Consider the following 72,089-nt stretch of genomic DNA (forward strand, 5'->3'; position numbering starts at 1 on the left):
CGGCATGCCGAGCAAGTCATCTGGAAACACATCGGGGTACTCGCAAACAACAGGAAGGTCTTCTATCCGGGCTTTTGTTACAGGGTACGCACAAGGATTTGCGTACTCAAGGTGGGTCAAGTGTAGGGTAGAGTTGCCATGCAAGGGTGAGCTGATGTGGAGAGCTCGGGTAGCTACGTCTAGAACCACCTGGTGTCGGGTCATCCTATCCATCCCCAAGATGATATCTATTCCTTCTAGGTCAAGGATGATGAGATTCTCCCTAAAAAGAGTCTGGCCTAGCTGGATAGGCACAAGGTTAACTATCTTGTCTGAAGCTATTTTCCCTCCCGGGGTGGAGATCACATATGACCCTTTGGTGCGACCAATGCTCAGCTTACATCTCTCACCAGTCTTTTTCTCGATGAAGCTATGGGATGCTCCTGAGTCAAACAAAACAACAACAGTTTGATTATGGACAAGGAAGGTACCCGTCATTACTGGCGCACCTTCGGGGAGCTCGGTTAGGCTGGTGTAGTTGAGCCGACCCTGGTGAACCTCCACCTTGGGCCTTCTTCCCCTGTTGGTTGTGGGGTTTTGGCTGGGCTGCTGATTCATATTTCTGGGGCAGTCCTTAGCAAAGTGCCCTTCATTGTTGCAGGTGAAACAGCGGTTACCATTCACAGGGTGCGATGATGACGATAAGGTCGGCCGGGGCGCCTGTGGTTGGAAACCAGGGAAACGAGGTGCCGCTGGTGGTGGAGGGCAAGCAATCCATTGTCCCGATTACTGTGGCCTGTGAGGCACCTGAGGGGGAACCATTCTGAATCTTCGAGCGGGCGGGCTCGGCAATGCCACTGAGGCCTTCCGCTTCTGGTCGGCTTTGAGGGCCTGCATGCAGTCTTCTTGGGAGATGGACAGATTCACCAACTCATTGTAGGTATCCACCTTGATAGGGTTCAACCTCTCCTTGAGCTCCAGGCTTAAACCTCTACGGAACCTATCCCTCTTCTTCTCGTCGGTATCCGCGTGATAGCCTGCGTAGCGGCACAGGTCGTTGAAAGCTTGTGCGTAGTGTAGAACGTCGCGGCTTCCCTGGGTAAGGACCAGGAACTCATTGAGTTTACGCTCTAGGAGACCTTCTGGAATGTGGTGCCCTCTGAAAGCGGTCTTGAACTCCTTCCAGCTAACAGCATGGTCGGCCGGCAGCATGGCGTGGTAGTGGTCCCACCAAAGCCGGGCGGAACCACGCAGTTGTTGAGCTGCGAATCGGGCCTTGTTCTGGTCAGGGCACGGGGCGGTGAGGAGTTCGAATTTTGATTCGATCGTGCGAACCCATGCGTCGGCGTCGAGAGGGTCCTCTGTCTTGTGGAAGGTCGGGGGCTGCGTGCTTAAAAAGTCTTCATAGCGAGCAACTTGAGGTTGCTGATGAGCCCTCCCTCCATGGGGCTGCTGCTGTTGCCCTTGGACAATGTGCCTCAGCAGCTCAGTTTGAGCCGCCAAGATTGCTTCCAGCAAGGGCGGGGGCGGAGGAGGAGGAAGGTCCTGCCTCTGCTCACTGCCACTAGGCATAGAGCCGGATCGGGTGCGGTGCGCCATCTCCAAGAGTCAACGTTCCATTAATTTCATAATCTCAGAAGTATTCCAATCATGCGGGAACGTATATGTTAAATCCTTAAATGCGACTCTTGCCGATAGTGCGGCACAACAACATTTCTCATTAAGAAGATGTACACCTCTTCTTGCCATCCTAGTTAGCAAGTAGCTCGGTCCTGCACACAAACTCGGGCGAACCAAAACCGTATCCCATGGGTTCCACTATATCCGACCTTAAGTGCTTGGGTCAGGCGAAACGAAACCGTGCAACAAGGGATCGGGCGAGGCGGAGACCTGCCGCGAGGGGTCAGGCGCATCCGACCTTGCGACCCGGGGTCGGCCATACTTTGGACAGACCCAAAGGAACGGAATCCTGTGTGTGGTCACAGCGCAAAAACTCACACAACTTTGGCATCCCAAGCGAGTCCCAAAAGGAACCGATTCTACCAAGATCATTATATGGCTGGTTCTTTAACACAGGAGGAACACTGTAACACCCTAATTTTCAGCATTTTCAATTTAATAAAAATTAATTAGAATCTCTTTAGAAGTTGTTTGAGTTCGTTTAAGGCCTTAAGATTTCTCTGTGAATTTATTAGGCATTAAAATCTTTTTCTTAAATTAACTCAATGCACCATAGGTTTAAGTGTGTTGCATTGCATGCTGGTTGCATTTCTTATTCTTTGAGTGTGAAAAGGTTTAAAAATGCGTTTAGGCGATGTTTAGTTTCCTATGAGAATTTTTCAGATTTTTTCTGGGATTTATTCTCATTTTCTTTCAGCTTAATCCAATTTTTGGAGGTTCCTATAAATCCTTTCCAGAGCTCCAAATCTTTTAGTTGGGTTCCGTGTGTCCCAAATCATCTCCAAGAATTATCCTGAATTTTTCTAAGCTTTCGGAATATTTTTCGCGATTTAATTATGATTTCAGGATTTTCTGAAATTATTTTTAAATTCGAAATTAATTCGAAAAAAGGAAATAAATCCCGACCTCCACCTGACCTATATCTATACATCACCGCGTTCCTCTCGACGCGAGGATTTCAGATCTAAAACCCTTTTCGCGAGTTGACTCTTCGAGCTCCGTAGATCTGAAGTCAAAGTTCGGCCGCCCGCAAAACTCCAACGAGCAGATCTGGCAAATCCGTTCGTCCTCGGCTGAAGGTGAGCGCACCGTTGCGTTCGTATCGTCGATCTCGTTCCGTTTTGCTATTCATGCGCGAGATCGGACTTTATTTTCAGCTTCTCCTTTTTTTTCTCTATTTCTTCCCATTATTCTGTACCGTACCATGGCCGCCTGTTCCGCTCCAGCGCCATGCGCACCGCCCGCCCGTGCCGCATCTCGCCTGCGCGCTGCGCCGTCGCTGTCCTGCCCCGCGGGTGCTGCCACCGGCCACCACTCGACGCCGGCCGGTCGTGCCCACCGAGTTGCCTGGTCACCGGTAACGCACGGACAGAACCAGATGCAACCAGGAAGAAGAAGGAGGTTTTGTGTTTTAGCCCCCAAAGAAAAAGGAAATTCCGATGGAAAGTTTGTGTCTTGTGGTTTTGCAAAAAGGTCCTTGGAAAAGTTAGATTTTCAAGTCTCAGTCCAGCCCCTGAGTTTTTGCAAATCTAACCCTGTAAATTCTGTTATTTGCAAGCACTATTGCCTGAGTCTTGCAAATCTTCCTTTCTACCCCCTGACGTCTATGATTAATTGCATCTAGGTCCCTACCACCTTGTTTATCTCATAACTTCTTCGTTCTAGCTCCGTTTTGAGTGATTCTTTCGCTCACGTGTTCGTCTTAACGAGTAGATTACTTTGGTACTGCTTTTAAGTACTATTTTTGATGATTGGTGTACTGTTTTTAATTAAATGCATTTGTTTGCTTGTATGTGCTCGTGTGACGCGTATAGAAGAAGCGTAGTTTGAGGAATCCAAAGAAGAGGAAGACTGAAGACTCTGAGCAGCAGCAGGGCTTTGAGGAAGGCAAGTGTCCTTGGTCATTCCCGTTTATACCTAATTGACATGCATTGATTCACAACATTTATTTACCGCGTGCATTAACATGATGGGTTCCTATTAAGGACAATGCCTAGTTTCTCTTGATCATACCTTGCAGCCGGGTTGTTTAATTAATCTTGAGGGTAGATTATGCTTAGCTTGCTCAACTAGGTTGGTAAATAAACAACATGGTTAATTTATTTATTTACTCTATGTTCCTTTATGTTGATTTAATTACAAGACCATATATTTTAATCGGAACATGGAGTGACCACCCAGGAAAACAGTACAGCCACAAGGACTAAATGGCTCTGGTCTTGGCTAACTAATTAGAGGACTCTAGTGTTGGACTGGTGTTAAGGGGGGGCATGACTCGCGGAACCTCGTGCACTGGAACACACTAGGGAAGTCTTTATAAAGGCCTCGTAGCGTCCCTATGCAATCACACCTCGGAAGTGTGGTATTGTGCCTACTTTTGCACAGCATGGTTGGGTCTAAAGTTCACCTGAACTTTTACGCGACTTGTGGGTAAAGATGTACAACCTCTGCAGAGTGTAAAACTGTTATAACAGTCGTGCTCATGGTCAAGAGCGGCCTGGACCCTCACATGATTAATTTACTTGAAGATGATACTACTGTGTTATATGTTATGTTCATGCTTATGGTATATCATTGTTCTATATTAATTGTGGGATGGTATAAACTTACATTTTCTAGTAATTAGATGATGAATAAAATTTGACCAACTAAAAGTGCTAATCGCAATTAACCTTGTCAGCCTTCCACCATATAAAGCCTTGCATGTCATATATATTTCTCTCTTGCTGAGTACGACATGTGCTCACGCTTGTGTTTTATATATTGCATCTACAACATCCAGATTGCTGCTCAGACCCGGAGAATTTTGAAGATTACTAAGGTTTTTGGAAGAGTTCTAGGCGAGTCCACCAGTCAGCTACCTGTGGAGTTTTTGGAGATCCGCTGCTTATATTAGAGATTTCTGTCTTAATTCTGGTTACATAATTTATGTCATTCTCTCTTTACGCTATAACACTGTATTTGATATTTACTGAAGTCATCGTATGTGTGAAACTTGATCCTGGCACACATATGATAGTCATCTGGTTTTGCCTTTAAAACCGGGTGTGACAGAAGTGGTATCAGAGTCGTGTTGACTGTAGGACGTTTGCCTAGTTAGAAAATGGTCGAATTTAAGGATTATTATACTTTAGTAGCCATATTTTCTTTATTCTTGCTATCTTCTTACTACTCGCCACCCATTGTTGATTTATCTCATCCTTGTTGCTTAGAACTCTACTACTTCTACCTTACCTTGCTCTAAAATCTTTGGTTTGTTCAAAGACTTGTTTCATACTACCATTAGATGGCTATAGAAAGGAGGATATCTCATAAGAATGGACCAATCTCGCATGCTCACCAACCTTAGGAGCATGAAGCAGTGGGACAAACTAAAGAGCAAGTGCATCTAGATGAAACCAGGAGGAAGAATGAGATCCTGGAAACAAATCCAAAGGAGATAAGAACCTACCAAAGGGGTTGGGAGAAGATTTGGATGAAGAAGTGTCTAGCCGACCCTATGCCTCGCAAGATTGTTCGCTATGGCTCTCCTAGCTCTAGGATCAGGGCATCCTCTAATCCTTAAGAAAACTTAGGAGGTCTTCTTATCAGTGGTGAAACGTTAGAATCGAGTCGTTTGATCAGTCTTGTTTAGTGTGCTTGTTATGCTTGTCATTGTGTTAACTTGTTTGAGTTGGTTCTTTGTAATGATTGTGATGTGTTGTGGAGTGATGACCACAATGACATCAGTTTAGTAGTAGACTTGTAGATGGGGTTTTATCTCATCTCAATCGAACTAAATCAAGCACAATCTTTTATCTATCTATCCATCTATCTACCATCCAAACCTAGAGCTGCTAAAAAAAAGTGTTCTCATCACCGTCCGATAGAGCCACACTGTTTGACGTATATCGAATCCAGTTGGGTTAGCACCAGAATTTCATAAGCTAACTTCTGCAAAGGCTTCGTGGTTTTTGGATCTACAGATGGAGAGAAACCTGGTGTTAGTGGAATAATCAGAGTCTGCCGTAATCTGGAATTTATATCACCCTACCAACTTGATTCATCTATATCTACAAATATCTGAGTCTCATTTTTTTTTATTTTTCATCAGATGGTGAATACCAGGTCTGGATCTGGAGTTGATCAACCAGCACAACCTCATCAGCGAAGGAGCAATTCTAACCTTAATCCTCAGCAGAACAAAGCACCATCGGGAGGGATGGAGCAGATCCTTGCCGCCCACACTCAGCTGTTGCAGAACCTGGCCAACTCGGTGGCTAGTTTGCAAGCTCAAGTGAACCAGACACTACCAGCGCCACTTGTGTATCCTAGGGACAAGCACAGAGAGTTCATGAGCCATCGACCTCCTACCTACTCTCACTCAACGGATCCTTTACAAGCTGATGATTGGCTCAGGGATGTAGAGAAGAAGCTCGAGATCACACAGTGTAATAACAGGGAGAAGGTTCTGTATGCTTCAGGAAGATTGGAAGGACCCGCTGCAGATTGGTGGGATTCCTACATAGGTGCCCATGAAGACTCATCTACCATCACTTGGCAGGAGTTCAAGACCAACTTCAGCGCACACCACATTCCAGCTAGTGTGATTAAGCTTAAGAAGCAGGAGTTTTCTCAGTCTCAAACAGGAAGGGATGTCTGTGAATGAGTATCGAGATTAGTTCATCCAGCTATCCCGCTATGCACCAGAAAAGGTCGCTACTGATGAGAAGAAGCAAGATCATTTTCTGGAAGGTTTAGATGGACATATTCAGTATCAGCTAGTGGCTCACACTTTCCCTAACTTTCAGCAACTGGTGGATAAGGCACTTCTGGTGGAGGATAAGCGTCACGAGCTCCAAGAGAAGAAGAGGAAGATCAACTCCCAAATACAATCCAGCAGCAATAGCCGTCCTCATCTTATTCAACAACCTTGGCCACAAGATTGTCCGGTCGATCAATATAGAAATTCTGGGCAGTATCCTCTTGAACCACCCGAGTTTCAGGAGCCCCATCCTAATTTCCAAACCCCAGGGCCAGCAACCCCAGTGACTTCCCAAATGATATCAGGTGACCCAAGAACTCCAACTAAGAAGGCTTGTTTCTGTTGTAAGAAAGAAGGTCATTTGATTGGACAATGCCCAAAGAAGCTCTTACAACTACTTGGTAAGAATAACCAGAAGAAAGCCCAAGTGCAAACTCTCTTAAGAAATGACAATCAGGTCCCTGTTTCAGGAAATTGGCTACAATCAAACTACGAGAAAGGCAAGGTGAACCATATAACTATTGATAGTGCTCGAAGTGCTACAGATGTGGTGCTTGGAACATTCCTAGTTAACTCTACTCCAGCAGTAGCTCTCATTGATTCCGGTGCATCACATGCTTTTGTTAGTAAACAGTATGTTGCAAATAAAGGGTTAGTCACAGTCCCTTTGAGACAACCCATGCTAGTTGATTCCCCTGGGAAATTGATGAAAGCAAAGCACATATGCCCAAGAGCCAACATAAATATAAATGGGGTAGATTTTCTAGCTGACCTTGTAGTGTTGGAAACAACCAACATCGATGTCACCCTTGGAATTGGGTGGTTGAGCACTTTTGATGGTGATGTTCAATGTGCTCAAGGATCGGTGCTACTTACAAGTCCACAAGGGGAAAGAATCGAGTATGTGTCTACACCACCCTCAGCAACGCATTGTGTGATTAATCAAGTGAAGGTTACTCCCTTTGAAGAAATTAGAGTGGTATGTGAGTTCCCAGATGTGTTCCCAGATGAGTTACCTGGCATGCCACCAGACCGAGAAGTGGAGTTTGTTATTGATCTTATCCCTGGTACTGCACCTATTTCCCAACGTCAATACAGAATGTCTGTTGAGCAATTAAGAGAATTAAAGCAACAGATAGAGGAATTATTGGCAAAACAATTTATTCGTCCTAGTTCGTCACCATGGGGAGCCCCGGTTATCTTTGTGCCCAAGAAGGATGGCACGAAGAGGATGTGTGTGGACTACAGGTCACTTAACGAGGTAACCATCAAAAACAAGTACCCATTGCCCCGCATTGAAGATCTGTTTGATCAGATGAGAGGAGCTAAGGTATTCTCCAAGGTTGACTTGCGATCGGGTTATCATCAACTGAAGATCAGACCATCGGACATACCCAAGACTGCCTTCACTACCAGATACGGACTATATGAGTATACAGTTATGTCATTTGGGCTAACAAATGCTCCAGCCTATTTCATGTATCTGATGAACAAGGTGTTTATGGAGTACCTAGATAAGTTTGTGGTGGTATTTATTGATGATATCTTGATCTACTCCAAGAATGAGGAAGAACATGAGGAACATCTGAGGTTAGTGCTTCAGAAGTTGAGGGAACATCAACTATACGCCAAGTTCAGTAAGTGTGATCTTTGGTTAAAGGAGGTTTCTTTCCTTGGTCATATCATCACCAATGGTGGAATTGCAGTGGATCCCAGCAAGGTCAGGGACGTTCTGAAGTGGAATCCACCGCAAACAGTCGTAGAGGTCAGGAGTTTCCTCGGACTTGCGGGATACTACCGCAGGTTCATTGAGGGGTTCTCTAAAATAGCAAAACCTCTTACTTCATTATTAGAGAAAGGAAGGGAATTCAAATGGACTAAAGCCTGTCGAGTCAGCTTTGAAGAGTTGAAGAAGATATTGACTACAGCCCCAGTGCTGGTAATGCCTGACCTACATAAGAACTTTGATATCTATTGTGATGCCTCTCGACAAGGCCTAGGCTGTGTTCTCATGCAGGAGGGACATGTTATAGCCTATGCATCCCGACAGTTGAGGAAACATGAGCAGAATTATCCTACTCATGATTTGGAGTTAGCAGCAGTTGTGCATGCCTTGAAGATTTGGAGGCATTATGTCCTTGGAACTAAATGCCGAGTCTACACCGATCACAAGAGTCTAAAATACATTTTCACCCAGAAGGACCTTAATCTGAGACAACATCGTTGGTTGGAGTTGATCAAGGACTACGATATGGAAATTCACTACCATCCGGGGAAAGCAAATTTGGTTGCAGATGCCTTGAGTCGGAAGGGTCATGCTAATCTAGCCTTAGCATTTCAGTTTCCTGAAGAGTTGATGAGGGAATTTGAGAAGCTTAACTTGAGTATAGTTGCTCATACTGAAGGAGTAACTATGGAAGTGGAGTCGACTCTAGAACAAGAGATACGAAAAGGACAGCTCGAGGATGCAAAAATCAAGGATATTAAGAAGTTGGTGAAGGAAGGAAAAGCCTCGGATTTCACTGAGGATGCTCAGGGAACTTTATGGATTCGGGGGAGGATTTGTGTACCAGATGTGGAAAATCTTCGGGAGACAATCCTGAAAGAAGTTCATGATTCAACTTATTCCATTCACCCTGGGAGTACCAAGATGTATCAGGATCTGAAGCAGAGATACTGGTGGCCTGGAATGAAGAGAGACGTAGCTTCCCATGTAGCACTTTGTGACACATGTCAAAGGGTCAAAGCTGAACACCAGAGGCCAGCTGGAATGCTTCAGCCGTTAAAGGTGCCCAAATGGAAATGGGAGGAAATTGGTATGGATTTTATAGTCGGATTGCCCCGTACTCAAGCTGGTTATGATTCGATTTGGGTGATCGTGGATAGGTTGACGAAGGTAGCACACTTCATACCTGTGAAAACTACTCATTCAGGGGCAAGATTGGCCGAATTGTATATGTCAAGAATTGTGTGTTTACACGGTGTGCCCAAGAAGATAGTATCCGACAGAGGTACTCAGTTCACATCTCGCTTCTGGCAGAAGTTACATGAATCTCTAGGTACAAAGTTAAATTTTAGCTCAGCTTATCATCCTCAGACAGATGGACAGACTGAGAGGACAAATCAGATACTGGAGGATATGTTGAGAGCGTGTGCATTAAAGCATGGAGGTAGTTGGGATAAGAGTTTGCCTTATGCCGAATTCTCTTATAACAACAGTTACCAGGCAAGTCTCAAGATGTCCTCGTTTGAAGCTTTATATGGGAGGAAGTGCAGAACCCCTCTCTATTGGAGTGAGACAGGAGAGAGTCAATTGTTTGGGCCAGAAATCATCCAGGAAGCAGAAAGACAGGTTCAAATAATCAGAGAGAACCTAAGGACAGCCCAATCCAGGCAAAAGAGCTATGCTGATACTAGAAGAAGAGAGTTGACTTTTGAGGAAGGTGACTATGTGTATCTGAAAGTATCGCCCATCAGGGGCATGCGTAGATTCATGATTAAAGGGAAGTTATCACCTCGCTTCATCGGACCTTTCAAGATTCTTAAGAAAGTGGGACGTGTAGCTTATCGATTGGAGTTACCTAATCAGCTCTCAGATGTGCATGATGTGTTTCATGTCTCACAACTAAAGAAGTGTCTTAGAGTTCCGGAAGAACAGTTGCCTATGGAGGAATTGGATGTTCAGGATGACCTCACCTACACGGAGTATCCCATCAAGATCTTGGACACCTTAACACGGGTTACTAGGAACAGGTTGATTAAGATGTGCAAGGTACAATGGAGTCACCATGCAGAGGATGAGGCAACTTGGGAAAGAGAGGATGAATTGAAGAAGGAATTTCCCCAGCTTTTTGCAGATCCACCCGAATCTCGAGGTCGAGATTCATTTTAAGGGGGGTAGGCTTGTAACACCCTAATTTTCAGCATTTTCAATTTAATAAAAATTAATTAGAATCTCTTTAGAAGTTGTTTGAGTTCGTTTAAGGCCTTAAGATTTCTCTGTGAATTTATTAGGCATTAAAATCTTTTTCTTAAATTAACTCAATGCACCATAGGTTTAAGTGTGTTGCATTGCATGCTGGTTGCATTTCTTATTCTTTGAGTGTGAAAAGGTTTAAAAATGCGTTTAGGCGATGTTTAGTTTCCTATGAGAATTTTTCAGATTTTTTCTGGGATTTATTCTCATTTTCTTTCAGCTTAATCCAATTTTTGGAGGTTCCTATAAATCCTTTCCAGAGCTCCAAATCTTTTAGTTGGGTTCCGTGTGTCCCAAATCATCTCCAAGAATTATCCTGAATTTTTCTAAGCTTTCGGAATATTTTTCGCGATTTAATTATGATTTCAGGATTTTCTGAAATTATTTTTAAATTCGAAATTAATTCGAAAAAAGGAAATAAATCCCGACCTCCACCTGACCTATATATATACATCACCGCGTTCCTCTCGACGCGAGGATTTCAGATCTAAAACCCTTTTCGCGAGTTGACTCTCCGAGCTCCGTAGATCTGAAGTCAAAGTTCGGCCGCCCGCAAAACTCCAACGAGCAGATCTGGCAAATCCGTTCGTCCTCGGCTGAAGGTGAGCGCACCGTTGCGTTCGTATCGTCGATCTCGTTCCGTTTTGCTATTCATGCGCGAGATCGGACTTTATTTTCAGCTTCTCCTTTTTTTCTCTATTTCTTCCCATTACTGTTCTGTACCGTACCATGGCCGCCTGTTCCGCTCCAGCGCCATGCGCACCGCCCGCCCGTGCCGCATCTCGCCTGCGCGCTGCGCCGTCGCCGTCCTGCCCCGCGGGTGCTGCCACCGGCCACCGCTCGCCGCCGGCCGGTCGTGCCCACCGAGTTGCCTAGTCACCGGTAACGCACGGACAGAACCAGATGCAACCAGGAAGAAGAAGGAGGTTTTGTGTTTTAGCCCCCGAAGAAAAAGGAAATTCCGATGGAAAGTTTGTGTCTTGTGGTTTTGCAAAAAGGTCCTGGAAAAGTTAGATTTTCAAGTCTCAGTCCAGCCCCTGAGTTTTTGCAAATCTAACCCTGTAAATTCTGTTATTTGCAAGCACTATTGCCTGAGTCTTGCAAATCTTCCTTTCTACCCCCTGCCGTCTATGATTAATTGCATCTAGGTCCCTACCACCTTGTTTATCTCATAACTTCTTCGTTCTAGCTCCGTTTTGAGTGATTCTTTCGCTCACGCGTTCGTCTTAACGAGTAGATTACTTTGGTACTGCTTTTAAGTACTATTTTTGATGATTGGTGTACTGTTTTTAATTAAATGCATTTGTTTGCTTGTATGTGCTCGTGTGACGCGTATAGAAGAAGCGTAGTTTGAGGAATCCAAAGAAGAGGAAGACTGAAGACTCTGAGCAGCAGCAGGGCTTTGAGGAAGGCAAGTGTCCTTGGTCATTCCCGTTTATACCTAATTGACATGCATTGATTCACAATATTTATTTACCGCGTGCATTAACATGATGGGTTCCTATTAAGGACAATGCCTAGTTTCTCTTGATCATACCTTGCAGCCGGGTTGTTTAATTAATCTTGAGGGTAGATTATGCTTAGCTTGCTCAACTGGGTTGGTAAATAAACAACATGGTTAATTTATTTATTTACTCTGTTCCTTTATGTTGATTTAATTACAAGACCATATATTTTAATCGGAACATGGAGCGACCACCCAGGAAAACAATACAGCCACAAGGACTAAATGGCTCTGGTCTTGGCTAACTAATTAGAGGACTCTAGTGTTGGACTGGTGTTAAGGGGGGGCATGACTCGCGGAACCTCGTGCACTGGAACACACTAGGGAAGTCTTTATAAAGGCCTCGTAGCGTCCCTATGCAATCACACCTCGGAAGTGTGGTATTGTGCCTACTTTTGCACAGCATGGTTGGGTCTAAAGTTCACCTGAACTTTTACGCGACTTGTGGGTAAAGATGTACAACCTCTGCAGAGTGTAAAACTGTTATAACAGCCGTGCTCACGGTCAAGAGCGGCCTGGACCCTCACATGATTAATTTACTTGAAGATGATACTACTGTGTTATATGTTATGTTCATGCTTATGGTATATCATTGTTCTATATTAATTGTGGGATGGTATAAACTTACATTTTCTAGTAATTAGATGATGAATAAAATTGGACCAACTAAAAGTGCTAATCGCAATTAACCTTGTCAGCCTTCCACCATATAAAGCCTTGCATGTCATATATATTTCTCTCTTGCTGAGTACGACATGTGCTCACGCTTGTGTTTTATATATTGCATCTACAACGTCCGGATTGCTGCTCAGACCCGGAGAATTTTGAAGATTACTAAGGTTTTTGGAAGAGTTCTAGGCGAGTCCACCAGTCAGCTGCCTGTGGAGTTTTTGGAGATCCGCTGCCTATATTAGAGATTTCTGTCTCAATTCTGGTTACATAATTTATGTCATTCTCTCTTTACGCTATAACACTGTATTTGATATTTACTGAAGTCATCGTATGTGTGAAACTTGATCCTGGCACACATATGATAGTCATCTAGTTTTGCCTTTAAAACCGGGTGTGACAAACACTCAACTCAAGGCTAACCTATTACATCACTATCCAAAATTTAGGTTGTCGAGGAGTACAACAAAAGATTAGCTCCCTACAGTCTTCAACCTAATAGTTATCTAGGTTGCACACTGAGGGAACGGTATGCGTCGGAGAAGGGGCGTCGCCATCTTCAATATCCATACTGAACACTCCCACTACCTCCGCAGGGTCTTCATGCTCTTCCAGCTGCATCTCCAAGGCATGGATAGCATCGAGCTCGGCGTGGTGCTCGTCCAAGTGGGCATTAGCAACTGCGAGCTCCATCTCAGCCTCCTTTTCTTCGACAACCTGAATCATGTCATGCTCCATGTCCGTCACTACTTCCTCAAGCTCCGAAATCCTGGCCTGCATGTTATGGACCTGTATGCTCCTCTGGATGAGCTGATATGACCGCTCCACCAAATCTCTCTTGGCGGTGTTGAAATGCTCCTGGGTGTCTACGGCTATCCGAGCCAAGACAGCCATAGCCCGGCCTTGAATCTCAATCAGCCGGTACAAGGCTGACATGCACCTGGTTGTGGTAGAGAGGGTGACCAACGAGTGGGAGGTTGCCAACACCTCCATGTTGTTGACGCGGTCAAGCCAAACCGGGTTCAGCCGATCCCTGGCGGGAAACAAACCGATCGGGTCCAAAAGGACCTCAAGCGGGTGTAGCCGGCAAAACTAGGTGAGAGCCTGCAGGGCAGCCGACACCCAGGTGTCCTCAAGGGTGTGACCGTAGGCCGAGACCTCGAGCTGGGGCCACTCGGGCTGTACAGGGGGTGGAGGTACAACCATTTGCACATTGCACCGCTGCACTCCATGCTCCTGGTACTCCCGTCCCGCGTAAAGAGGCGGTGACTGGTACCCAAACCACCTCAAGGTATCCCACAAAATAGCAGAAAAACCCTTGAAGTGTAGGCACGTGGAGTGGTAAGTGCCATCAGCGCCGCAAAACACATGTCCGGGAGCAGCCATCTGGAACCAAGAACCGAAACAAGCGTGAGATAGAAACCCCAAGGAGAACAGATCGGGCAGGAAAAGCACTCGGAGTTTTGACCAGAGCGCAAGCTGAGAAGGTAACTAGAAATCCTTAAAGCGAACAAGAGCTTTTCCATGGCAAGGTTGTTGTAGAGAGGTGGTTTCACAGATTTTAGTTCATGACGCATGCATGACCTACCTCTTCCTCTCAACCAAAACAACTGCCAAAAACTTTGGTCTTACGCGGTTAATGCCGGTGGCAAGACAACAAGTACGTCGCTTCCTATAGTAGCTAGTCGGTTTCTAGCAGCGTTTCCCTAAGCGACCGCGGTTAGTGTACGTGCAAAAAACATGACCACATGAACCTTTCGTGCCAGCACTCACGAAAACGTCCCCAAGCATTACCGTTCACTATAGAAACGGCACCCATGCGTTTAACGCTGCATGGACAGCACAACCACCATGGAAATAGGTCCCCTTTGAATGGAACCATATAACCCTTCGCATACTCGAGATGCGGAATCAGCGCACGTATAATAGACGTGAGCGAACAACCGTGATGATAGGCCCGTTGGAATCGAACCATACCACCTCTCACATGAGTTAACATACGGAACCTGCGCACGTATGATAAACGTGGGAGAAACAACCGTGATGATAGGGTCCTTTGAATAGAACTCCCTATCAACCCTCGCATGCTCGTGATGCGGAACTCGGCACACGTATGATACACATGGCGAAGTGCTGGGGGTTAGCAGAATAACCAATAAGTAATAGCCACCTAAAATAACCCCAAAATCCCTTAGGGCCTCTCGTACTAAGGTCATCCTTAATGATCGTACGAGATTTTTCAACATATTTCTTGCAAATTTTATTCAAAAAGAACGTGTTTTAGGACCCATTGTGTTCTCTGTCCTGCTAAACCAGCTCTGGTACTAGCTATGGCGGAACACCTCGGATTAACTTAACTAAATCACGGTTAAGTCGCTTAACACGCGGATCTCATGCCTTAATCAAGTTAACTCGACGATCCGTTAGATTTTATCCAATTTAACCACTTAACAGGACCGAGTTAGCATAGCTCACATGAAGGTGAGTGGTTCTAGAGAATACAACAGATCAAATAATTAGTCCAACAATTTATTACACACTGGTTCGAAACCAGAGTTTCACAAGGCTCAAACAATGGAAGACAAAATATAGCGGAAGCTAGCGCCGGGGTCGGATGTCCGCGCACCACCGAGGGTCGCTTCCTGTGTCGGCCATCCCCATCAATTCCCTAACCCATGTCGGGCCCACTTCCCTTGGTGCAAGGTTCCACAGACCCAGCCTCTGTGTTCCGTGACCACACTTGCCACCACATGCGGCCGCAGGGGAACTTCGTTCTAGAGACAGTGGATCGACCGCTCACGTCCAAGTTCAATCAGGTACTAGGCTTCCCCATCCCATAATGGGTATGAGATTAGTACTTTCAAATACTTGATCACGAACGCCACCACTGTCGGGCCTTAATCAGATTCAGTAAACAGACAGGGCGATCAGCCGACCACCAAAAGAGTTCACCAAACCCTGCCCCGTCCATCGTCCTTATAGTTGTAACCAGAAGGAGAACAAACAACTCCTATAACTCGCGAGTGACAGGAAATCACTCGACTTTTACCAAGTCCTATTAAGCATTGCAACTACTCGGACCCAACAGACTAGTATTCAGATCAAAGGAACTAAGTCATGCATCTATGGTTTCAAACAACTCCTATACGTAAATGCACATTCATAAGAAGGAAGGCATGTGCAAGTTTAGAAAGTTGGGTTCATGCTCCGGGGCTTGCCTTCAAGCGGGGTGGAGGCAAAATGGTCCTCAGCGGGTTTGGCTTCGGCTTCTGCGATCGGCGACTCCACTACTGCTCTGTCTTCTGGCGTCGGATGCAGTTCGTAGGTGCCGTCGACGAGATATAGCTCTACACGAATGCAATGCAGGAGTTAGCACTTAGACGGTTATTTCAACAACATTTGCAAGCTTTAGCCCAGGACTTGTAGCAAAGCTACAGGAAAGGTGGGGGAGTTCAACTTCAGTTGGGGGAGAACAGGATAAAAGGATCGGATGGGGAGAAACTTATGATCTGACCCTTAAACTTAAGGAATAAATGTACCGGGGTCCTCAGACTTAACACAGAGAAGGCCCCGAAAATTTTACACAGGTACCCTCGGGTCAAAGAAAAAGATACAGCCGAGCCCTCGGGCGAGGTGGATAAGGGTCGGCGAACAGATAGGGTCGGGCGAGACGGAAAAAAGAGGTCGGGCGAACCAGACAGGGTCGGCAGTTTACCTTTAGGCCTACTAGTGAAGTCTTGGGGTCGGGAAGGAACAGACTTGGGCGGAAGGTCTAAGGCGCTGAGGCTTGGGCGGCGGCAACGTTCAACGGTGCTCCGGCGGCGGCGGTGCTTCTTGTGGACAACAAGCAAGCTCTGGCACTGGGCGGAGGATCAGGCGACTGGTGGATTGGGGAGAAGCGGGTTTGAGCGGAGAGGGGAACTTCTGAAGAGCTCAAGCGGCAGGGCTCAAGTGCGAGCAGAGTAGGGTGTGGCGAAGTAGCGATGGCGAAGGAAACTCCGGTGGGGGCTCTGGTACTCCTTTTTATAGCTGCGCGGAAGAGAGAGAGAGAGTTGAGCAGCACGAAGATCAGGAAGAAAAGGATGGAGTGCGCTGCCTTGGCGGACATTGAGCGGCGATGGGCGGCGGAACAGAGCTTCGGAGACAGGGTCTTTGACCATTGGGCACTCGAGACAAGGCCGGCGCAGGCGCGGCTTTGCCGGGATTTAGATTTTGCGGAGGCGAGCATGGTCTGGTCGCGTCAAGCGGTGGATTATGGGCGGCGACTTGACTGGCATGACAGGAAGGAAGGCACTGCAAGCAAGGTCGCAGCAGGCGAGGTGACAGGGCGAGCGGCGGCGCGAGCGAGCGCAAAACAGCGGCTTGCTGGGGCATATCACTAGCGAGGCAGAAAAAGGAGCTGTCTTTGCCGGAGCCATGGTTGGCGGGGGCGGTATCGTCGTGGAGCGAGCTCGTGGGCGGCGCAATTGTGGAGAGGCGGAAAAGCCGGAAAGCATCGGGACGCGCGGCCGGGGATCTGGGCGAGGTGATGGGTGCGGGATGCGAGGCGGTCTGGCGCAGCAGCGGCAAAAACTCTACCACGGCGGCGACGGGGCACCTTGGCGTGGCCGGCGAGGGTGCGAGCGAGACGAGGCAAGGCAGAAAGGGTTGCAGGGGCTTCCGCTGCGATTGGGAGGAAGGCGCGCTGATCCATCCTGTCGCGGCCGGCGACTGGGCGAGGCGGCGCGTGTCGGAAAGATCGAGCCACACGGTGGGGAAGCTCTGAAGCGAGGCGCACGCTGGCTCTGGCGCGTTTGTCTCGAGAGAATCGGGAAAAACTTATTGTGGGTCCACCATTCAGTCTCTGGTTCTCCACAGCTCCAAGATTTTGAAGGAACACTGTCTTTGGGACTTAGAGGAAAACCGGCAGTTTGGTTGGGTTTCAGGGGTCGGGGCTGAGAACTGGACCTTAGGCGCTCAAGCTCAGGAAAGGCTGAGTCAGCTGGATTAGGGACTCGTCTTAAGATTAACTCGGCTGATTAACCAAGGTCGTTACATCTTGGAGCATATCCGAAAAACTACTCCCCCGGTCGATCTGCATGATGATGCCCCGTTAGGAGGAGAGTACATTGAGCAACCAAGGACTATCATTTGTAGAGTTTGAGCTTTCATCTTGACTATATCTAAACTTTTGTTTAAGATACCTCTCCTGAACTGCAGGAATCTTGGGGAAAGAGCGCTAAATGCGAATCCTACCCCTGGATTCCCTTACAGTGATTTCTACTGAATTTTCCTCGAGACCATGTCTCAAGGGAGGTTGAGGAAGGAGTTGTTGAAAGAGGAGGATCATTCTCAATGACTCGTCTGTTTCAACCACAACTTCCCGAAAGAGGTACCGTAAGATAGCCCGCCATGTTCCCGTGTCAAAGTAACATCCAAGGTGTTTCGTATACACCAAGAAATATACTCTGACATTCACCACCGTATCATAGTCCTTAGGACTCATCCTTTTTGGTCAAGGGATCACAGGGGCCATACCGATCAAATCGAGTGAACCATAATCACACTCTTATCCTCTATACCAATCAATGCCAATCAAATCAAGTGACTTAAAACTCATATCTAATTCCTTGATTTTGATTGATGACCAATAGAAGTTATGTTCACCCATCTTATCAAAAGAACTTCTATTGGAGGCTTAGGCTAGATTGCTTTGCTACCACACTCATGTTTGATAAAATGTGAGGCTTTCTACCTAAGGAGGGGATGAGTTGAAAGAAACTCATTTCCCTCGTGACCCAAACTCGGATTGTTCCTTTGGCCCACAGAGTTACACATTCTATTTCACTATGGGGCCATGAACGTTCTTAAGTCGTTCTATCCGGAGATCAAGCCATTCACTCCATGAGCATGAAGTTGCATCTTGATTCATCACAAGGATCATACTCATCCTAGATATCTCCAAGATCTATCATCCATTGTGCCAAGGCACTACAAGTCGTACGATCATCTTAGGGTTTCCCATCGTTGACACCCTTAAGATGGTTGTGTTTAGGTTTTGATTTATCACAATATCTATGCAGGGCTCATAGTTGCATTTGTGCACTAACCTTGCAGCCAAGACTTTACTGACCCATCCAAATGGCAATGCAAGGTGGACGTACATGTGGTTGAGCAAGGGATTATCAGGCGATGCCCAAGATCATAAGATTCCTTTGATATTTAAATGATTCCATTTTATAAGGAAGTTCTATCCTTCGGATATTCTCGGGACACTAACCTTACAGGTTACGAGAGGCTACATCAAGGATGGAGAGAAGCAAGGGAGGAAATGCATCGAGAGGACGACATCAGCATCACAAGAACAATGCATATCATCAACGCACCATCTTCACATGGGGCAATCATACCCTGCGATGGCCATGGTATGTTGTTAAAGTAAGTCCACCACTACTATCTCTATAGAAATATGCGTCAGCTTAGATAAAAGTGAAGTTAAGCAAAGGTTAATGTCATTGACCCTAGATCTATCCTAGCTGTTACCAAAGTCCCAGCACATATAGTGGTTGGGTCCACTCTCTCTGCTTCCCTCTCTGCTGCACGCACGCACTCAAGCAATGGGATGCCCAACGGAGCCTAGAAGGCCTGGTTCAACCGAACCAATCTGAGCACCGCCACCTCCCAGCCTTCGCGCAGACGCTTCTCCAACATCCCTTGACTCGTCCCTCAGTGTCCCATTGGATTTGAGCATCATAGGAGAGGGGATCCTTCTTTAAAACCTCATCCACCTCCTATCCTCATTCACCCCACTCTCATCTCCATGAAATCCATCAAGATCCACACCAGAAACCCCTACTCATCACCATGGCTGGTAAAGGCTTTGTTCCCTTCACCAACTCAGGCTCGACCTTTGATCTCGACAGGGAAATCGCTCCGGTGAATGCCATTTCCCCCATCGGTGATCTGGCAACGGAGGAGGTCCAGGCACTAGAGGTCGAGCCCCTGGCTGTCATGCCGCCCAAGGGTGAAGTAGGGGCGCAAAAGGCACCACTGGGGGTTTGGCCGAACCCCCAGTTTGGCTGAACTAGGCCACCACCTCGACCTCCCACTCGACCACGCGTTCGCCCTCACCAAGGAAGACTCCAGAACAGTGGGCGTGCGCATCAAGTCCCTACAAAAGGCTGAAGAACGATGAGTATCCGAGGCTGCCCTTGAAGCTAGGTGAGCACTAGGCTAGTTCTTTGTTCAGCAAGAATGGCAACACGTTCTGCCACCGCTATGAGAAGGATGTATGGGCAGAGAATCTGCCACCACAAACTCGCTTCCGAGTATTTGGCGTAAGAACCCCGGATGGTGGTGACAAAGAGCCCAAGCCATACCTCTCACCCTTGGAGAGGGAATTGGCTAGATTGCTTGATTCATCTCCGGAAGATGACAGAGTCAGGCGGCACATCTCACTGCCGCTGATCAGGAGGCCGGGGGGCCAATTCCAGGATGACAATGAGAAATTTCCAAAGGAGCCCTCGGTTTAGCAGCTAACCTCCATGATCATAGATTTGTGTTTAGAAAATAGGAGGCTTAGCGATGCATTAGTGGAGTGGAAGTTAGAAATAGAAGAACTTAAGGACAACTTTTGTGTTCTCCATCGTGGTCTTTGTGCTAAGATAAAGCACTTGTACAAGGCCACAGGGCACAACAATCTCTATGATGCAGCTCAGTAGATGTGCCCCTTGTATCCTTTCCCTTTAGGTGCTTTTTAGAATAGGTTTATTTATTTCCCTTCATTTTTATTTTCCCAAATCAGAATTGTAAGTGCCTCCATTTTGATTTCAATAAAGTTGAGACTCACCGATCATCCAACTTGGTAGAGTCCTCGTGTCACTTACTTGTCTTTTGGAAAAAGCACCTAGGTAGAAAATAAGTGTGGGGGAGAGCCACGGTCTCTCCAGAGCTGAAATGATGCACAACACCCATGAACGGAACACACCACGTTGCACCAGCAAGTACACGAAAGGAGAGCCAGAGCTGGGCCCACAAGGGTTCGACCGAACCCATGGTTCGGCCGACCCAGGGGATGGCCCACTCAAGCCCATTTTCGTTCACCACGTCGGTTTGTGTCTCTTTATCTTTGATCTCCCTAGTTCATGAGTTTTGATGAATTTTAAATGTGATCAACTAAATCAAACTCAAATAAAATGAATCAGCATGCTCCATCTGCTCTTCATACTTTCTAAGGTTGGCTTGCATATGTTTTATTCCATACTTATCATCTTGATGCTTGTGAACAAATATCTTTATGATAGCATGCTCATCTAAGTAGTTGATGTTTGCGATATGGTTTGATGATATGATCTTTGCTCTTGGTGTTTAAGTGCTTGGGAATTTTATTTGAAATTTGGAAAACTTTTGCAAAGCTCATCTCTAATATGCAAAAGTCCTACCAAAGCCATATGATGAGTTATCTTAAAAACCTTATGCATATGCTACTTGTCTTTCCATTGAGCTTTGTCAAATTTTTGTGACCATTAGAAAAATTCTTTTCATGCCTTCATGATCAAGATTCACATGCACACCATATTCCCCTTGCTATGCTCATACAAGAGCTAGCATTGTACCATCCATTCATTCCACAAAGTAAATGCTCCACAATATGTGTTGGTCTCTCTCTCTAGCTTTTGTTACAAAAGAGACATGGGCTATCAAAAAAAATGGACACATGAAGGTCCAAGTATTGAAAAAAATATGGACACATGAAGGTCCAAGAAAAAGAAAAAAAGAAAGGTAGCCATGCTCTCAAAAGAATTTTTACAAAGGGAGAGAGATCATACAAAAAGGAGCTCTCATTTCATTTCCATATACCATCCACTATAATCCATACACGTGCACATTTTAATCTGATTGTATGACTTGCTTTTCTCCTTGGATTTGATTTTTGACTTTGCAATATATGTGATGCAAGTATGCCTCATCCTTCATACCCTACCTTGAGCTCCACATATAGCCATCATTAGAAGTAGGATGAAGTAAGGCAAGTCAAATGCCTGGGTGAGAACATATACACATTGAGTGATCTAAGAGAATCAAATGAGGAGCTAAGCAAAGTTTGTTTTGAAAACCCATTGAAAAATCCCAAGCTACTTGACATAAGGAGTTGAGGCGACTTGATTCAAGACCATTCCATTCCTCAACTATCCAAGATGGCATGATAGACACTTCGAAGTTCACAAGTGCAAGGTAAGGTTTGGAATATCTCTTATGCCCGCTTCATACCTTTGGAAGTTATGTTTCACCTTAGTCCTTTCTCCTTCACTCAAGGAAGAGCAAAGGCTAAGTGCGGGGGTGTTGTTGAAGGCTCTTAAGTACATAATCTAGGTCGTCAACTCCTGCATAAACACAGAAAAGATGAACATCAACAATAGTGGTAGGAGTTATTACTAACGAATTCCACAAGTGTTGGTGAATATTTGTATCGAGGTCCATTAAGGGAGAAAACACACCTCAAGAGCAAGGAAACACACTCTCAACCGATCAGGAGCAAGCACACGGATTGAAGGGCCCACAAATGGGATTAAAATGATAAGATTCACCGCAAAGCACCCCGTAACCAAGTGAGGACCCACCTTGTAGCCACCTAGCCAAATGCAATTGGCTAAGGCGGTTACCAGGGGTAAGGGGCAGAGCTCATGGCATGCCGGGTGGACCCCGGCATACCTTGCGGCGCAGCACCTTACCTGGACGCGACGATTCAGCTTCGTGCCTAGTTCCTCTTCTGCCCACCCAACGCGGAAACCGAGCCGCAGGCGCCCAGGTGCAAGTCTACCAAGAGCCCACGACTTTGATGACTCCTCCCGTGCATGATCCCATCCTCTGCCACGGTGCCTAGGCAGCCAGGCCCAGCTATACGTGGATACAACTGCCTGCCTGCCGGGTACAAGATTGGGCCCCTGATTCGACATGTCAGTCCACGACTCCACGTCTCGACGATCCCTCCACCACAACGCTGCCACGACTCTCCGCCCGCTAGTCCACCACGACTCCTCCCATCCTCCGCAGCTCCGCCACCGCACCAGGCCACTAGGGCCAGCGCGTCTACGCGTGGGACTTTGCGCTATTGTGCGAGAACATCTGATCATCCACATTCCATAAGGAAAACTTCTGATCATCCACAATGAGGTTTAATTAATCTATCTTCTACTTTTTTTCTTATTTGAAAAAACTTATGTTCTTTAAATATTTTTATTTATTTATGTATGGGTGCTTTCTTATTTCAGTTCATGAGTTTATTGAATGGACCATCAATCTATCAACATTCTTAAATTAATATCTTGTGAGGCTATGATTTGTAGGTTTTCAACCTGAAAGTTTAAACATGATTCTATCATTACATGTTTGTTTTGCTATAATGTCTAGTTAGTTGTTGTACTTACATTACATAGACATTGTTTTTTTCATAACAGTTGGATTATGAAGAGAGGTGGAGATATTGCATCTCTTTTTTCAGAAACACGCAACAAAGAAAGCAGCAGTTGCTGCTGCTTCAAACATTATCCCATCTCCAGTTGAAACTATTGTTGAAGAACAAAATCAGGAGTAGGATGGTAGTTGAAGAAATCGCGGACCATGTGCCCTCACCTCTGCCACTACAACCACCCGCATCATAGCTGCCGGTTTATGACATCAATTGCCTTCCACATGATCCAGGTGAAAGGCAATCCATTGAAAGTTATCATGTTAATGATCAAGATGCAATTCGAAGAGCATATATTATTAAAGGCTGATTCAAACCTATTAATCATGATTTTCCATCAAGAAAAATTGGAGGTAGGGATCGCCAATTCAATTTTGTATGGATGTATAACCATAAGTGGCTTGAATATAGTATCAAGAAGGATTCTGCATTTTTCTTTATATGCTACTTGTTCAAGAAGGGTACTAGGTCAAATACATTTATTGTTGGTGGATCAAATAATTGGATTATAGGAAACAAAGCACTTCTCAAACATAGTGGTTCTATGGCACACAATGCAGCTTAGGAGAGATACATTGGTTTTATAAATCCCAAGGTAGCAATTGATTATCACATTGAGAAGTGGGCTCATGAGGATCTTCATCACCACCTGCTGCCTACCTCTAGCAACCCGTGAGATATAAGGCAAACAAAGGATAACCATTAGCCTAGACACTACGTCTGCTCTACTGATTACTACTATAGTTTAACTACGTTTGTCAACCCGTAGCAGACATACAACACTCTGTACGAATACGGAGCAACGAACCTGCTAGTAAGAGAACTGATCTCACTTATAAATAAGTACTAAACTAGATATGGAATCACGAGCACTCACTTACTTAACTTAGAAGGAAGCCAGCATCCATAGAGTTATGTGGTTAGAGTAGACTGCTGAGGAACTCAGCACTCCTCCGAGCTACTCCATCTCTCTCCCTATCCTAAGCACTAGCCTAAGCATGGCTTCGCCATGGAGTGGAGCTCTTCTCTTTGATAGGAGTGAGGGACTTCTCCAAGTAGAGGTGGTGTTGTGTTGTTGTGCCTTAAAATGAGACCCCTCCCCTTCTATTTATAGGCTCTTGGGGTTGGTTCTCGAGGGGAATATATCTGGGGAATCTTCCACAACCACCATAGGGACACCATCAGCTACCACCATGCATCAGCTAGAGACGAGAGGAGCCAAGGGTGGTTTGGCCGAACCTACAACCGCCTCTCACACCGCCTTTGCTCTAGGTCGCTACCCTGTGGGTCCTCATGTGGGTACAGGGTGCTTGATGGTGAATGTAGTTGGTTTCCTTCCAATTGTGGGCCCATGAATCCGCGTGCTTGCTTTTGATTGGTTGAGAGTGTGTTTCCTTGCTCTTGAGGTGTGTTTTCTCTCCTAATGGACCTGCATACAAATATTCACCAACACTTGTGAAATTCATTAGTAATAACTCTTACCACTACTATTGATGTTCATATTTTATGTGTTTATGTAGGAGTTGATGGTGTAGATTTGGTACTTAAGAGTCGTCAACACCCTTATATCCCAAGAGATCATGCTAGCCATATGTTTTCAGAAAGATAATTAGCGTAACAGTCCTTAGAGGTACCAAAACGTGGTTGGCAACTAGCGAGCAACAAAAATCAACAATATCATGTGCATGCATTCCAAAGTATGAGTTCCCGTTTAAGTACCCGACTCCCACCTGTTTTCGTAGTCCGATTCATCCCATCCCACTCCCTCTCCCATTCCTGGCTATTCCGGAACTGGTCCGTTTTCGATGATAAAATGTGGTAACGGAAATGGGAAGGAGTTTTCCTGCTTGTTCCTGCCTGTTTTCGTCCCTGCCTATATCGGTGGAAGGGATGTGTAACACCCAGTGTTATTAAAAGCCTAAGAAGGTAATTTAGAGGTTAATGATGAAATTTGGATGCAACGGAGGTATTATGGACCAAAGTCAAATTTGACCAAAGATTCAAATTCAAGATTCAAAATTTAAAAATTCAAAGGACTCCCACAACCAAGAGTTGGGCGACAACTTGAGAAATGGAATCTTTAATCTATGGTTAACCATTCCAGAAGTTCTTGGCCCAAGAAACATGAATTTAAATTCCCGAATCAGAACTCAAAGAGGGGAACAAGTTACAATCGAGCTATCTGCCGAGATCTGAATGGCAGAGCACCCAGGGTGTTAAAAACACTCAAGAATGGCCAAGAACAGTATATGACAAAGATTTGGGGGTTAATGAGCTTTTATGGCCAAAGTCAACTTTTGGTCAAATTTTAGCCAAAAATGCCAAATAAGAGCTTCAATTTCAGAAAAAGTTGACGAATGCATGAATTTGGACCTTATGGACATATGGAACTTAAAGAGCCCATTTGAGAAGCAAATGGACCTTAAATTGTCCAAACATAAAAAATGGAGGATGTTACTGTTCACTAAGTGGATATAGGCATAAATGCCTTTGAAAAATAGTACTAAATGGAATGAACTTCGATTCAAGAGATTTTGGAGAAATGCTATATGAGCCTTTAGTTTTATGGGCAAAATGGAACTTTCATGTCAAGCTTAGCATGATCTCCATGTTTGGCTTGAAACAAATGGCCTTTGAAGTGTTAAATGGAAATTCAAAGTTAAATGGAGAATTCTGTCGAGATTGAAGCCATTCAGTGTAATTTCAATTCAGTGAAAAGTAAGAATTGGCAGCCAGCTTCAGGACCAACTTTGGAAGGGAAAAAGAAGATTTGGCTTTTGAGATGAATAAGAGAAATGTAGAGAAATAAGTTCTCTACAACTTATATAAAGGAAATTTTGAGAGTTTAAGTGAAAAAACTGGAGTAAACACAATCTGAACCTTCAGCTCATAAAAATTGACAATCCTGGAGGATGAACAGTAACAGTTGGTTTTGGAAGCAAATTTCGAACCATTAGAGTCAAAATCAGCAGAGACACCAAATGTATCAAAGATAGTCACAAACATTTCCTACAACTTTGTATAAGGGCTCTAAGCACGTCTCTGTTGAATTTTAGCTAAAAAAATCGACCTGAAGATATTATGTCAAAGGCCTAGCTGTTGAAAGGGGGAAAGTAACAGTCAGGTTCAAAAGGAAATTTCCCTCGATTGGCTAGGAATCTGAAGGAGGTGTAGTAAGGTGAATTGAAATTAAGAAAATTTCCTACAAATTCAATAAAGGGACTTTTGAAAGAACAGTTTGGATTTTTGTTGTAATTGGCCGTTGAAGTTTCTGACAGCAAGGTTCAAAAGGAGAAAATTTAGTTAAGCTGAAGTTCAATGTCCAGAAAAGTTCAGAGACGTTTTTCACGAGGAAGGAGCGAGATTCAGCCAAAAGTGCAAATCTATGAAAGGTAGAACCTTGGATTTCCTCCAACTTTGATAAAGAAAGTTTTGGATGTGTTGTTGGCTAAAGAAAGCAAAGAATTCAAATTTCTTTGGAGGCTCAAAGTTAGAAGTTCATGCTGTCCTCAAGAACAGTGCTGCTTAGCAATCTTTGGTGCAAGCTTTTGAAAAATCTAGTGTGTAAGAGATGGGTTATTATGTGCCAAATGGAACCTTTGTTATATGTTGAACAAAGATCAGTGGAAGTTAGGCAAGATAAAGTGAGTTTCAGCAGTTAATATCGAACCCAAAGAGGAGCAAATGGCTGTTTTTGACACCTGACGAAACTGAATCGTGCGATTCAGTAAACAGCTCAATTTTAGACGACATTGGAGCTCAAAATTCACGGTCTTAGAATGTTCTTTTCGACTTGCTGTAAATCTATCAAATGAAGAGTATATGATCCTCTACAAGTTTGTTTGAAGGAAGTTTGAAAGTTTCAATTGAATTTTGGATGCAATTTGGAATTGAAGTTTCGGATTTGAAAGAAGGAAGGGAGGAGGGGGGAGGGAGAAACAGAACAAAGGAGACGTGCAGCACAACTCAAAGCCAGCACGCCGGGATAGCGCAGCGCCGCCGTGCCACGCAGCTGCTACTTCGCCACTGGAGCTCCCTACGTGTCACGCTTGAGCTAATCTGCCACAACCATCTTTCCCGGCCTTTAAAACGAGTGGCCGCCGCCGCCCTTTCATTCTTTTCCCCACCGCAAGAACACAACTAGCGCCAGCTTCCTCTGATTTCTCTTTCTTGCACCGCAGCACCTGCTCTCTCTTCCCTCTCCTTCTTCCAGCGCAAGCTTGAGCCATCCCTGTCTCCTTTTTCCTCTGGCGCAGGAAGCAAAGCAGCACAGCAAACAGCAGAGCAACAGAATAGCGCCTGGCCTCCGGTCCGCTCGATCCGCTGGCCTGCACCACCGCCTGCGCACCTTGGCTCGCCGCCCCACACGCACCACCACCACCAGCGCCTCGCCGCCTTGGTCCGCCGCCCACACCGTGCCCGCGCCTCTAGCCCGAGCCGCCTTGCTCACTGCGCCTGCGCGCCCGTCGCCACCGCACCCCTCTCCTCCTTGCTCTGTTCTTCTCCCCCATCGAGCAAACAAGCAAGCTGCAAGGAGCAACCTTGCTCTCTCTCCCTCTCTCTCCAGTAGCTCAAGCACACCGTCCCCTTTCTCCGTTTCCTGCTTCGCATGAACAAGCACCACCAGCTACGCACACCACCGTGCTGAGCTCCTGTCTATTTGCTTTCCACGAAGCAAGATAGAGCAGCAGCTCCAATTTTTTTCCTCTCTTCTTTGCCATCCACCCCGTCCACAACCTGTTCGATAAAATGCCGCTCAGGGTTCGTGTTGCCCCAGAGAACGCAGCCGGGCAGTCCCGGCCGCCGAGAACCTCGCCGCCGGCGAGCTCTCTGCCGCACCTACCGGCGCGCCACTGGTAAAAAGGAGAAGTTGTGTTGACCTGGGCCCGCCTGCCTATGACCGTGGGTAAAGGGTATGCGCGTGAAAAAGAGAGTTTCCGGGGGGTTTTGTGGGGAAATTATTTAGATTGTTTAGAAATTAGATCTAAATCTATTTCCTTCACTTAATTACTATAATTTATAGAATTGTCCAAAAATAGTGAAACCAATTTTGTTAGGTTTGTTTTATTTTCCTTTATGCATCAAAAATTCTTACACCCTAGGAAAAGGTAATAAATTTAGGTATTTATTTAGTACCTTTATTTAAGGTATTTAAATAAATACTTAGTCTTTATAAAATGTATAAAATTTTGAATAATGTTTTATTATTCACAAATGCTTAGTAATCCATAGGAGTTAGGTTTTGAGATTAGAATTTATTTATAATGCTTTTCTAAATAAAAGAAAAGGTTTAAGTTAGGTTAGTTAAGAAAATAAATTGTGGGTTAATCTTTTATGGGTAGTTTAGTGTTGGCTAGCAACTTTATCGTGAAGATAAGTTGTATAGTCAGTCTTTGTAACTTGCATCGAACCTGAAGTTCCTGAATTGGTTTTCGTGCCATGCATATGTACATCGAACTTGAAGTTCCTGAATTGGTTTTCATGCCATGCATATGAAGTTCGTCAGGAGTTCGAGTCAGGAGTCGTGCCATGCATATGAACCTGAAGTTCCTGAATTGGTTTTCGTGCCATGCATATGAAGTTCGTCAGGAGTTCGAGTCAGGAGTCGTGCCATGCATATGAAGTTCGTCAGGAGTTTGAGTCAGGAGTTTGAGAAGGACGTTGAAGTTACTCCTTTCTTTGGAAGGTGTTTGAAACTAACATCTTCGTAATCCCAAGCAGGCCCCGTTGCATCTAAATCCATCTACTTTCGAAAATTACTATCATGAGTCCAATTATTGGTTATTTCCTTATGTGCGCATTAAGTCTAGGAGTTGATTGCAACCCACTTTTGTGCATAATCATACCTTATATTTCAAGACATCTTTGCCACTTGTTCAACTAATTAGTAACTATCCTATGCTTAGCAATACTTAGATACCTTCAAGTAACTTGGTTACTCAACTCTAAGGTTAAATTGGTCATACATGTTAATCAAGGAAAATAGCCTGGAATTTGAAATGTGGACAGAAACTAGAGATGGTAGTTCTGTCTACTAAGTTAATTTGGTAGTTCTGTCTAATAAGTTAATTTGGTTAAGGCCCATTCGTTGTCTTAACCTTTGATCAAGTGATTTTACCTGGTTGCTTACTGGGTGTGGGATCAGTAAAGCCTAGTAGAGTGATTTTACCTGGTTGCTTACTGGGTGTGGGATCAGTAAAGCCCAGTAGGTTAGTTATTTCGTACCCGTACTTGACGTGCAGAAGAATGGCAGGGCGTAGACTGAAACTCACATGGAGATCGGGCCAGACGTGAGGTCCCATGTGGGGGTGCGTCCCTGAGTTCGGGTAGTCATATTCCCAATCCTTAGGTACAACTAATCGAAATCCGGTGCAGTTGTACATAGCTGGTGGTCGGGTATCTCCTGCAGGATGTAAATCGGTCCGGATCGCCGCAATTCTCGGTTATGAATGCACTTGATCACCATTAAGCATCGTAGTGTAATCCATTTGAATATAATATTTTTACTGGAATTAATATGTTGTATGACTTAGTCCCACTGAGTGCTCAAAATGTTTTATTCATCTAGACTGAAAATGTTTTATTCATTTAGACTGGTTAGGTAACAACTAAACATAAGTAAAAGAATAAAGTTAAGGTTCCACTTATAGTAAGCCTTTTCCGCAATATGTGAGTCAGCCAGTACACCAAACAACCATCATTCAATTTCTTTTAAAAAAACTATATATATATTGGTTAGTCGGGTCAGTCTTGCTGAGTACCCTCGTACTCAGGGGATCCTTGTTGCTGTTTCAGAAACTCAGCAAGAGTCCGCTAAGGGAGAAGCCCCAAAGAACTAGGGTATTTTACGAGTCTCGTAATACCCTAGAATAAAACTCAGCTGTTTAATTATTTGCCTGGACTGTATTAAGATTTAAACTCTTAGTACTGCTCTAACCTGCACTGTTAAGTTTGTTTCAAATTATGGTTTGTAATAATCCGTATCTTGATATGTATGTAAAAATGTAATATTTGTTGATGCTTTCCCATCGTGGAAGTCATCTTGATGTATGGCTATGAAACACGTAGTGGATGTTTCGAGGAGTCTTAGGGACACTCAACGGACTACCGGACCTACACTGTTTTAAGTGCGTTTTGGATAATTGCTGTTTTGATAGCGATTAGGCGCACTTAAACCAGTTTAAGTTGGACGGTTCCGCCACAGGATGCCCTCATCAAGGGGTGATGCACACCACCATAAATAGGTTAGGGGGGTTATATAGATTTTTTCCTAGTTATTACATGCAAACCGTGCAAATAGAATGATTGTGCTAGACTATGTTCTTCAAGGAGAAGGCAGATTGCCTCTTGAGGAAGGATAATAGCTTCAGATGCATTGTGAGTTAGGGATGATGGTGTGGATATGAGGGTTGATGCTGTGTAGGATGTTTTCATCACGGGATCTTGATCGGTGGTCGGAGCATCGACATTTTGAAGCATGTTTGCAAGGATTTTCATCTTGGTGTAGTAGGACATCACGGACATGTTTCCTTGATACATACTAGGAAACTTCATGATGACATACACGAAGCATGCTTCTTTTGTGGTCATGGAAACTTCCAAAGCTTGTATGTTGTGCCCTTGGTCCTGAGGACGCAGAGGATCTCATCAACGATGTTGATGTAGATCCAGGAGACGATGTTGAAGTCCATCTGAACCTAGTCAGAGTCACCGTGATGGGTGGAGCCACCGATGTGCATGAAGACCGAACTTGCAAAAGGTGGAGTGCAAGATAGAGTCCATTAATTTAGTTGGATTCATTGAAATCAAGCATCATATTGGGACTTGCCATTTTATGTTAATATGTTGGGAGGCATTGAGGGGTTGTGTTGTGACCTACGTAGTGTGTACTGAGGGGCTGGCGAGCTGTTGGAGGCAATAGAGGAGTATGAGCTCATGTTGCGGGAAGAGGAGGCATCGAAAAGTTAGGATTAAAGGAAGGCTGATACCATGCAAGCAAAATGCCAGTAGATTGTTGCAACTCACATTCATTCATTGTAGTGTTGGTGTGTACTCATATACATATAGAGTTAGAGTAATGGTTGCCCTAACAAACTGGGATGAAGTAAGAAAGGTACAAAAGCATGTACATGTGACTTTTTTTTTATAAAGACCATGTGATATATTAAAGTCACAATAGTTTTACAAAAAAGGTCCTCAAAGAAGACCCAAATACAAACCAGCCCTGAAATGTCCGGAAGGGACACAAACACACATGTGCACACGAGAGCGCGCTTGTCGCCGAGGTTGACCCCAAGAGGGTCGGACATCCAGGCTGCAGATCTTCTTCGCCGTTGTTGATGAGAATGTTGGCGAGGGCCGCTAGAGGCACCGGTGTCACAGGGGACCCATGAAGGCTCTTGGAACTAGTGCGGATAAGCCTCACAGAGGCTTTGGTTGGATGAAGATGTTGATGTCGGATGAGCATCGCCGGCGACCCAAAAATGAAGATGAAACTAGCGGCGGTGGAGTAGAAGATGACATCTTCAAAGCCGATGAGTGGTGAATAGCTTGAACATGGATAAAACCCTACAAGGGGTAAGCACCAGAGGAGCACACCACTGTAGCAGAACGGGTGACGGCAAGGGCGATAGGGGAGACTAGGGCTGGAGGTGAAACGGGAAAGGCAACAACAAATCTAGGCCAACCTATAGGGCAGGGGTCCAGATCTATAGACCAAGCAACCAGATCGACCACCGGAGCAACCAGAACAAGGCATCGGCGAACGGAGGAGGAGCGAAGGGGATCTTCTTGGGTGAGGGGGGTAAGAGGAGGTTATTTTATTTCAAATTCACCTCGATCCCGTTGCAGCAGACGTCGACATCGGCGATAAGGACGATGGCGGCGACTATGCCAGCCACGACGATAGTGAGGGAGCGACGGCTAGGAGGCCTTCAGGCAGCTATCTAGGCAAAGGCATAGTCAATGAAAACGAAACTAATATATATAGGGAAAAAGAGGTGAGCCCACCTTCCTCTTGCCGCTGGCGAGACCGCCGGAGGAGGAAAGGAAGGGGGCCACAGACGGGAAGATTGAGGTGGACGCGTGCTATAGTAGAGAGGAGGATGGATGGGATAAGGTTGAGAGTAGGAGTTCCAACGGTGAGATTTGGATTGGGTTGGGACTTGGGAGTGCGATGGATGTACATGTGATTTTGAAGAGGCTCAATGACAATGATGCGAAATCCGTTAAGAGATACGAAGCACTTACACTTGTATTGTCAATTTGCCATCAAGCAAGATACAAAGCATGTACCTTCAGTTGGTTAATTTTTGTTTAGTGTAAAACTCTCAGCATATGTGCTTTGTATTGTTTTTTGAATTTATTTCAGGAATAAACTATACTGGTAGCTTGTGAGCACGTCGGTAACGTGTTTACATGGATGAGTGTGTGCATGTGTATGTATGTCTATATTGTGTTATGAAAAAAAAAGCTCATTTAGAATATTAAATATATCAAAATTTCACTTTGAAGGTTGCATAATTTTCTCCATCTTCTTTTGTTGAGGCTTGAACTTTCCATAGACGGGAAAAGGATTTAGAAGAAAATGAACTTTTTTTTGTTCACCCAGAAATCAGGGATGTTACATGGGCCGGCGCCGGCCCTAGTCTATAGTTTTGGCTCGTTGAAGAAAGAATTAATTTCGTTTTGGCGCGCCGAGCCCCCGAATTCGCGCCCGCCCGCTTAGAGAGAGAGAGAGAGAGAGAGAGAGAGAGAGAGAGAGAGCACCCCTCCGGCCTCCGGCTTCCCCCCAACCTAGACTCCCAGAGGCAGCCCCCGTGCTTGGAGGCGAGGAGGATGGCAGCAGAGGAGGCGGAGGGCGACCGCGTAATCGAGGTCGTGTCGGCGGGGGCGCTTTACCGCAGCGGCGGCGACTGGGAGCGCAAATACTGGAGCAGCTCTAGGGTAAGATCTCCAACCAGGTCCTAGGGTTTCGCTTTCTCCTTCAAATCTCCCTTACCTCGCCCGACTTGTTGCTCGCTCGCCTCGCTCTCGCGGTACGCGGATTCCCCCGCGGGCACCTGTTGTTGGGGGATTACTATCTTAGCTCCTATTTATTTATTGGGCGTTAGATGGGGATCTAGGCTAGAAATGCTGCAGTTTAGTTTGGGGATTCGAACCGAAGCGAAGTATACTAGGATACACATTCGCAATTTTTAGATTAGATCACATTTAGGCAGCAATTCCAGCTGCCAGCCATGCTTTTTTTTAACAATTCAGTACACACTATGGCACAATGCTGCCATCAGTGATCTCAATTTTTTCTTGGTAATTTTATCCATGCTTGACTAATTCATGATGTGTAATTCATCCAAGGGCAAGGATCGGTACCCTTATCCGGTGGGTTACCATGCAGTCCGCCATTTCTCTGGGATATCCTTCACCATGGAAATCCAACAGGGGCCCAGGGGGCCGATATTCCTGGTGATGAACCTTACATGCTGATTTGGCCTGGCTGTGTATGGAAACAGATGGTACCCTGATAAGTTCAATCTGCAGGTCACATCCACTGAAGGAGACTCGGCGACAGGGGAGACCCCTGATTTTGCTTGGAAGAACCTCCAGAAGAAGACTGGGGCTAAAGTCAGGAACTGGCAGAGAAGAAAGAGCTTCCCTCAGAAGATTGATGGTGCTGAGGCATGTCCTGACTTTCCACATCTGTAGCTACTTTGCAACATCACATCGCATCAAAATAGTCAAGGTTCTTCTTGCTTGTTTTATTTGTGCCAAGATGGCATAGTGTGATTGGGTTTGTAATTAAAATAGTTAAGGTTCTAGTTACTCAACATTTTACACTGCATCAAAATATCCATCCCTAAATTATTTTGTAGTTTGTAATCCTGACTCTTTTCTCCCCAATGTTACACGGACGGTGGAATATGTATTTCCTCTAGCATCTCCAGCATAAGAGCAATTGATTTTTGGTCAGTAGAACACCAAAGGGGGAAAAAGGCACACATAGTGAGGAACGATTTTGTTCGAGCAATTGAGAACTAAAACTCCAGGTCCCTGGCACATACACTAATTGTGACACAGGAATCCAATTATTTTGTTCCGTAGGAAACAACAATATTAATCAATAGGAAGCAACGTCCGGCTACTTTCTTGAATAGATTGAACAGGGGTAAGTGCACATTTTCATGTTTACTAGCCAAATTCTAATCATGTTTAGTTTTGTTGTTGTCTTATGCAGCTTTTTGGGTTCAAAAATGCATCTGTTCAGAGATTGCTTCGTGAGGTTATAGTAGATTCAACTGGAACAGTTGAACTAAAGCTGCCTTGTTCAGTCACTTCTGAGGCTGCTGTACCGTTAACTCACAAAGATGCAGCTGATGTTTCTGAGGCTGAAGATCTGCCTGTTTGCTTGGGCATAGAAGGTGGAACTTGCAAAAGAAGTATAGAGCCAAGCCAGGTGGAAAGACCCTCTAAGAGGGTCCACTACCAAGACATGTTTACTTCAGTTGATAATCGCAAGGTATCTACTCATAGAAAGGCAAATGAAGTAAGCTGAGCTCTTCTTTCTTTACCCCCCTCTTCCCCTTGAAGTGTGGTTGGTGCTTGATTATTTATGTGCCACACATCAGTTTTGTCAGTCAACTTGCAATAAATTACATGACTTCTGGCCTATTGGTAACCTTAGTCTAATGTTTGAATCTTCTGTGATCTAATGGACTTTATTTCACATAGATAGCACTAAACAATTCATGTGGGACAATTTTAGGGTACTTCTTTGTAGCTTCAGTAATCAGGAATGTTCTGTAAAACTTTGTAGATTTTTTTCCTGCGTATTGTTGCATTGCTTTATTTCCAACATGAGTTACATAGCCTTGCTTACTGAATGCACCTCTGGCATTTTCTTTTATTAATGAACGCATGCATTTTTCTGGATGATAGTTGTCACCCTAAAGCTTAAGATTTTCATGAAAAGTTGACAATATACTTCAACACCTTTAGGTGAGAACATGCACCTTCTTATTGCCTCCATATTTCTAGTCTCTAATGCCATGATTGTGCACAAAACATCTTATTATCACTGTTAAACAATCAAAATGCACCATAGTTAGGATGTTATGCAAGGGTTTAAAGGTCAGTTGTGATCTGGTTAATCATCCTCGTGTGTCCAACTCTTTAGATTGTAATGATACACTTCTTCTGTGTTGAAAGGGCATTGTTTGATGATGATTATTGTTTTTCAATGTTCAAGCGAGTTCCTGCAGGTAGAGCACTGTTGGAAGATGTCTCTGATTCAAGGTGCACGCTTTCGTTGCTGGAAGAAGTCCCTGGCAATTCAAAGTACATTTCTTGTGATGATAACTTGGGAGAGCCTTCCCCAGTTTCATCTCAACAAGTTGGTTTATCTTCAGGTTCTTATTTGAGCTCTGAAAAGACTGATATAGAATTGGCTGAGAAGGAAGTAGCAAAGTCTATGATGTCTATTTTGCTTCCCCAAGCTATTCCCCTTCTCAAGAAAATTAACAAAAAGAAGAAATCCAAGCGTAAAAAGAAAGAAAAGTCTACTGTTTCAGTGAGAACAGCTTCACCTCACATTCCATCTGACGGTCGCTGCCAAGGTAACAAAATTTTCTGGTGAAAATATATCTTTATTGTTGCCTTGTGAATATGTCTTCATGGAAAATTTGATTAATCATAATAGTTAGATGGTGTTCCTTTCCTTTTGATAACGGAAACTTCTATAGCCAAGCAAGCAGCCTGGTTTGGAGTCTTACAGTATTTGACTGATGATTTTTTCTTCTTCTTTTGTGTAAAGGAGGTATGGTGCTGAACAGTTTCTTCTCTTGAACAGGTTTAACTGTACCTACAATTATTGGTGAAGGTATAAGCAAAAATAGTTCTGGAATGTGTGACAATGGGGGCTCTCATTGTGATATGGTTAAAAATGGCTTTGCTGATGATGACTGCACAAATGTGTTTAAATTAGGCAAGATGAATGGTTTTGTTGCAGATAGTTTTGAGGATGATACACAGATTTTGGGTGATAATACATCCAAATCCGTGGATGTTCATCATCGTGAATCTGATGATGCATGCTCTAGGGGACCTGATGAGAACTTAAAGTTGCTATATGGCAGAACTGAAGGTCATGCTAAACTTTTTGAGTGTCAGGTTGGTGTACATGATGGCACAAATGCACCTGATGTGGTATTCGATCATGAAAAAGGTCAATATATTTTGTCTGATTCACTCCTTGCTTGTCTAGAGGAAGAGTTTGGTGGGGAAGATAGTTCCCACCCTGCAAACTGCAACCAGTATAATGGTATTGTTGAACAATTGCAATTTAATGACTTTGTAAATGGTACAAAAAATGGCTCATCAGAATCCATGGATGTTTTGTACCACAAGAGTATTGGCAATAAATTAATTGATGTTTGTTCACAAGCTATTACTAGACATGGTTCAGCAGTTTCAAAGAATGGGGAGCGTTTAGCAAATGTCTTGCATGCTCCAGTTCATTCCAATGCACACAATGATGCTGCGGAGTGGGACAAGCATGGTGTCAGTTCAACTTTGACTGAGCCACCTTCATGCGAGGCGAAATCATCTTTGTTGGACTTGCAGGATGAACAACATACCGAAGTGCCAGCAATTGATCAGAAAGAAAATAGGTTCCATGGTGTAAACTATGAATGTAAAAAGTCTAATGATCCTCTTCAGAAGAGTAATACTAGTTACCATTCTGATGATGTTGAGTTTATTGACAAATATGTTGCTTTTGAGCCATCAGAAAAAGCCAGGCATTCTAATGATGGGCCACAAGGAGAAAGCACCACTGAAGTGTGTCCTGTTGGTGATGGACCTAATGTAGATAAAGGAAATTTGCTTGGTGAAGTGGAAGAATGTCAGGCTGGATGTAGAAATGGTAATAAGAACACAATAATACCTGTCTGTCGGGAGAGCAATGTTTGTGAACGCATACCTCCGAAGGGTGAACATGAGGGTTTTGATCACCAACAGGGTCATGCCCTTTCTGTCACTAATTGTACACATGGTTTAGGATCTGAATGCACAAAAGCACAAGCAAGAAGGTCAGGTCATCACCTAGAGCTTGTGGGATGCTACCTGCACCCAATGCCTGTCTTGTCTATCATGTTAAACACTAAAAATCATAGCAGATTATATATTTATGTATTGTGTGGCCTTCTGGAGAGCTACCAAAGATCTGTTTATGTTTATACTGTCACTAAAGACCAGCAAGATGCACCACCGTGTTTTGTTGGTTACACAACCCTTCTACTGCCCTCCTTGGACCAGTCTTCTGCAGGAAATGTAAGAGCTTTCTGTGACCACAATTCTCTCCTCCCCCCTCCTTGGTGATGCAACATTGCATTAAGTTCCTCTGCACTGTTCTTTTCAGATTTCATTAGCAAGATCTGGTTTGCATTTTACTCCTGATGGTCAGTTTGTGGTCCTCCTGAGCTGCATCAGAATACCTTTTTGCAGGTTGTAATCTTAATCCCTTAGTAACATGCAGGAAGATGTTGGATATACCCCTTATGCTGGTGCTGATTTAATATGCTTATTGACAGGATGCAAAACATTGATTGCTTGTGCTCGGTTTGCAAGATGGGCCGATGCGAGGATAATTCTTTGAAAATTGTATCTGTTAACTTGGGTTATGTTTCACTTGTAACTAAATTGTTGCCAAATGGGACAGTGTCATGCATTTTGATCTGTGAACCAAATTACATTGTAGCTTGTGAAGACAGCAGAAACTTGCATATCTGGGAGATGGTCAATGGGTGGAGGTACATTTTTAATATAAGCATTATATGCTCCCCTCCCATCTCAAATTTTATGTTATTTTCCTAGTAACTGTCTACTTTTCATGTCAAAAGGTTTAATTGAATGGTTGTTCTCTATTGTAAATGTTGTATCAATCTATTATACGTTTAAAATCAAGAAAATGACAGGTGTCACATTCATTGTTCAATAGAAAATCAAAATCTTATATTAGCCAAGAGATGTGTGCACACTCACTTGATGGCTCAAATTTGTCAATTAATCATGTACCATATACCAAAATAAAGCATATGATTTAATAATGATCTGTAGGGTTATACTATCTGTCAGTACAACTATATAGGATCTTGGCTTCTTAATCACTGCATAAATTTCTATGTACTCATCTACTCCCTACGTTCGCTTTTAGTCAAAATATTAGGATTTAAAAAGCCACTACTCATAAATTTTGACCAATGATTACAAATTATATGTATGCTTAATGTATAAAAATTTATATGAATAGTTTCGTATTTCAAATATCTTTTAATTCGACATTTATTTTGTAGCAACTGATGATATTGTAAGAGAAATTGGTGTTCAAATTATATCTCTAAAGACTCCTTCAAATCCTAATATGCCTACTAAAACCGAATGGAGGTAGTATTTACTTAGGAAATACAAATTATGTAATATGGAGTAGTTTCTAAGGTGTCCCAGCGAAAAATAGTTGAACTGTTGAGGTACCTTTCTATAATGTATGCTAGATCTTTCTTTGACATAAGTAGATCAATTTCCCATGACTTGTTAAAACTTTTGATTTTAAATAATTGACTAGAAGTCAGATCTAATAAATTATAGAAAACATTTAGTCCTTTGGAAAACTTAAGATTTTCGAAGTTCTATACTATAAATACAAAGTCATTTAACATTCCAATTTCCTTTTTTTTTCCTCATATTTGTTAACAAATAGAACTCGTTCTTTGTACTGGTTGTCCTTACATCCCAAAGCTTTAAGGACTTTTGGTACTTCCAATATGGTGCACACTAACAAAACTAGAGTGCAAAAGAAGTCTGAGAATTTTTCTGGTCCAAATGCCTATCTGTTTGTCTTGTGGATGCCCTATTATTAGGCCTGCCACTGGGTATCCATACCCTCTCCCCAAATCCACACCCACTTTAAATGGGGAGGGTATGTGTAGAAAATTATATACCCATTAGAAATGGGGAGGATAGGGTATGGGGAGGGTACGACTAATCAATTGGATATGTATATATATGTAGTACAAAGTTAATTATCCATTGGATAAGGGTGGGATTGGGGAGGGTTAGGAGTGGATAATAATTATATGGGTTTGGGTGTGAACAAGAGTGGTTTTGCCCATACCCTCCCCAGTGGCTGACCTACCTATTATTTCAAATGAACACATGTTAAGTACATTCTTTCATATTGTTCAAATCTTTCCTCAGCATTACTTTGATGCATTGATCATGGTTGTACTTGCCTTTTGCTTAGGCATGACAACTGCGATTTGAAATCATATTTATTGCAGGACCTCCCCTTAGATTTGATTCATATATCTGTACCAACTTATTTTCCTTGTGTTCACAGTGAGATATCTGAGCAGTATGTGATTCCTAGTTTGGGTAATGTGGGTCCTTCTGTACTGGAGCTTAGAAGAATGCCAAAAAGCCACTCTCTCATTATGGGCCATGATGGTGCAGGTGGATTTTGTTTGTGGTAAGTTCTTGCATCTTAATTTTGTCACTTTGTGTATTGTGCAGTGCCAAAGGGAATGGTAGTGAAGTGTTGCTGTTACTGTTGACGTGATAGTTTCTTTTGTTATGGTTAGATTATTTGGTTAGTGCATCTCCAATGTCTCATGCCAGTTATCATCTCCAATTTGGGAAACATGTGAATTATGCATTTTCATACTCCAAGATGCTAAAAGGCCAGAGTTCAATTCCATTTTCATTGCAGTATGTAAGCAGTTTTGAATCCAGTATTATGTCTGAATCAACAAACAAGTAAATGGTGATGCTGCTAAACTTTAGACCTTCAATACTACATAAAGGACCTTTATTACCACACTGGGAAACTTTAGATAATTTGTACTTAATTACTCCCTCCAGTCCGGTTTTTAAGGCGTAATTGTGTTTTTCAGTTTGGCCATAGTCTGTAGTGTTTGGTGGGGCAGCGCACCGAGGAATGCAGCTGCTAGCAGGCAGTCATTGTATTGAAAATGAACCAATCACAAGAAGCAAGTTAAGAACTTGCATGCATGCATGCATGCAGATTTGGGAGCTGAACCAATCACCATGCACTCGAAAGTAACCTGGCGCTGGAAATTAACTAACGCACACTCCCACCTCCTCGTCTTGGTATGCGGACTTCCACTGGTGGCACCTAAAAATGGGTCTGGAGGGAGTAGTTAACTTTGGAAACATGCGAATGATGCTGCTGCTACATAAGCTTTATCATCCTTAATACATAGGTAGATATATAAGAAATATGTTGCCAAGTGGGAACCAAGTTGGTTCATAGGATGATTCCAAACTTTACTAGAAGGCCTACAATGTTGAAGGGTCAAGACTACAGTAGAAGTCTAAAATCCATACACTAGTATATTGGAGAATGATAATATATGCTTCAGAAATGGAAGAAATTAGCAACATATTAATAAACAGATCAGAACATACTTGTTATGCATGTGGGTCCAACGATGATGCATGGACTGGCTATACGATTACTGTAACATTCATCCAGTTTGCTGAAATGTTATCCTTAAATTACTTAGCTACATGCATATATCATATTTTAGCTCATGCATATATCATAATTTGTTAGTCAATCATGTTAGATGCATATTTCTAGGATTCTTTGTGTAACAAAATGAATTGTTAACGGTAAATTTATCCATGTATTATGTATAGAGAATCAAATTAATCTCTAGTTGCTCCCTCTCAACCAGCCTCAGACCCTTGATAGCAGCAATGACAGGCTGCCCATGGATGAGTGCCCTACCTTCAGCCCTTGGGCATGCACCCAGCCCATGATATATCAGATTGGAAGTGAGAGGAGGAACATGGAGGATGTGGTCAAATTATGCTTGATTACAGCTCTAGGCACATGAATGCATGATCAACATGAAATGAATATTTTGGTTTCTGGAATGTCCAATGCAATAACAATTTGTATTGCATAATGAAGAGTTCGCTTATTGGCTCTTCTTACTTTGTGTTAACAATCTTCACATTATAACAAATGTAACCATGCATCCATGCATGCATGTTAACAAGTTCTAAGTTACAATGAACTGCATGAATTTCAGTTTTTCTTTAAATACAGTTCTTTTTTATGATCTGCTGCCTTCATATATTCTTTTAATAGACATGATTGATGAAATTAAATAATTTTCTTAGGGACATCTCCAAGCGCACACTATTGGCAATTTTTGCAGCTCCCGGAAACATTGTCTTCCAGATTCTGCCAGTAGGTCTCTGTAGTTTGCAGGAGGATATTGTTCATGCTCCAGTTGATGACATTGATAAAAAACTACGAGGGATCACGATCAGTGGCATGTCTAGAAAAATTGACCAGGAGTCCTTTATGACGCCACCAAGAGAAGATATAGCAGTTTGGGTACTGATTTCTTCTGCTTCAGTAGCTGAGTATCAATGTGATCTTCAAAGCAAGGTGCATAATGCACGATGGAGGCTAGCTTTGCTAGCAAAGAAGAGAATTATTATGGGGAATATTTTGGATACAAGGTATACTCACTTCTCCATGTACTGTATAATGCCATATGTTCATGTTTTTTGGAGGAAATACCGCATACTGACAATTGCTCTCAATTTTGTTAATGGCTATGGATAAGCATCATCATTTTATGTTGCAGGACAACCGTTTAATTTACTGTTGGTGGTGTATTTTGATTAGTATGCTTGTGTGATTGTGTCAGCAAGCTGAAATAATCGAGCTAAGCACTCCTGTTTTTCACATGATTGGTGCTACAGAGCAAGGATCATAATAGAAGATGATAATAAAACTTTTAGCAAATTTCACAAGAGTACGTGTATCTTGCCACAAGTATCAAGGAGTATAGATTTAGAATTGCATCTCACAGAAGTATATATTTGGCAAAAAGGATTAATAACAAATTCAATCCAGCTTCACTGAATGGGATTTCAAAAGGTGGGTTTGCGTTTCAGTAGGTCGCAATGTTTTCACTGTATTGGCTCGCTGCCATAGTGCACAATAATATTTCAGCAGTTGGCCTAGAGATAAGCCTTTATAGGTAATGTTTTTTCTTAGATTACTTAGATATCAATGTAGCTTCACATTTGTTAGAGTTTAAGCCATGTTAGGTAGAGACAAGGTTTGCTAGCTCAATTTGTTAGGGCAATTGTCAAGCAATGAATAATCAAAGTCCCCTACAGTACAGTATCCCATCTCCTCAAGTAGCTCCTCTCCTAAATCCTGTTCCATCATCCAATAGGGCTATTCCACCTCCAAGTTCTCGTCGCCTGACTTCCCTGACGGATGTTTACTGTCTAGACTTGCCTGTCACTTCATTGTCCCTGATGGATAACCTCGACCGACTGTTCCATCCTCATGGAGGCTGAAAATCGAAACTGCCATGCTGGGGCTATCATCAGCATAGTAATATAGCATGCAATTCTTAAAACTGAGTTATATCTAGATTTCTATATGAGCTACTGGATAAAGTTAGACTAGTTTGCTCACCTAAAGTTCCTCATCAAGAAAGGTAAAGGGGTTAAATACAAGTGCAAAATATTTTTGAACTAGGTCTTGAGTTTTCTTTTCAGCATGATGATACCCTTTCTCAGTTGAATCTTCATCAGTTTGCCAGTTGATGTACATTTTTTCTTTTCAGAGTAACTGCTTTAGATGCCTCCGGTAACTATGGATTCGCTGGAACGCATGGCGGTCTGCTGTATTTGTGGGAATTGTCTTCTGGGAGAAAACTGACTGGTACACAGTGTTTTAACCGTAAGTGACACAGAACCATGTCTTCTTGACGTCTGGTAGAATGTTGGAATGCAAAACATGCTAAATTCTTAGTACAAATCAGTAAGGTAATGATAATCTATTGTTATTCTGATCTTGTGAACAAATCATCTAAACATCATGCTTATGTATATATATATTTACAAACCATATGGAGTTCCACATTTATAACGAAGTAACTTGTAACGTTATTGTTAAATAATAGATTGTACTAGGAACTGTAGTATGTTTGTATGCCGTGGCTAAGCTAATCTATGCTCAATTTCACCTGTGGGCGTTACTACAGTGTGTGGCCGACAATGTTAACCACAATTTGTTGTTGTTACATTTATTTTGGAGTGAATTATCTATTTTATATTATATGTCTGTTTTGTAAATAATGCCCTCGTCGTTATAATTCTAATCAAATGTAACGATGGTTCACTAATCTCCAAGTCGTGTAATCAGGTGGGCCAGTCTCCTGTGTTGCTGTTGATGCCAAATCAGGTGCAGTGGCAGTGACTGACGGTGGATGCCAGGTATTACTTTACACTCAGGACAAGGTACTAACTGATGCAGGGACAGATCAGCACATGTTTAGGATGGATAAAGTAACCGTTGCAGAAAGCTAACAGAAATTTTGCTATTGTATATATGTAGCTTACAGTTTGCTATGTGTATAAGGTTTTGGCTTGATTCTTATCTCGGCACTGTGCACTACAGCAAGTGTAGTCGTCTGTTGTAAGTTGCCCCACTTCTTGACCTGTAAGTAAGAGCTTCCAGATGTCTATGTTAGGTAGCAAGCATGTATGCTCTTTGCAGACAGCTGCTGAAACACTAACAAGGGCCATGAACAATGACTAAAAAGTTGCCAGACCTTTAAGCACGTGAAATATGTGAAATTACTGTATATAATGGAGAGGTGACATCATAATGCAACCAAAATGAACGCATAGTTATTTTTGCTTAAAAGTGTTCACTTATGGTACCTTCTTCCTTGGCATTCTTCTTTCCAATTTTTCTCTGGTTCCAGATATTCTTCTTCCTTATCTAACATCTTCACGTATGAATTGGTGGTTACTCCCAACAGGCGTTGAATGTTCAGGGCATTTTATAATGACGATTCTATCTCATCATTTTTAACAGTTTCTGGTGGTTATGCCTACTTGGGTCAGTTGTGCTTGATTTAATAATTCTTTATATGTGTATCAGTATATTCTTTTTACATAGACAAGTGTGCACGGTGCACCGCCTCTGTTTTATACTTGCCCTAGGGCCTTGCAAATGACAGGCTGCCAGCCGCCCGCCATGTGCCTTTGTGACAACCCTCCGCAGCCCATGGGCCATGGCGAGGGAAATTGAACTTTGAGCCCTGGTTTGTACTAGTTCTTTCTCTGCCATCAACGTAGTTGGCGTGGCCGCAGCACTTCTCTATCACACTCACGGCGGCGATTCCATGGGCGTGACCAGAAAATTTTCCTTCATGTTTCCTTCCGTGTCGTAGTTACGGAGAGAATATCATCGTAATATTAGTATCTGAGCTCACTCGCTGTTAACTTTGATGTAGACCTTTTCGTGTGTCAACGAAATATATGTACGCACTGATGGTTTTCAAGGTATCATTTTTTTTCCCGTCAATGCTGAGGCCAATGCCATGCCGGCGATCAGTAAAGAGAACCAGTTCTTTTCACACGCTTCAGGTTTGGCTCCAGCTAGCAGCATCTGAGAATCCGATGTTAGATTAAATGGGTCGGTGGCTAATAATTGAATTAAATCCCAAGGTACATTCACGCGGTGGTAATTACATTTGTAATAAAACCATCTTGAAAGTTGAGAGGGTCATGTGGTTTAGAAGGCTAACAACAAATGACTAGTAACGGTTGCCCGTTGATGGTTGGGGTTACTAGTAACTTGCCATTAGATAGCAACCGAATAATCGCAATAAATTTGGACACCCAAAAGGTTTCTGGTGCAAGAGAGGCGCTCCTCGGTCTTCCGAGCACTACACACACCACCAAAACTGTTGCGTTGCGTTTTTGCTGTCCCCGTTCCAGCGATTTGTGTGCACTACTTCGTCGGGAGAGCAGGCCTCCGAATCTATGCGTTGCTAGAGACTTTGCACCCGAGGAGTAGAAGGGCGATCAAGTTTTTAGGGAGTGCATCTGCGCGACTGCTTGCTGTGCACCTCTTCTTCCTGGAGACGCAACTGCACGGTGAACATCTGCACGACATCGATTTTGATCGGCTACATCGAATAGGCTCGAAATGTCGAGTAACAGCACATCAAGTGCCGCGGCACTGGCCCCGCTGCAGGTACTCCCCTTTTGATTTCTCTGTTTGATTACATTTGTTTGTAATGTCCTCTGCATGTTTTATGTTCATTAGTATGGACATAATGGATCATGCTCCTATTTTAGCTATCATTATGTCATGTTTTATTTCATATTTCGGATTATAATGAACCGTAAAATACCTCTAATTCCGACGTCCGATCCACCCGGTCAAGTTACAATTTTACGCTGTACAGTTTATTCTGACAATCATAGCACATAAAGTTCCATTTCTGCTTCAGTTTGATGTCAAATACATATAAATCTTTTGAATTTCTAATCGACTACCGTCCAGCGCTAACGTAGGAGCAGGCGGTGCCGCCAGCTTCATCATCTTCGGCCTCCCATTCATCTTTCCTTCTCAGTTTTCAGACTAAACTTTTTGTTTTGAAGTTTTCAAGACTAAACTGTTGCTGCCCTTTGAAACATCAATTCGAGGAAAACGACACACTAACAAACTACATACGAACTGCCTATCCGTGACAAAAATGCATATATTCTTGTCACAGATGTGCCAACCCAATACACCAAAGGCGCCACAATTCTAGACTTCACATTTAATTTGTAAATTCTGTTAGAGAAAAAGCATACAGTTATTCCATGTGTCACATCAATTCGAACTTGCATGATCTTTTTTTTATATAAAAAAACATGGATAGGTTGATCCATGCAACATTACGTTTACCGTTTCATCTTAAACACAATCATTAACTCACTGATTAACTTCGAATTAGTCAGTCTTGTTTTTTGCTTGGTTTGAATTAGTCAATCTGACAGTTCAGATCAAGGTTAGTTAAATGTCGCTACCATGAAGGTACAAAAAGTGTCCATGTCTCTTTCCGTTGCAAGCTAAAGTCATAATGCTAGTACTACTATGCTAGAGAATGAAGCGATGCAAAAACCGGTAGCTGATCAGGACGAAGAAGGCTTTATTTGCTGTCGTGTTTCAGTGGAGAATCTTGTTAATGCAGGATAGGAGGATATATCCAGAGTTAGGTTGTGATAGTGCCTCACGTTCATCTCCATGCCTTCCGTCGTTTACAAGGTCACATCAATGGCAGTTGGAAGGTTTGGCTCCCCTGCATTTTGAGATGGACGTGTTTGACCTGAAACCGATGTTGATATATATTGGTTGACGACAACTTTAGCATGGACAAATTGAATGGAGTAGCATAAGACAAATATATAGGCAATTATTCTAACAACTCTATCCACATGTTTTTATCCAAGAATCAGGGGCACCTCTGTTCAACGCAATTCGATCACCACTCACTTTTTACACTCTGGCCTTGCTCGCCCACACCCAGCTGTGGCAGCTAGTTTCATCTCCACCCCACCCCACGTAGACCTCTCCGCCTCCTCGAGCTCCTGTGGACCGAGCCCCTCCGCGTGCGGCCCTCCTCCGATCAGAGCAGGAACTCATTTTTCTTTTATTGTTTGGAGGGCTAACCGGGCTAAATGTTTCAAATTTGGTTGAATTCAATTTTTTTCAGTGGAAAAATGCAAAGCATAGGGGCCCTGGTCCCGCCCGCGCCCTTCCTCCGCCACTGCCTCCGACTAAGGTTGCTAGCGGCGGCGGCGCACTACTCCATCGCATACAAGATGTTGGAGCTCGTCCATGGCGGCAAGCCTCGAACAACGAGCACCATGTGGAGCTCTCATCTAACTCCTCGACAACTCCGCTGGAGTCGTATCCTTGGCCAAGACCGGGGCTGTAGACGACAACAAAGCCAGGGCCAGGGCCGAACGACAACTCCAGTGCAAATTTGAAAGCCGCCGAGAGACCAGCGGCTGCAGCTCGATTGCATCTTCCCGTGAAAGAAAAGCAGGTTACGAAGCTGCGCAATATCGTCGTGTTGCATTAGGTACTATGTGTTGCAGTAGAGATTTTTTTTTATGTTGCAAATATTATAGAAGTTTGTGATTGCTGCAGATGTATACAATCTCATGATGTTGCTTGATGAATTTTGAGATGTTTAGGGTCTGTTTGGTAGAGCTCCATCTGATCTTGATTCTCTATGAGAGCTGATTCTCTGAGAGAAGTGATTCTGAGGCTGAGAGTGATTCTCTTTGATTCTATAGCATAAACTCTTAAAATTAGTATGGAGAATCACTTCACAGAATCAGGAGAAACTACTTTTTCATCTCCCAGCCTCCTAGTTCATTTCAGAGAATCACTTCACAGAATCAGCAGAGAATCACTTCTTTTGTGAAAAACTGTTTGGCAGAGCTCTTGCTAAAATCAGCAGAGAATCACTTCTTTTCTGAAAAATTGTTTGGCAGAGCTCCTGCTGGAATCAGCAGAGAATCAGGTTTGGAAACTCTGCCAAACACACCCTTAGATGTTGCAATATCTGGCTTCCGATGTTTCATCTATTAATTCTTCATGTTGCAGTACATATACGTTTATTTTGCTTCGAAATGTTGCGTACAACAGGTTCTGATATTGTGTTGGGAATTTTTCTTTAAGAATAGGATGTGTACATTGAACTATTTTTCGATGTGTTTTTTCAATGCTGCAAATACGTATTTTCGATGGTGAAGTTTTATTTTCGTGTTCCAGAAATTTTTATCGAATCGGATAAATGGCACGTTAACAAAGAGCATACTACTTATTGAGTGCAACGACGTAATTAAATGAATTATGGGGGTGTTTGGGAGCACTCCACTCCACGAAAAATTGCTCCACTCCACCAACTCCGAAAATTTCGCAGCCAAACGCGTCTAGCTCTAGCAACTCCGGCTCCAGGAGAAAGGTGGAGCAGGGGGTAGATCCACGTTTTTTTGAGTACCTCAAGGGGTGCTCCAAAAACCCCTTTACAGACCTCCTCGTGGAGTTGGTGGGTATTTACCCACCATTGCCACTCGTTACACACATACCGGTTCGATTCAAGGAAAAGAAAACGCCTCGTCGCCGCCCCTCGCCCCGGCGTGCCGCGCCGCCCCGGCCTGCCGCGCCCGGCGCCCCGCGCCGCCCGCCCGCCGCCCCTGCGCCTCGGGAGAAGAAAGGAGGAGAAGAAAAGGAGACTGACAAGTGGGATCCATTCACATGGGTATAATAGACCATTCACAACAAGTGCTAATGTTTTTGGAGCTGGAGCACTGCCATTAGCCAAACACGTGCAGCAGCTCCATATTTTTTTAAAGTTGATGGAGTGGAGCTAGAAAAGTGTGGAGCTGGTTTTTCTAGAGTGGAGTGCTCCCAAACAGGCCGTATGTGTGCCCGTGTGCGTCCACGCGGTTTATCAACGTAACGGTCGTCTGGTTGAGAGGCCACTGTCGAAACGTGTGGACAGATGGATATGTGCGCCTGAAGCATCAAAAACCTGATTGATAATAGACACAAACACGTCCATCAAACAGCTGTGCGCATAATTTGACCAATGAACCCAAAAACGACGTCGTGCGTGCCACTGTGTGAAATGCAAACTCTCAGCAGTTGAGTGGTTCTATCACTCCAGATCTTTCTCACAAAAAGGGAACAAAAAGTAACTCAGACTTTTAAATTTTTCTTCCATTTGATTTGTTTGTTTATTTATTTCTTAAAGGAGAATATTTTGCTAATCACTTTGAACAGATAATTAAAATTTGCGGCGGTGTGCAAGTGTGCCCATTCTCTCCAATACACACTCGTACTTCAAATTTTAGTATCACCTGGTCTTTCCTTTCACTTCAGCGGTTTTTTTTTCTTTTTTGTGTATCTTTGTTTTCACCAAAACCGTTATTTGTGATGAAAGCATAGTACTGATGTGTTGTAATTTCAGAAAAAAAAGACAATGTTTAGCCCCATTCATTTTATTTATTTGTTGTGGTATTATAAGGCGTGTCTCCAATTATGACAGGGCTTCTTATATTCAATTAGCAGTGTGGTTTTAATATTAGGACCAGTACATACATACTTGATACTTGATCTCCAGAGGACCCCAAATCATTCTTCAGCTTTATATATATTAATTTCCTAGTTTTTTCAGCATGTGTGGGAACTTTGAATTTGTGGATCTTGTCATAGTTCGTGACTTTTCTAGGCCTTCTCCAAATCCATGAAATCGGTGACAAAATCTTCATCTTTGCGAGCCCACGTTTGAAATTTTATTAGAATTGGAATTCATTTGGTTGTTTTTTATTTCACGACGTGCCGTTTTTTTTTTTTTGCAATTTTGGAAGTTCTGGATTTACTCCATAATACCAGGTTTGGTCTTTTTTAGAAAAAAAGAATTTTATTCCGACCTCAGCATGAGTTTTGCACACAACTATTAATTTACTGTTCCAACCTCCGGTTGATTAAGGAAGCTCTCAAAAAGCAATAGAAAATAGAGATAATCAATCTCAAATGGCCAACTATGCACTAAGCCTATTAAAATATAGCCATCCATGCCTGGCGAAAATCTCCAATGCCGTTGTCTCCAACATGCGACATGCTCACTTTATTCTTGATTTCGCTCTCTCCTTTTGTAGGACTAGCTCGCCCAGTAAGTAGCCCTGAAAGTAGCTTGCAAATAAAAGTATAATATTTTTTTTATCAAAGATCACATCATATTTCTAGTCAACCATATAGACCAAAAGATTGCACTTGCTCCCACACGAACTTGAGATCGCAATTTTGGTTCTATTTATTATAACAAAAATTTTAGTAACTCAGTTATATTATATTCCCTGGCGGCTGTAAACCAAATGCAACTTGTATTATTACTCCCCAAACAAATCTTTCCAGATTGGTCTAGAATTTCCAATTCAAACTATTGACTTGGGACGTTTCTGCTCAAGGAAAAAACCTCTAGATTGAAATCCGAAACTTCTGAGTATTTCAAAAGCTACCAGATTGAGAACCAACTTCTAGTGGGGCAGAATCACTATACCACAGCCAGGGACAGCAATGGATGGACCATCGGTACAAGCCTTATACCGATGGAGAGTACATCGGTATATAAAGTTATACCAATGGATACTTGCAGTAAGTGGAGATCTTATCGCTAAACTTTTACCGACGTACCCCACTTATACCGACGGACTGACACATCGAGGACATATATCGACGGACGATGGACCAACATATTCCAACGGGCAGTCCGTAACAATTTGGACATATATATACCGACTAGCATCAGCATTGTTTCCTAGCATTGTTCTTAGTTTGCGACTAATGAGATTGGTGATTGCTAGAAGAAAGGCTCCTTGATTTTAGGGTATAGGCCTTGGTTTTTGTAAAGATTTTGTTTTTTGCTTTCATTCACCCTTCTCTGATCACTGTTAGTTTCAGTCCTTCAGCTATCTTTCAGCACTCGACGCCGCGGCCATCACCGAGGTAAGAAGTTTGGGGGCCAGTCCTGTGGCGTCAGAGCCACCTGCCATGTTATCCATTAGAAGCAACCCGAGGGGTAACACCAAAATAGAACACTGAACTAGAAATTAGAAGGACCTTTTTGTTTTTCTAATTTCCCCGTACAAGCTACACAATGATCCATGCATCGTGACGTCAAGATTGAGCAGGGTATTTTGACCAATCGTACATATAGATGGATGACGATGATCGATGTTAATCCTATGTATAAGTCTAAGCTAACATGGAAAATAGCACAATTGATATTCACTTTGTACTTAAAAAATGATTTATTCTTCATATACGCACAAAATTATAAAAGAACAAACCAATGCAAAGCGCAAAACGACAAAGATTGAAAGCCGACATCCACATCTCTATTCGGGAGGATTTGGGGCACGTGTATTATATGGAATAATACAACGAGAAGGAACCAACCATTGTTAATCATGAAAACAAGGAACAATATAAGGTACTTGTTTATTATGCGATTATGTTACTAGCCTGGCCGTTCGATTGGTTTAGGAGAGTAAACAATGCATGCAATGATGCAAGATCTATTGAGTTAATTAACGTCCATGATTAGAATAAGGACATGGGCCTCGAATTACGCGTGATGAGGCAGTCACACAGGGGTCAAAGCATCATGCAAGTGCTTGACAACTAACCACCGGCACGCGTATGCAAGTTAGCTACCGCATATGATTGTGGCTCGACCGTAGCTTTGTGGATAGGCATGGGCGTACGGGCACCCAAGAACAAACTTACTATAATTGTGTTTCCAAATCATAAACTATATGGCATGTGCTGCGTGTGAGAGAACACGAAGTAGTCGTGGACTAGTGGCTTACAGGAGAAGAGGATCGGAGGAGAAAAGACACAGGTCATATTGTTGCCTAGATTCCCATCAGGCAATCAGCCCATGCTATGCCCCCCGGTCCTGCGTACAACACAATATATAGGACAAGGGCCTGTTAGTACCCCAAACTCCCAACTTTGACACTATAAAAAAGAAGATTTCCCATCACATCAAACTTACGGTACATGCATCGAGTATTAAATGTAGACGAAATTAAAAACTAATTGCACAGTTTTGTTGTACTTTGCGAGACGAATCTTTTGAGCCTAATTAGTCAATATTTGGACAATAATTCATAAATACAAACGAAACGCTACAACATGCTACAGTGCTACAATAGTGATTTTGGACACCCAAATTCAGGCAACTAAACAAGGCCCAAAGGGCCTGTTTAGTTCCCCCAAAATCCCAACTTTGGCACTATGCAAAAAGAAGATTCCCCATCACATCAAACTTGTGGTACATGCATGGAGTACTAAATGTAAACGAAATTAAAAACAAATTGCACAGTTTTGTTGTACTTTGCGAGACGAATCTTTTGAGCCTAATTAGTCAATGTTTGGACAATAATTCACAAATACAAATGAAATGCTATAGTTGCGCATTTATGGCAAAATGCCAATTTTGCCACTTCCAAATTGGGAACTAAACAAGGCCAAAAAAATCATGCTTCACTGGGGTAGTCTCGCAAGTGGCTCTGCTAGCACGTATGGGACTTTGTTACCTACCATTTCTATCTAGCTCTAGCAGGATATCAAGCCCTCCATGCCTCTCCGAGACCCCAACTAATCTTGTACTCCCTTCATTCCAAATTTTCAAATTGTTAATCGTTTTGATATTTCTAAATTCATAGTTTTGCTATGCACCTAGACAATACAATATCTACATACATATTAATAGTTATGAATCTATATTTGCCAAAACGATCTAAAATTTGAGATGAGAAAATACGTATATATCCACACCAGCTCGTTTCTGCATCCCGTTGGAGACGCCTGGTAAGAATTATTGGAGCCCTAGAGCAATCAAACCCACGTAGAACATTCTTTTTTATGATGCGCCTACGGGTCATTGGATTGATCTGAAGAACATTGGAACATGGAAAGCAGGCATTAGTAGAAAAACGACTTTCCATTCGCCCCCTTTTGTCCCGGTTTAAAGTTGGCCCGGGATAAAAGGTTCACCAACCGGGACTAAAGCTCGGTCACTGGTGGGGGGCTCATCAACCGGGACCTTTTATCCCGGTTGCAAAGACTAGTGGGAAAAAAAGACCCTGAGAGGCCTTTTATCCCGGTTTGAAACACCAACCGGGATAAAAGACCCCCCCTTTTATCCCGGTTGGTAACACCAACCGAGATAAAAGGGTGAAGAGCCTTTTATCCCGGTTTGTAATACCAACCGGGATAAAAGGGGGTCATTTATCCTGTTGGTGTTTCAAACCGGGATAAAAGGGTCCCCCAACGAGGTCACTGGAAGGTGGCTGGAAGGGGATTAAATCCTCGAACCCTTTTATCCCGGTTGGAAACACCAACCGGGATAAAAGGGGGTCTTTTATCCCGGTTGGTGTTTCCAACTGGGATAAAAGGGTCTCCCACGAGTTAATACAAAAGGATAGTATCCCCTACATAGTCAGATGTGGTGTGTAGGTGGGATGGCAAGGAAGCTACGCGTGAGGCTGGAGGTTGTGGGTTCGAATCCCACGAACCGCGCACGCGCATATTTCGCGTGAAAAATCGCGTTACCTCCTTTTATCCCGGTTGAGTGACCCGGGATAAAAGACCCCCCTTTTGTCCCGGTTGGTTTATCCCGGATGCATTTTCGGGATATTTGCACCCTACCAACCGGGATTAAAGCCCAGATCTCTACTTGTGAGGAGATTCAAAAGACTGACGAGTGATGACTGCGGGAAAAGGGTGGCGATGACCGTTTGGCCTTACAACTGGCATGCAACAACGGCAAAAAAAAAAACGCACTAAAATATGGAGACGGGCGGCACACGAAAACCGGACGGGCGGCGATTATGATGTGATGTGTGACGAGTCAAAAGAAGCAGCAAGTGGACAGGCGGGAGAAGCAGGAACATGCACGTCCGCCCATGTCAAAATCAACCAAAACAAAGACGAAGCTCCTGGTTGCTAACCGTGTGCATTGGAAGTTGAATTAAACTGGCCCCCTGATAACGAAACTTCACTGACCCCTGAATGAATACCTGATGCCACGCCCCCATGCGGACCAGAGAGATATTAAATGGCCACTATGATTAACTTGCATAGAATTATCTGGAGCATTTTTATTCTATACTTTGTGTAGTTTTGAGTAGTTTGGGTTATTGTATCCCCCAACAACCAAGCATGGTGCCGCTTTTCCTCACCTCGGTTAGTTGGTTTTTTTGTTGCTACTCATGAGGTTGTTTGTTCAAATAAGTATGCCATCTGTACGAAGACAGTTCTGACTTCTAAGACTTTAAACTTGCTTGGTATCTTCCTTATTTAACCTTGGCTTGGCCATTATTCCTTCTTACACATGGGAGTAAGTATTAAATACCTATCACTAACTGGTTGGTCATAATTGGTAAGTAATCAGTTAATAACCGGAGAGACCAGAGATCTAGGTTAGTTAAACGTCGCTACGATATAGGAGTACAAGGGGATACGTTTCTGTTTCTATTGCAACGTCACACTAATAACTAGAGTAGAGAATCAATCCATGGAAAACCGGTAGCAGATCACAGCGACAACTCGTGTCTTCTTTTCCCGTGAGAATCTTCTTGTGTTAGTGCAGGTGACGAGCATATATCCCAAGTTAGGTGGTGAATGTGATTCTTGACCTCACGTTCATTCCTATGGGTTCCATTGTTTATTTGCAAGGTCACATCAAAGGCAGTTGGAAGGTATGGCTTGGCATTTTTGAAGATGGACGTGTTTGACCCGAAAATGGTGTTGATCTGTGTCGATTCTGAGTGCGGGTGTTACCTCGTCATCCAGCAACCATCAGCGCCATCAATCTATTTATAGGTAGAGATGAAGGGGAACATGGAGAAATGGAGGGGATTGGATGGTGAGAGGTCCAACTTTTGCATGGACGAAGGAGATGAGGGGGGATCAGTGGATAAGGGCGACCAGCTCTCTCCACAAGGGTAACGGCATATGCTTGCAATCGATCGTCGAGAAATATATTAATACATATATCAGTAGCCATCAAATATGTTGCTCCATTTGGTGAATTCGATAAACTTAGTTTAGAGTTCTATTTTGCTATTGTTTAGGGTTTATGTTTTACAGGAGGATTAGAATTGGGGTGGGGGGGGGGGGGGGGGGGGTCTTCTTTGGATCTGGGATGGTGGGGAGCATATGCCAAGAATCTTTTCAAAGAATACACATTATCTTTTAAAAAGTTTGCAAATATAATGTTATTGGAATGCAACTAATTCTGACGTGATATGCTCCATTCTATGATCTTTACAATGCAAAGAATATAACTGGTATATTCCCAACTACAGGCAACTTAAATAACTTGGGATATGATTTGAAAGGCTGGGGGAGTGGAGGACGAGCCAATGCCATTTCAGCTACTTCCACAAAGGAAACCGTTGATGCCTGCATGCATGTCAGCACTTGTCAAAGGCAGAATGCACACTGGCCGCTTTAACACAGCACAGAATTCGTTTTGTTTGTTGTGCACTAAAGCTTCAGACTTTTTGCTACTAATTTAAAATGTATGTTTCTGCTAGTGCAGCATGCATGCATTCTATCCAACCATCAGAACCAAAGAGTACTATCAATATGAAATTGTTATATAGAAAGCAATGTTGCCTTCTTCTTTTTTCACTGCTGGACGATTGACCTCTAGTACCGGACGCACGCCTGGTACCGCAAGTTCAGTACTAAATACCACGCCATTTAGTACCAGTCAACTCAACCGGTACTAAATGCGTCATTTAGTACCGGTTGGTGACACCAACCGGTACTAAACTGCGAGCCACGTCGCATTATTGCGGATGACAATTTAGTACCGGTTGGTTTTACTAACCAGTACCAATCAACTGTGGACTGGTTGAGAGGCCACACCGTCGGTTTGTGGATATGGACCAAATATATGTGAGGGTGAGGCTGAAGCGTCAAATTGATTGGTATAGTTGATGCAAACATATATTGTTGGGGGAAGTATTATCGACCTCCTAATGCCCATTAAAACAACAATCACGAAGGCCCAGACCCACCTGCGGTGATGAAGACTGCCGTCGGCCCAACATGAGAGGGGAGCGCCCCGCTCCGCCTCGCCCGACCCAGTGTCCCAGGGTCGGACGCTCCCGACCCCATGATGACCAAACTCCACCTCGCCTGACCCACGGACCCAGGGTTGGGAGTGCCCGACCCCTCGTCGCAATACTCCGCCTCGCCCGACCCAGGGCGCAGGGGGTCGGACTCGTCCGGGCCCACAAGACAGCAATCCGCCTCGGGCGCAGACTAGAAGATAAGGACGCGGATCTCGTGGGTCCCCCTGTCGATCTCGTCATAAATGCACCACGGCTGTGACACACAGAAAGGCGCTCGCGCCCCCAACGCAACCCGCCACAAGTACCCATGCGTGACCGCACGGCACGGGCTACAGTGGCTGCGGCTCCCTCTGACTCGCTACAGGCACTCATGGCCTGCGCCGCCCGGCACAGGAGGAAGCCCCGCTCGTTCTTGCGCCCCGCGCATCCGGTGATAGGGACGCGACATCCGCGTCCCACGGCCCATCAGCAAGGCAGCAGTATCAGCCGCCTCCCCCGGTGGGCACAGATGCCACGGCCGAACACCATCATCATGCCTGGCGGCAACGGCCACCAGGGAGACGGTCGACAGGATCCGAAGGCAGCCACCCTCTTCCGGTGGACGCGCTGACAAGAGCCGAAGGCCGGGGAGGAGGCTGGCGACCCGAGGACTTGGTCCCTCTCCTTATGTTGTATTTTACTTGACTTAGCTTATCTCTTTTACTTCTCCTCACACCCGGTCTCACTTGTAACCCCGGTGACCTCCTTGCGCTATAAAAGGAGAACCGGGGGCCCTGAGACCGGGGACGGACTCTCTGAAGCCATCAGAACACACACACACACACTCCCCTTCAGAGCATCAGTGCACACCCAAGAGACTTGGGACCAGCTCCCTCTCTCGCCCTTCTATAGCCCCTACTACAGACCCTGCGTGGGCAACACGAGCAGCACCTCATACTGGACGTAGGGCTTTTCCTTGCCCAAACTAGTCTAAACCCTGTGTCTCCCACGCCACCATCCGAAGCCTTATGCGTATAAAAGAAATTCACTAGTCTTAGTCTTGATCCGCTAATCTTGACAACGACAGTTGGCGCGCCAGGTAGGGGACCTTTGCACGTACATCACCGGCTTCAGATGGCCAACCACGATGCCAGCTTCGCTCTGGGCTCCCTCATCTGCTTCGAGGGCTTGGACTTCCTCGCCACGGGGAAGGGATCGAGCTGATCCCTCTCTTTGTCTTGCCCGCTCACCCCGTCATCTCTGGCTCCGCCACCGGGATAGTGGCGAGCAGCCAGGCGTGCGCCACGGGGCCCCCCTCGGAGGAGTGGCCCTTCGGGCTGCGCAATGCCGTGGCGACCTACGGTCGCCTCCTAGCGCGGTCCATGACCGTGCCGCCCACGAGCAACGAGCTCGTGGGCGTGGCGAGGACAACCTCCAACGCCGGCTCGAACAACAAGAGCCACCGCCCCTCGCGCGAGTGCTTCATGGCCGAAGTGCACTCCGAGGGATCCAACGACAACGGCGCTGAAGGGAAGCAGCGCACTCCCCCACCACGTGCCGCAGCTACGACTGAGGCCCTTGCCACGGTCCCGGTGTGGCCACGACAGCCGGAGGCGCACGCGGCACCCCACCAGGAGGAAGAGCACCGCCGCAACGAGGGCGGGGCGCGTCATCGGGCCCGCGATGTCCAGCGGCGCATCTGCGGGGAGGAGGGTCATCCCCAACTCTTCGCACGCGCCAGCCAGAACGTTGCCGCCGCAGCAGCCCTACTCCGACGACTCCCTAAGCCGGCAACGCCCGAGGAGCAACAGGCCCACCAGGAGGTACGCGACTTGCTTGAGTGTGCAGCAGTCCAGCAGGCAGAAAGCTCCGCGTCCTGGCGATGCACACACGACGCCAGCAGGGTCACACCCTCCACGCCTCTCGAGAGGCGTGAAGGATTTGTCCATCAACCTTCCTCCCACGGGGGAAACCGGGCCTTGCCCATTCGACGGACTCCACCACGCGCGGGCGGCGGGGCTTCGTCCGTCCACCACCGCGTCGGCCCCATCCGTGACGCCCGTGACCCCTTGGACGCGCCGAGGCGGTCCCGTGCAGACAGGGAGGACAGAGCCGACCATGGCTACCGCGTACACCGTGGTGGTCGCCACGACGGCGGAAAAAATTGGAGCCCGAGCCCCGACCCAGCGGGGCCCAGGGCCTTCTCCGCACGCATCCTGAACGCGCCGTTCCCAGCGCGCTTCAGACAGCCCACCAATGTGGCCAAATATTCTGGGGAGACGAACCCCTAGCCTTGGCTTAGCGACTACCGGCTTGCCTGTCAGGCCGGCGAAGTAGATGACGACCTATTCATCATTCGCAACCTCCCACTGTTCTTGACCGATTCGGCACAAGCCTGGCTGGAACACGTTCCGTCAAGTCGGATCTGTAACTGGAACGACCTGAAATAAATCTTTGTAGGGAACTTGCAGGGCACATACATGCACCCCGGGAACTCCTGGGACCTCCGGAGCTACCGCCAGGGGTCAGGTGATACTCTCCGAGAGTACATCCGACGCTTCTCCAGGAAGCGCACCGAGCTCCCCAGCGTCGTTGACGCCGACGTCATTGGGGCCTTCCTGGCGGGGACCTCCTATAGGTCTCTGGTCCACGAACTAGGAAGTGTAGGCCCACGGACCACCAAGGAGCTCCTCAACATTGCCGCCGACTTTGCCTTGGGTGAGGAGGCCGTCGGGGCGATATTCGATCGCTCCAAGAGCAAGGCAAAGAGGGAGGAGGATGCCGACGAAGGCACCACCAATCGCCAGAAGAAGAAAAAGGCCGCGGCGGAACCCCGAAGGCTGCGAAGGGGCTCAAGCACAACAACGGACGAAGACGATGACGATGATGATGAGGATGATGATGAAGAAAGCTCTTTCGCTCTATTAGGAGCGCGCGGCAAATGAAATACGAACTGACCGCATCTATTGCGACGTCAGGGAACACCGTGCCTCCTTACCCCACGAGCTCGGTGTTTTCTGCCGCTTCGACTCCTGGAGAGTGACAACGATGGAGGAGGAGATGACGGCGGCGATAGATCGAGGCGACAAGGAGGAGGGCCGGGATTAGAGAGGACCCAGCGGCGGCACCCGACCTGTGTGTGGCAGCGCGCGAGGGGAGGCCAGGGGAGGGTGCCGAGGGTGCCACGGCGCGCGGAGGTAAGGGGCGATGACGACGTCGAGGAGGATGGCGCGGATGAGGCGGGCCGGCGCGGTGGCGACGACAGGACGACGACCGGAAGATGGAGAAGAAGAGGTGGGGGAGTGAAGTGAGGAGGAAGAAGGGGGCGGAGCCAGGCGTACTAGTTTTGTAGTTTTAATTTATATATGTTTTAAGTTATTTTGTACTAGTGTTGTTAAACAAAAATAAAAACTTATTTTGAACATGCAAAAATATATTAAATTAGTAAGTATATTTAAAATAAGTTTGAATCAGCCATTAATTCTATGCTAGTTGATTAAATTTCTAAAATAATTATTTTAATGCATCAATATCATCAACAAACTCTTCAATTAAATAATTTTAACGAGCAAAAATGCAATTGATGTATATGGTTAACTTAACATTATTTATATTGATGGAATAAAGGTACCATAGAGCATTACAATATAATTCAAAGGTTCTGATGGCTATAGAATATGTAAATTACATAAAGGTGCACCATATTTAGTGCATTACAATGTAATGTTAAGAAACTTCTTCTTGATGAAGGTTCCTTGGTCATGATCGTGGCGTAAGTACGGAGCCTCTTCTTTGGCTAGCATGATGCTTGGGTCAACTTCGACAGCAAATGGAGGCATGCCATCAAACTTATCATAATCACCTGACTAGTCTATTTTGTCCTCGACTCCCATGATTTTTTTTTACCTAGAAGAACTATGTGGCGCTTTGACTCCCATGATTTTTCTTTATCTTCTGAATTTTTCTTGGGTTTGCTAAACATGTCCTTCACATAGAAAACCTGATGCACATCATTGGCAAGGATGAATGGTTCATCATTCTATCCAGTCTTGGTCAGGTCCACTATTGTCATTCCATACTGATCTTTCGTTATGCCACCTCCAGTTAGCTCACCCATTCGTAACAAAATAGAGAGATGTTCAGCGGTCCGTATTCGAGTTCCCAGATCTCCTCTATGAAACTATAATACGAGTCCTTGCTCCAGTTGTTGTCTATGGTATTTATACGGACACCACTATTTTGGTTGGTACTTTTTTGGTCTTGGGCTCTCATGTAAAATATATAACCATTTATCTCGTAACCTTGAAATTTCACGATTGTGCTAGAAGGTTCCCTGGCTAACCAAGCAAGTTGTTCATGAATTGCGGAGTTGCCCATAAGGTCTTGACGCAACCAAGAAGGAAAAGTATCCATGTGATGATGTATAATCCAGGCATTGGATTTCGTCGGGTATTGGGAAAATAGAATTTGCTTGTGTTACTCGATATACGGAGCCACAAAGGATGATTGTTGCAGAACAGTGAAGGGTGCTTTATGGAACAAATCACTACCACTGCTCAAACTTGATTTCCTTCCAAGGGTGCCCATTCCCCGTAGCCTCCCTCGTGGCATGATGTTGGAACCTTAATCGAATTAATTGAGTCAATAAAATCAATAGAAAACTCAATGACCTCCTCTGTTCCATATCCCTTGGCGATGCTTCCTTCTGAATAGGCACGATTAAGAAAATAGTTTTTAGCGCTGACATGAACCTCTTGAAAGACCACATATTGTGCAAGAATATTTGACTGAGAATAGTAATCTCTTTGACTAGGTAAACCAGGAGGTGCCTAATAATATTGAAGAAGGATGGTGGAAATACCAACTCAAAGCTGACAAGATATTTTACCATCGTTCTGTAGCTTTAGTAGTTTGGTTGGATCGATTGCCTCGTGCGAAATCACATTGAGAAATGCGCACAGCTTTACGAGCGCTAATCGTACATACTCTGATAGAATACCCCTCAGTGCAACCGGAAGCAACTGGGTCATCAATAAGTGGCAGTCATGGGCCTTTAGATTTGTGAAATTTTTTTCTTTCATATTTATTATTTCCTTTATATTCGAGGAGTACCCAGGCCGAATCTTGATACTATTTATGCATTCAAACATGTTATATTTCTCTTCCTTGCTGAGAGTGTAACTAGCAGGACATAAATAGTGTTATCCTTTATCTCTTTTTTCCGGATGTAGGTCATCTTGTTGCTTCATGCGTTTTACGTCCTATCGTGCTTCCAATGTATCTTTTGAGTTCCCATAACAACCCATGAAGCCTAGCACGTTCATGCAAAGATTCTTCGTTAGGTGCATCACGTCTATTGCATTGCGGACCTCTAGAATTTCCTAATAAGGTAGCTCCCAAAATATAGACTTCTTCTTCCACATGGGTGCACATCCGCTATCGTTGTTCGGAACAGGTTCGCTACCAAGACACTTTCCAAAGAATACCCTTACATCCTTTATCATATCAAATACACACTTTCCATTATGGTGTGCAGGTTTTTTACGATGGTTTGGCGCCCCTTTGAAATGCACCCCTTTCTTTCTTAATGGGTGGTTAGCATGAAGAAATCAACGATGGCCCATATACACGACCTTCCTACAGTGTTTCAAATACATGTTGTTTGTGTCGTCTAAACAGTGGGTGCAGGCCTGATATCCCTTGTTTGTCTGTCCTAAAAGGTTACTCAGCGCAGGCCAATAATTGATGGTAATGAACAATAATGCTCATAGGTCAAAGCTCTCTTGTTTATCCTCATCCCACACACGTGTACCTTTTTCCTTCTAGAGCAGTAAAAGTTCATCAACCAATGGTATTAGGTACACGTCAATGTCGTTGACGGGTTGTTTTGGACCTTGGATAAGCACCGGCATCATAATGAACTTCCGCTTCATGCACAGCCAAGAAGGAAGGTTGAACGTACATAGGGTTATAGGCCAAGTACTATGACCACTACTCAACTCACCAAATGAATTGAATCCATCATTACTTAAACCAAACCTTATGTTCCTTGCATCACTTTCAAAGTTCGGGAATGCTCTATCAATTGATCTCCATTGGGCCTCATTGCGGGATGTCTCAGCATCTCATCTTGCTTACGTTCTCCTTTATGCCATCGCATCAACTTAGCATTCGCCTTGTTTGTGAACAAACGCTTCAAATGTGGTATTATAGGGAAATACCAAGTCACTTTCGCGGGAACTCTCTTCTTAGGAGGCTGCCCCTCAACTTCACTAGGATCATCTTGCTTGATCTTATACCGCAGCGCTCCGCACACAGAATAAGCATCTAATTTCTCGTATTCATCACCATGATAGACGATACAATCATTACGGCATGTGTGTATCTTCTGAACCTCCAAACGCAGAGGGCAAACAAACTGTTTAGCTTCATATGTTGTGGACGACAATTCATTATTATTGGAAAGAATGTTATTTATAGTTCCAATATCCCCTGAAATGCCTTAAAGGACACACCATTTTTTACCTTCCATTGCAGCATTTCCAGTGTAGTACCCAGTTTTCTATGCTCCTGCTTGCAATCTGGGTAAAATAATTTTTTTTGTGATCATCTATCGTACGATGCAACTTTTCTGATTCCTTCTCAGTTTCGCAGTCTTTCTGTGCATCCCATAGCACCTGACCAAGATCATCAATAGGACCGTCTTCTGTAAACTCTCCTTCATCAACCTCACCCATTGTAGTATCTGCAAAAGTTTGGCCTACAGCCCAGTCCGGAATATTGTTATCATCCTCCTTTTCTTCGTCGTCTTCCATTATAACCCCTCTTTTGCCATGCTTGGTCCAAACCAAATAACTAGGCATGACACCGTATCTAAACAAGTGGCTATAAAAACTCCCTCAGGAAGAGTAGTCCTTCTTGTTACAGCATTGGAAGCATAGACAACATATGAATCCCTTCTTGCCTTGTTGGCTTTGGTCACTTCAAGAAAATAATGCAAGCCATTAACAAACTCCTTGATCCATCTGTCCGCGTTATACATCCATTGCCAGTCCATCTGCATCGTATTACATGCAAAATGGACATAGGACTTCGTATTAGATAAAGAACTTGATCAATTTACACCAATCAACCTTTATAAAGGTAAAAATAATTCACATGAAAATTACACCAATCAACATTCATATCATTCACTAGGTCGACAGAAAGAAAAATGCTAGAATTCTAGAACAAGACAATAAAGATATATATACACTAAAGATTACATACTCTCTATAGTGAACTCCACGTAGTCAATTATCCTAAAATAATGGTACAACATAGCAGAATGTTCGCCCTCCAAGCTATTTCTGCATATGACTCAATCTTCTACGAAGTCTATGGAGAGTCGCTTCCGCTCCTCCAGTACCAGAAAATAATGGTACAACAGAAGATCTTCGAGTCACCTCCGCTCCTCCAATACTAGAAAATAATGGTACAACAAAAGTTCTTCTATTCTACCATTATTTTTGGATTCTTGACTCCGTGAAGTCCACTATGGAGCGTTTGTAGTCTTTATTAGTGTTTCTTTGTTGTCCTGTTCCACAATTGTAGCATTAAGTTGACCGGTGTAATTTTCATGTCACTCTAATTTAACATGCAAACTATCCAAAAAATTGTAGCAATGGCCAAATTCTATTTCTTACACCTACAATTTATTTATCTTAATTTTATTGCAATGACTAAATATTAAAAACATATTTACTCTATTTTTTTCCATACCTAATATTGATCAAGATATTTATCTAATACAAATCATATATAACAAGCAAGCTATCAATCAAATTCTAGCTCAAAAACATGTATAAATAAAATCCTCTCCATTCTCCCTCATTCTAAAAAACTCATTTTTTTCTATCTCCAAAGCATAAAACAATTAAATGAAGGGATGATGAAGTAGCTAACCTTTACAACACTTTGGATAAGTGAAATCCCCACGAAAATGAGAAAAAAAATAGGACTAAAGGGAACCTTTAGTCCTTGTTGGTGTTTTCAACCGAGACTAAACACCCTGCCATATTCTTCCATCTCACTAGCTATTACAACCGGGACTAAAGGGGACTCTTTAGTCCCGGTTGATATTACCAACTGGGATTAAATCTCACCCCGTGGCTATCGTGGTGGCCTTTTAACTCGGAACTAAAGGCCTTTAGTCCCTAGTCTAAAAATAACCGGAACTAAAAATGCTGGATGGAAGGTCCCTTCTCTACCAGCGTAATGTAAAATACCTTGGACATTGCTAGGGCACTAGCCATCGGATGACTATCTGAGGGTCAAAAGATTTTCGGCAGACGTGGCCAGCCTTTGTAATAATGAATGGCTTTTTGCATCTTTTTCTGGCTTAGAGGCTGGGAATAATCTTCTTTTCCTTTTCTAAAAATATGGAATGCATAGCAGAAGTGTTTGCTCAAAAGAAAACATCGATAACAGCATGCATTTGGGGACTGAATTCGTGTCCAAAAAGCTCGAAATCTCCTTTACAAAATTACAAGTGCATATCTCAACCTCGTGTGGCTTTGATAATCGGCTTGTCTCATATCAGATTATAATTTTGACATTAGTTTTTGTCGAGTAATTTTGACATTAGTTGTAGGTTGTGGAGCTGAACTTGGCAAATATCTTTATATATCATGGAATAAATGTTATAATTCTAAATTACTGTTTATTTTAGTTTTTTTAAAAAATTAAAACGAATAGTAATTTGGGATGGAGGGAGTAGCTCTCTGTCACGCTAGATGCCACCACAAAATCTGACATCCTATCCTACGAATCATCCCCCAAGAAAAGGAAAAGGAATTTCTTTTTTATTATTTTATAACGTTGTCTTCTTGCAATAGTAATTAATAAGCTAGAGATGCATGAATTATTGAATTTTATGGAGCGGGATATTTACATATCGATCAATCATTCATAGATGGAAGATGACCGGATGTTATGTATATGAACGGGGCCCGCCCTCAGATCCAAAGAATGATTTTGTTCTGTGCCTTGTATGTCTACAATACAGAGTCATAATAAGTGAACAAACTAAAGCGCAAAACGACAAGCTAGCGATGCATGCTTGGGAAGCCTTCATCATTTGGAGCATACTCCTATATATTGCAAAATATAATACGGAACCAATGCAATGAGCCACCCGTTGATTTGCGTCATGACAAAACAAGGTATCAGTACTAGCTACATGCTTATATTATATATGGATTGCTGGTTTAGGAGACAAATTAATAAAGAAATACAAATTAATAAACAATGAGTGCATGATTTGTCGAGTCAATCGAAACTAGATACGGATAGGGACGTACTACGTCGACTACTCGAACGGCGCGTGGTAAACTAAATTAAAAGTTTGCTGATTGCCAGTTGTAGCGGTAGTCAAAGGTGCGTGACAACTAACAACCGGCATGCCGACGCAACTGCATATAATTGTCGCTCGCTCGGCCTCATCATGAGTCGAGCTTGTGGATAGGCACGCACGGCCCGCCTACTACCAGAGAACGGACCTTCCATTCTAGTACTTTTATCCCAGATAACTTTAAATTTGGGATTAAAATATCTTTAGTCCCAGCCAAAAATAAGGCACCGAAGGCTACCGACAGGAGGGGCTTTAATCCCGGTTGTAAAGACTGACCAGGACTAAAGCTTCCCTTTAATCTCGGTTGTAACAGCTAAAAGATCAGGCACTAATGCTCCCCTTTTGTCTCGGTTGGTAATTCCAACCAAAACAAAAGATTTAGTCCCGGTTGAAATTCCAATTTATCCCGGTTGGAATTATTAACCGGAACAAAAGGGGCCTTTCCACACGGCCCCCTCTCTCTACACCTTCCTTATCTTCTTCCAGACAGCGCTCTCCTCCTCTTCACCTTATCTCTGCGCTCTCCTTCTTTCCAGCGCTTCCTCTCTCCCTCCTCCCTCTCCTCCTCTTTGCACCTCCCCTCCTCCCTCTCCTCCTCTCCTCCCACTCTGCACAACCGCCGCCCCCTCCCCTCCCTCTCTTTTCTCTGCCTTCCTCTCCCACCCCCTCCCCCTCTGCTGCCCCTCCCCTTCCCCCTCTGCTCGCCCCTCACTGGTAGTGAGGAGCGGCAGCGGGGTGAGAGCAGAGCAGTGGCGCGGCCGGGAGGCGGGCACGGGCGCAGGTGGGCAGAGGCTGGGTGGGCGCGGGCGGAGGCGGGCGAGGGCGAGCGGTGGTGGAGCGAAGGCGAGCAAGGGCGGGCGGCGGCGGACAGCGGCGAGCGGCGGTGGAGTGGAGGTGGGCGAGGGCGGGCGGCGGCGGGTGAGGGCGTAGCGGAGGCGGGCCAAGGCGGGCAGTAGCGGAGTGAGGCGGGCGAGGGTGGGTGGCGGCGGGCGAGGGCATAGTGGAGGCAGGCGGGCGAGGACAGGCAGAGGCGCGCACCGCCGCGCCGCCGGCCCATTTTTTTATTTTTCTTTGGAACTTTTTAGTCTCGGTTGGTTTTACTAACCAGGACTAAAGGGGGTCTTTAGTCTTGGGTGAATGACCCAGGACTAAAGGACCTCCCCTTTTGTCTCGAATGATTAGTCCCGGTTGCATTTTCAGGATATATGGCCCTATCCAACCGGGACTAAAGCAACATTCTCTAGTAATGGCCCGAGCACTAATGGATTTGTATATATATCTATATAATATATTTGTATGTGCTCGCACTAGAATTATTGTTGTTGCTATAGATGGGTGGGGCGGGCGTGAGCGCATGCACTATTGGAAAACTGAGCATTGATCCAAGCCCTTAGTACCGGTTCGTTTTTGATCTGGTACTAATGTGAGCATTAGTACTTGGCCTAAGGGATAGTTCTCCAGGAGCGCCCCGAGCCCCTTTAGTACCGGTTCGGGGCTTAACCCGGTACTAAAGGTTGCACATTAGTACCGGGTGGGCCTCCACCCGGTACTAATGTGCAACCTTTAGTACCGAGTGAAGCCTGACACCGGTACTAACTTCCCTCCTATAAATCCGCCATCTTTTTCTTCCTGCCCGAGCCATTCACCACAGCTCAAGCTTCATCCTATCCATGGCGCCTGTCGGGTTTAGTAGCCCGGCAGTCCACCGAGGGGTTACCCAAGTGGTTGATTTGTAGGTGAGGGCGATTGCGAAACCATGAACTCGAAAGTGATCACGAGAACACAAAGGGGGCATGAGGGTTTTAGGCAGGTTCGAGCCTCCGAAAAGTAATACCCTACGTCCTATATGCGTGGATTGTATTGCTCAATGTTTGAGTCGATGGGATGTTGGGATTGTATTCCCTCGGGAGGTTCCCTTGGCCGCCTTATATAATCAAGAGTTACAAGTCTGTTTGAATGTAATCTACTCGGTAGTTACATGAAAAGTAATATGTGTTGGACTAGAATATGTGTTCCATGATATCTTGGTAGATTTGGACTGTCTTGTTGCCTTGACGTGTACCCTAAGTAACTTCATGTCCTCAGTCCGCACGCCCTGGTCGAGCGGGCCCACTTGTCAGGTCCGGCCAGTATCTTGGTTGGTAGAGACCCATGGGGTACCCATATCCCTCAAGCCCCCGAGCGATGTGTAGGCGAACAGGAACTTGAGGTCATCACAGCGAAGCTTGAAATGAAGTCGGCTGAAGCTACGATGGCGTCACGGTGATGGAGAGGCTGTGCAGTGCTTAAAAGATAAGGATATCCGAGCGAACGTAGAGCTAACGCGCAAAGCGAAGACAAGTGCCAAGTTGATGGATGCTGGCATCCAGCAGGTCGAAGCGAAGGTTACAGAGGGCGTTGCAAGACACACTCCATAGCAATAGCCCCTGAGCATTGAAGCGATTAGAATAATCAGTCCTATGGTCAAAGAAGAAGAAATTGCCCCTTAAAGCAGATCCCAGTGCCCGAGCACGAGGATAGGCGCAGCCACGGAGGCCTACAGATCAAAAATACACGTCTAAATCTCTAGAGATAAGGACTCATGCAATGATAGATAAGCGATAATAATGCCTGCTCACGGGAGTACTGCACCATCTGAGCAACGTCAGGATTCCTGTCAGTACTTGAAGATCAGTCCGAGCATCACGTGAACACTGTAGAGCCATATTGGCATGGGAAAGCCTTGTCGTGCACCCTTAGGAGTACACTGTAGCAATTTGGATATTATCTTGTGATCCGGCTATAAATAGACCAACATTCAACGCGGAGAGTCATGGCCCAAATAATAGCACTCGTAGGCTTTAAGCTTGTAGTTTTTAAGCGGAGTAACAACCGCTTGGAAGTCTGATGCCAGAAGAATTCTCGTGAATAAAACCCGAATGCTCCTTTGCTTTGCAATCTCTTCGAAGAAGCCGGGAGGTAACGATGCTAGAAGAATCCTCATGAGGAGGCTGTATCGTGAACCCCGCCACTTTGTCCAGGACACCGCTTGGGGAAGTGTTTTGCACAGCTTTCTTGTATTGTGCTTTTTTCTTTTTTTACATTGTAGCTTCTTATCCTGGGATGTCAGATAACCCAGAGCTGTTCACGGTCACTTGTAATATGTGTTGCCAGTAATCTTTCTAGTGAAAAGAATTGTAGCTGAGCGAAAATATGTTCCTGCATCTGGTTTTGGGGATTTATGGGCCCACAGAGGCATACTGACTTGAAACTAGGCGTCTAGTCCCTGAGGACGAGGACTCGCAGAGCTGCGTAGGCACGTCGAGTAGAATTAGGCGCCCAACCCCCAAGGATCAGGACTGCCGGAGCCGCGGAGGCACGCCGAGTAGAATTAGGCGCCCAGCCTCCTAAAACGAGGACTCCCAGCCCTCGAGGACAAAGGCTGGCGTTAGGCGCCCAGTCCACAAGTATAAGGACTGGCGGAGCCACACCGACAAGAATTAGGCGCCCAGCCCCCGAGGATGAGTACTAGCGAAGCCACGGAGGCACACCGAGTAGGATTAGGCGCCCAACCCCCGAAGTCGAGGACTAGCGAAGCCGCGGAGGCACCCCGACCAAAATTAGGTGCCCAGCCCCCGATGACGAGGACTGGCGGAGCCGCGAAGGCGCGCCGTTAAGAGCGCAACAAAAAACCCGAAAGTTTGCCTGGCATGTTGTGCCACAGTAACAGGAGGCCTGCAATTTCCGTCCATAGGTTACGCCATCACCCCCCTCAAAAGCGCGAGGGGTCACAAAGCCATTTTACTTTTATCTTGAACACTCTCAGTGCCGCCGCCTCGAGCCCACTGAGCACTTCGCCGCCGTGCTTGCAAACCCTAGGCCGCACCACCGCAACCTTCATTCCGCTCACGCGCATGCCGCCGCCACCACCCGAGCCGTCGCGCCGCCGTATACGCAGCAAGACCCTAGTTCTTTTTAGATCTAAATCTCAAGGCATCAAGCTCGAAGAAATGGCGCAATCCAATGCCCTAGAGCCTTCTTTAGTCTAGATGAAGTCCGTGATGACGCAGGAGCGCATCCAAGCCCTCGTCAACCGAGGCCTCCTCTGTAACGACCCTGGTTAAATCAGCCGAGTTAATCCTAATCCGAGTCCCTAATTTCCGCTGACTCAGCTCCCCTGAGCTTAAGCGCCCAACCTCCAGTTCCCGGTCCCGACCCCTGAAAACCCAACCAGAACCACCGGTTCCTTCTAAGTCTCAACAGCAGTGTTCCTTTCCATCTTGAGCAAAGGAGAAACCGAGACTGACTGGTGGACCAGCAAATCTCTTCCCCGGAGCTCCTGAGGCAGACGCGCCCGAGCAGCATGCGCCCGCTTCAGAGCTTCTCCGCCGCGTGGCTTAATCCCTCCGACGCCCGCCACTCCACCCAGTCGCCGACCGCGACAGGATGGATTCCCACGCCCTCCTTCCCAATCGCAGCGGAAGCCCTCTGCGACCCTTCCTGTATCGCCTCGCCCTCGCCGGCCACGCCATGGTGCCCCGTCGCCGCTGTGGCAGAGCTTCGCCGCCTGCTGCGTCAGACCTCCTCGCGGCTCGCGCCCATCATCTCGCCGGATCCCCGGCTGCAAGACCCGATGCCTTCCGGCTTTTCCGCCACCTCTCCACAGTCGCGCCACCCACGAACTCGCTACGCGACGATTCCTCCCTCGCCAACCCCGACTCCGGCCGCGACAGCTCCTTTTCCGCCTTGCCAGAACTGTGCCCTGGCAATGCTGCTGTTTCGCGCTCGCCCGCGCAGCCGCAGCTCGCCTGTCTTTTCACCTGTTGCAACCTCGCTTGCAGCGCCGTTCTCCCTGTCACACCAATCAAATCCGCCGCTCGACGACGCCCGCCTCCGCCAAATCTCAACCTCGGCAAAACCGCGCCTACGCCGCCTTGTCTCCAGTGCCCAATGGTCGAAGACGCTATCTCCGAAGTCCTGTTCCGCCGCCCATCGTCGCTCAATCGCCGCTATGGCAGAGCACTCCATCTTTTTCTTCCGGTTTTCATGCTGCCCGAAATCTCTCTCTTCCGCGCAGCTATAAAAGGGAATGCCAGAATTCCACCGGAGTTCCTCCGCCTTCGCTGTTTCACCGCCCCTACTCTGAGCACACTTGAGCAATCCCACTGAAACTCTTGAGAGTTCCCCTTCTCCGCTCAAACCCGCTTCTCCCCAATCCACCCAGCTGTCTGCTCCTCCGCGCTGTGCTAGAGCTTCCTTGTGGCCCACAAGAAGCTCCGCCGTCGTCGGAGCACCGCCGGACATCGCCGCCGCCCAAGCCTTAGTGCTTCAGACCTTCCGCCCAAGTCTGCAACTTCTTGACCCCAAGCTTCACCTATAAACCGGAGGTAAGCTGCCAACCCCTTTCCGGTTCGCCCGACCCCTTTCTGGTTCGCCCGACCCCTTTCTGGTTCGCCCGACCCTGTCTATTCCGCCGACCCTTTTTCCGCCTCGCCCGAGGGCTCAGCTGTATCTGTTTCCTTGACCGAGGGTATCTGTGTAAAAGATCGGGATTTCTCTGCGTCAAGTCCGAGGACCCCGGACACAGTTATTCCTTAAAGTTTAAGGGTCAGATCACAAGTCTATTCCCATCCGACCCTTTTATCTTGCCCTCCACCAACTAAAGCAAACTCCCCCACCTTTTCTATAACCTTGCTACAAGTGTCCGAGCTTAAACCGCAAGTGTTGTTGAAATAACCACCTCAACACTAACCCCTGCATTGCATTCGTGTAGAGTTACATCTCGCTGACGGCGTCTACGAACTGCACCCGGCACCCGAAGACGGAGCTGTAGCTGAGCTGCCGCTTCCAGAAGCCGAAGCAGTCCCAGCTGAAGACCAGTTCTCCTCCCCTCCACTTGAAGGCAAGCCCCGGAGCATGAACCCCAAATTTCTAAACTTGCACATGCCTTCCTTCTCATGTTTGTGCATTTACGTATAGGAGTTGTTTGCAACCTTAGATGCATGACATAGTTCCCTTGATCTGATCACTAGTCTTGGGTCGAGTAGTTGCTATGCTTAAATAGGAAGCGGTAAAAGTCGAGTGATTTCCTGTCACTCGCGAGTTATAGGAATTGGTTGGTTTCCTTCTGTTACAACTATAAGGACGACGGACGGGGTAGGGTTTGGTTAACTCTTTTGGTGGTCGGCTGATCGCCCCGTCTGTTTATTGAACCTGTTAAGGCCCGACAGTGGTAGTGTTCGTGATCAAGTGTTTGAAAGTACTAACCTCATACTCAGTATGGGATGGGGAAGCCTAGTACCTGATTGAACCTAGACGTGAGCGGTCGCCCCACTATCCTTGGAACGAAGTTCCCCTGCGGCCGCACGTGGTGGCAAGAGTGGTCACAGAACGGCAGAGGCCGGGTCTGTGGAACCTTGCACCAAAGGAAGTGGGCCCGACACGGGTTAGGGAATTGATGGGGAAGGCCGACACAGGAAGCGACCCTCGGTGGTGCGCTGATGTCGTGAGGTTAGGTTCACCATGCCTGGTTAAAGAACTCGAATCGATTCGTCTGCCTCTCACAGTTTGAGACTGCTTGATCGCTATGCTACACTGAGTAATGAAAGAGTCTGATGAGGACATGGTCTTAATGATGAGCTTACATACATAAAGTTGGATCTATGTTGCTTAGAGTAAGTTGCAAATGTAGACTGGTTAATGAACTTAGAATTTGAGCTAAAAATTTGAAAGCAAGGACCTAACATAGTCGCTTTTAGCAAACAAACCCCTCAGCCAAAGAGCCTTGCATGTCTAGAAGTGGTGGAGTAGTTTTTCCCACCGGTCGGTTAAGTCTTGTTGAGCTTAGAAGCTCAGTCTTGTTTGTGGCTCCTTTTTTCAGGTGAAGTTGCAGCCTCTGAGCTTGCTGTTGGCACTTGGCCGCCCCAACTTCCTCCGGGTTGAACGGTCGAGTGGGATCCCTCCTCGGATGGCGGGGATTGGGATCATTGATGTCCCGGCTGGCCTCACCAGGGACATCCGACCTCGACGAGTAGCTTCTGCTTCGTTTTATCTTCTGTTGTTTTCTTCAGAACTTGTAAAACTCTGATTTATAACCAAGTGTGTAACAACTTGTTAATCCAATGGTGGACCTGTTGTATTCTCTAGAACCACTCACCTTCGTGTGGGTCA

At 44.9% G+C, this 72,089-nt stretch overlaps 1 protein-coding gene and 2 long non-coding RNA genes across 4 annotated transcripts; all 3 read left to right on the forward strand.

Annotated features, from left to right (window-relative positions):
- Positions 1-10,661: 10,661 nt before the first annotated feature.
- Positions 10,662-25,897, forward strand: LOC140222049 (uncharacterized). Its single transcript, XR_011897594.1, has 3 exons — positions 10,662-10,981; positions 11,718-18,969; positions 22,989-25,897. It is a non-coding gene; the product is annotated as an uncharacterized lncRNA (long non-coding RNA).
- Positions 25,898-32,700: 6,803 nt separating this feature from the next.
- Positions 32,701-43,781, forward strand: LOC117845100 (uncharacterized). 2 transcript variants are annotated; one of them, XM_034726005.2, is made up of 12 exons: positions 32,701-32,944; positions 33,356-33,463; positions 33,539-33,676; positions 34,233-34,541; positions 35,244-35,610; positions 35,844-37,324; positions 37,413-37,498; positions 37,585-37,803; positions 39,390-39,518; positions 41,201-41,548; positions 42,676-42,791; positions 43,257-43,781. In XM_034726005.2, the coding sequence occupies exons 1-12, from the start codon at positions 32,837-32,839 to the stop codon at positions 43,418-43,420; spliced, it is 3,573 nt and encodes a 1,190-aa protein (XP_034581896.1). In that variant the 5' UTR covers positions 32,701-32,836; the 3' UTR covers positions 43,421-43,781. The 2 variants fall into 2 exon arrangements, with proteins under 2 accessions (XP_034581896.1, XP_034581897.1); XM_034726006.2 differs by having other exon boundaries at positions 34,233-34,514.
- A 2,510-nt stretch (positions 43,782-46,291) lies between these two features.
- On the forward strand, positions 46,292-47,471 carry LOC117845476 (uncharacterized). Its single transcript, XR_004638071.2, has 2 exons — positions 46,292-46,507; positions 46,612-47,471. It is a non-coding gene; the product is annotated as an uncharacterized lncRNA (long non-coding RNA).
- The last annotated feature ends 24,618 nt before the right edge of the window (positions 47,472-72,089 follow it).

The sequence above is a fragment of the Setaria viridis genome, chromosome 2 (assembly GCF_005286985.2).
Source record: "Setaria viridis chromosome 2, Setaria_viridis_v4.0, whole genome shotgun sequence".
Classification (NCBI taxonomy): Eukaryota; Viridiplantae; Streptophyta; class Magnoliopsida; order Poales; family Poaceae; genus Setaria; species Setaria viridis.

Bases quoted from the DNA above. Each gene is read 5' to 3' on its own strand.
- LOC117845100 (XM_034726005.2), top strand. From the start codon at position 32,837: ATGGCAGCAGAGGAGGCGGAGGGCGACCGCGTAATCGAGGTCGTGTCG. The intron at 32,945-33,355 runs GTAAGATCTCCA...AATTCATCCAAG, and splicing joins AATACTGGAGCAGCTCTAGG to GGCAAGGATCGGTACCCTTA. The intron at 37,325-37,412 runs GTAAGAGCTTTC...TGTTCTTTTCAG, and splicing joins ACCAGTCTTCTGCAGGAAAT to ATTTCATTAGCAAGATCTGG.